The following is a 72,089-nucleotide window of genomic DNA, read 5'->3' on the forward strand; positions in this document are numbered from 1 at the left end:
TACTAGCTTCACTAGCATTCTGCCTTTCACCCTCCCCCACAAAACAACATAGGGTGGTGGGTTTTTTCCCTGGAGGTATGAACTATGAACAATTTATTTAAAATTATAGTATTATCTGTACACAGGCCAAATTCTGTTCTTACTTATGCCAGCATAAATAAGATGATGTTTTTCCATATTGTTGATACTGGTGTAACTGAGACCACTACTTGACCCAAAGTTAACACAGAAAGTAACAATGTGACCCACTGAATTAGAAGCTATAATTATTACTTTTCTGCAATGGGTTTCTTTGATTTGTCACATAAAATGCAGTAACCTAGCACCTTGCACAATGGGGTCCAGATCCTCATTGGGAAACAACTTAATAATAATAAATAAATAACAAGTATGTATATGTTGATTGCCATGTACTTTTAGAGGAGAAAGAAAAATGCAGAGCTGTTATTTACCAGGCTGCACGTGGCAATAGACTGTATAGGTAAGGGATGCAAGGAGGGTATGGGTCACGATGCAAACTGCAGGCACGCACACAACTAAAATTAATTAATTTAAAGTTTTATTGGGGATAGTTACAAGGGGTAGGGGAGCAGCGTATGATTAGCTAATAGGGTTAATGGAACTTAAAACATACAATGGCTAAAGTATTTACTATTAAACAATATTTATAAACAAAGATGCAGTAAACAATATTTATAAACACGGATGCAGCATTTAGTAATAGCCAGTACTTACGAATACAAACCAACTCATAACGACCGGCAAACGTAGAAACTCTGCTTAAAACATGTGAGCTGAGAGAGGCTTCGAGGTGATCAGGCTCGGTTACGGGTGTGTACAAGGTACACAGGATTCGTTTTTCTTTCTCCTCTTCTGCCTGCACATGGCAGACCAGCCTAAAATACCCCCTATGACATCACAGAAGTGTCATAGGGGACGGGGCCAAAAAACTGTGTGTGTTCGTTTCTGATTGGTACAAGCAAAGTTTACACCAAGTAGGGGAGCAGGTGCCTGAAAGTCTGGCTTTGCCCCCAAAAGGTGAGGAAATGCATATAGTTCAGAATGCCTTTAACACTGATTGACAAAGGAAGAGGCCAGGGCAATACCGGTATGGGCAAGTCTTTAGGATGCAGACTGGAACTTATCTTAACAGTATAAATGAAGGGAATTTGTGACATCTAGGGTCCAGACACTCCAAGGGGAGAACAGAAGGTTCAAACCTCCCAAAATAAGCAATTATCCCAATTTATTGCATACTATGTTATTTGACTGCAAGAGTATATCAAAGCTTGTAATGCACAAATTTAATAGTCTTTAAGGGAGACATATACTGATTATTATGATGAAGATATATGTATGTATATGCAGAAAATTGTAATTGTGAAATGATGCTGAAGTCCCACTACTATTACAACAGGGCAGCAGTGAAACAATAAGGCAGGAAAGGGACTACCTCTCCAATCAGAGGAGACCAGCTTCAAGCACCTAACCATTGTCCGGCCCAGGGGAAAAAATGAGGAACCATCAAAGCAAATGGGAACACCTTGAAACTGAAAAGAAAAGCTCTAGTCTTCAGAAACTGAGAAAGAAGGGAGTTTTCCCCACTTTGAATATCAACGGAGACTGAAGAAAAAATGCAAATCATTTTAAAATGGAAGGATCTTAAACTGAAGGCCATCCAGATCTTGGGGGACAGAGATGGAAGGCTGTCTGTGAACCCTGGATCCCTCCTATAGCCAAGGAGTATACCTGGTGAACTGTTTTAAGGCAATAGGTAACTCTTATTAGAAACAGGATTTTATGTACTATGAAAGTGTAAAGCCTGAAGATGTGTTTTTATCTTTATTTTCTGTATAACAGTGTGTTTGTAGTCCCTTACTGTTACATCTTTGAATCTCTGGTTTTTCTATTACATAAACTTTTTGTTTATTTTTACTCCAAGCAGGTCACTGCTGTGCAAACTGCGTGGAGTGTGTATGCTAAAGTGAGCTGGGGAGGAAGGGGGGCTGGTTTCATGCCTTTGAAGGTGACAAACCAGAGGGGGATGATCCAAGTGTCTGGTAATTAAGAGCCCAGGGAGGATGTATTTAGGGAGATCTGGGACAGGGAGTGCTGTTGGTATCACTCTGTCAAGAGTAACAAGGCTGGCGAAAGCTAGGATGAGACCTTATGCTTATAGGCTAAGTACTGGTGTTACGGAAGAGAACCATAGCTTCACAGCCAAAGGCCCCCATAGTTACAGGGTAGGTGGAGACAGAACCCCTTACTGGTCTGGGTGAACTGCAGAATGCCCCAGCATTTCAGTTGTTAGTAATCAAACTTTCTGCTGCTGCGGCCCTGTGCTTTGGCTTATGCCAGCAGGGCTGAATTCAGCCCAGCATTATGATGTTTATTTAGGTCACATACAGGGGCACAATAGCCATTCTTTATTTCACAATCAGTGGTATATGTGTAAGCCCCCCTGCGGCTGAGGACACCTGAGAGAGCTCATTATTGACACTTGTTGGGAAGAGGGAGAAGAGTATACCAGAGCTGCTTCAGTTCTCCAGAAGGACAGGCTCTGTAGGGGAGGGAGCCCACCGTTGGTAAGTAAGGGGAAATGACTGAATGGGCCAGGCCCATTTCAGTTCTGTGACAGTCTGGGGGCATTTTGGTTAAAATACAGTGAAGTTTTCAGTTGGGAAGCAATAACATTCTGTTGTCCCTTTTGGAAAATGAAAGGACAGGGGATTTACACAAAGTGCACCTAAGGTGAGGGGTCTGCCAGACTGAGGCTTCAGGCAGGCTCATTTGGGTCAGGGCTAAGGGGAAGGGACTGCTACCTTCCATTAAGTGCCTCTCTAGCAGTAAGAACCCTGTTAAGGGACCCATATACTAGTGATTCCACTCCAGAAAGGACCTTCAAGGCAGCAGATGGCTTTGACATAGCAGTATGGAACTGAGGCTGCTTTGCAGTGGTGGACAAAGCAGAGCTGAAGTGGTTTGTGCTGAAGCAGTAGCGAGTAACTGCCTATTTGAAGGACTCCAGAGTGGGTTCCCCTACTCAGCAATCAAAGCTGAAATCCCTTCAGCTGGGTCAGGTGGTAGCACCAGGTGAGCAGCCCAGCCTACACTTTCCTTAGGGGCTGGAGACTCACCTGCCAGAATTCTTGGATTCCACCAACCCAGGCTGTCAAACTGTGAGTGGGGAAGCTGGGGAGAAAGGAAATGACTAGAATGCATTAACCGCTCACCACTACCAGAGGGGGACTGAGGCTGGGGCTATTGTTAAGACACTTGGGGGGATGGGAGGAGTTCTTTATAGATATTATTTTCTTAATTGCTGGCTTTCCAAAGTTTATTCTGTTGTATCCTCTTTTGTCCCACACTGCCATCAAGTTATCTTTGTTTTAAACCCCTGGATTCAGTGCTGGCAAGTGGGGAAGAATTGCCTATCAAGGATGTCTAGGTTGGTAGTTATTAATTTCCCAGTTTTCTGGGTGGGAGTTTAAGCTATTATTGTTTAGGTTTTCAGAAGGAATCTCTAGAAAATTGAACCTGGCCCTTTTAACTGGTGACAATACCTGGCATAAGGGTTATATATATGTCAAGCCGTGAAAACAAATTACTTTATGATGTATTTGCAAATGTTACAAGTTGCTCTAGCCATATTGGTGACATCATTATTTTCACTAGGACAAATCATGGTTTCTGGCACCAAGGCTAAATGAATAGGTTTTGGAGACGGACTCTGCTGGGGTCAAATGGGAGGATTTCTCCCTCATCTCTAAGCAGAGGAACAACAGTAGAGCTGCACTGGTAGCCACTATAGCTGTCCCAAAATTCTATTAACCTCTGCTATTGGTGTTGCTGCCTCCCACAGTTTGTTACTACAGATTCTGCCCTTGAGCTCCTCTGTGTACTGGGATATAAGGAGTCCCTGGAGAATATGGCACTGGTGCTGGAGGCTGGGCTTCTTTCCTTACCTATGCTGTTGAACCTCAACAGTCCAGCTGCTTTCAGGGAAACTGAGGCAGGTGGTAGGGGGAGAGTTGTCTCAATAGCACTTCAGATAGGAAATAGTGGCGAGAGACCAAAAATGGAACATAAAAAAGTGATGATAGAGGTGGTTGCTTTGCTGTTACTAAACTAATCACTGTAATGCCTTGCATCATTGTCATTTTGTCATCAAGACCGAATAAAATCTGTTATCTTTCTGACCTGTGCATACCTCCTTAAATGCTAAAACTCAGTGGTTTCATTGTTCTAATTTTCAATGCATTTAGGTATTGGATTCATACTTTAAAAGCTGCCGTGCGAGCCATCCATTTCAAAGGAATCCATGTTTTTTGGATATTGCAGCTGGTGCCATTAATTGAATTATTTAAATAGGCACCAGTGCAAGACAAATACAAAGTTTATTTTTATGGTCATGGCCCAGTGTGTATTTTTGATAGACCAGTGCTTTGATGGTGTGCTTCTAGTCTCACTTTCATGTAAACATAATTGGCCAAGTGATACATCTAAAATTTTCCTGGGACACATTCTGCTTGTAGCCTCCTAACCAGAATTGTTACTGATGTATAAAACAAAAAATATAGGGCCAGATTCAACCTGCTCCTTGCACATTTGTGTAGGTAGTGGGAGAGCAAAAGCATCCTTCCCATGCACACTTATACTGCCAAACAATGGGCAAGCAGAATTGTAGTCCCCCAAGAAGAGGGACAGCAGGAAACATTACCATGGTTCTACCCCACTTCCACAGTGGCCACCAGGGCCAGCCAGAAGTACAAGGGAAAGCAGCTTCACTCCCTGTGATGCAGCAGGTCCCCTTCTGTGTACCTGGGGTAACCATGCCTGTCCAGGATTCAGTGTCTCTACACCATCCCATCTAGGGCTGCTGCACAATCTAGTCCATAGATTTTCTTCTCATTCCACATACACAACTTCCATCACTATTAGAAACCAAGAGGGGGAACTGATCTCTTTAAACTGAGGGAGTGGAATGTTTCAAAGCATGGTTATTATTGATTGATTGATTGATTTTTTGGGTTACCTCAGTGTCTGGGAGTCCTAGTCATGGACAAGGACCACCTTGTGCATGGTGCTATACAAACAGAAAATAAAAAGATGGTCCCAGTCCCAATCTATAATCTCAAGTAGAAGACAAGAGAGAATGCAGACAGGGGAGTACCAGGAAACAGTAAGACTGTATTGGTCAGCACGGAAAACAGGGTTTTCAGCACACCAGCAACTTATTCATTGTCAAGTTTTTTTGTAGGCATCCCAGCAAAGGAGAGTTTTAAGGTTGGTTTTGAAGGAGGAGGTAAATTTTCAGAATTTTGTGGGGAGCTCCCCCCAAAAGCTCAGGGCAGCATAGGAGAAAGCATAAAGGTGCTTGTTTGAAAATGTAACAAATGTGTGATGGAGGCTGGCATCACTGACTGATTGGAGATGGCAGTTGACCTTTCAATAATGAATGAGAGACGATATGTAGAGTGTGGATAGACCATGAAATTGAACACCAGTAGCTTATGTTTGATGCGACAGAGAGGGGGAGCTGCTAAAGGGTTACAATAAGAGGGGTGACATGGCTAAAGCGATGGGCTAGGAAAATGATCTTTTCAACAGCTTTCTGAATGGATACAAGCAGGGCAAGACTGCATTTGTCATGGCCAGAGAGAAGGATATTGCAGTAATCAAGATGTGAGATGATGAGAGCCTGAATGAGAATTTTAGCTGTGTGGATGGATAGGAAAGGTCATATCTTAGAGATACTAGTAGACGGCAAAGCATAATACCATTGAGAAATATGTGGCATGTGTTATACTTTAATAGCACCGGATAACATCTAATTAAAGCACACATCTTTATGAATGAACTTGCCATGTTCTAGTCTCCTCATACCACCCTACAAATACCAATAGAAGGTAGGAATTTGAGCAGCTGCTAGTCTCCACCAGCAAAGCTGCTAACATCCAGCATTAAATCCTAGTCACTTTCTGGACCATTGTCATATGTCCAGAAAGACACCTTGACTAGCTATTTCCAGCTTGTCAGCCTCCTGTATTGTCCAGCCTTGTGTAACAAATACTGCTATATGAGGCAGGACATTGTAGTTAGAGCAGGTGTCTTAAGGTTCCTTCCTTCCTACACCCGGATGTGTATCAGCTGCAGACATTACATGAACTAAGCATTTTGTGCACCTGGAAATATTAAAACTTGAGCTTAATTTAAAAGATTAAAACAGAATCAGGGTTGTACATGTGTGTGGATATGCGCTAATGATACTAAAATCCCACAGCAAATAAAAATAACTTTTCAGATATTCTTATCTTGGCAGGCCTCAGACTCATTAGATTCTTTTGACATCATTCCTGTATTTATCCTGTTGTCCATCTTTTATTCATTGTCATTCATCTTGATTTTTTTTTTTTAAGACATTTCTGAGAACTGAGCTTCCATGCAACAGCTAGGTGCACTGGAGTGTGTTAAGGTTTCGGAATGTCTCTTTTTATGGGATTTCTTTGCTTTCATCAATGTATTCATATTCAATGACTCAAAAAATTGAATTTTCTTTTTCTTTAATAGTATTAAACCCCCCAAACCTATACAAAACAATGGACAGAATATCTTTGGGAATAGAACAGGGACCACAAAATATGGCACGTGAGACAAATGCAGCTTGAGGAGAAGTCCTAAAATGTAGCCCACAGATGCCCTCAACTTCAACATGAAGGCAGCAGCTTGTGGGAAGCATGGTTCCATGGAAACCAGTGGAGTTGTAGTCACTTCAAGGCTGAATTGGGCCCTGTGTGCCCCAACTCACGGTATGACATTGTGTCAGGGAGAAGACCAGCTGCTGGCCTGCCCCCTGACTAACTGCACTGCTAGGTAGCACCCATCTGCACTGCCTTAGAACTCTGAGTGGCCACAGCCCCTGACTGGCTGCTGGTTTAGCAGCCCTGCTTATAAGCCTGGCCCCCACAGCAGATTAAGGGCTGTTCAATGAGTCCTCATCTGCAGCTGTGCTTGCCCTTCCTCCTGTCATAACCTTAGTCCCAGATTTGGACCTTAGCGTCCAAAATATGGGGGTTAGCATGAAAACCTCCAAGCTTAGTTACCAGCTTGGACCTGGTACTTGCTGCCACCACCCAAAAAATTAGAGTGTTTTGGGGCACTCTGGTCCCTCTGAAAAACCTTCACTGGGGACCCCAAGACCCAAATCCCTTGAGTCTCACAACAAAGGGAAATAATCCTTTTTCCCTTCCCCCCTCCAGGTGCTCCTGGAGAGATACACAGACACAAGCTCTGTGAAACTACACAGAGTGACTCCCCCTCTCCGTTCCCAATCCTGGAAACCAAAAGCACTTTCCTATTCCCCCAGAGGGAATGCAAAATCAGGCTAGCAAATCCAACACACAGATCTCCCCTGATTTTTTCCTCCCACCAATTCCCTGGTGAGTACAGACTCAATTTCCCTGAAGTAAAGAAAAAAACTCCAACAGGTCTTAAAAGAAAGCTTTATATAAAAAGAAAGAAAAATACATACAAATGGGCTCTCTGTATTAAGATGATACAATACAGGGTCAATTGCTTAAAAGAATATTGAATAAACAGCCTTATTCAAAAAGAATACAAATCAAAGCACTCCAGCACTTATATTCATGCAAATACCAAAGAAAAGAAACCATATAACTTACTAGCTGATCTCTTTGTCCTTACACTTAGAAACAGAAGACTAGAAAGTAGAAACTACTTCTCCAAAGCTCAGAGAAAGCAGGCAGACAGACAAAAGACTCAGACACTAAATTCCCTCCACCCAAAGTTGAAAAAATCCGGTTTCCTGATTGGTCCTCTGGTCAGGTGCTTCAGGTGAAAGAGACATTAACCCTTAGCTATCTGTTTATGACAGCTCCAGTCCCTGCTTCCATTACTTGCTCCTGGTTGTTCCAGTCTGCTTCTTTTCCTTGCTCCCCTCTGGCTTTGGCTGTGACCCCTGGCTCTGCCTCTGGCTTACAGCTCTGGTTTACCAACAGCTGGCTCTGGGGTTTGGCTTCTACCCCTCTGTTACTGACTGTTGGTTCACTTCCTGAACACTCCCAAACCTGGACCCAGCTCTAACCGATAGGCTGAACTCTCATTGTCACCACTTGACCTGACTGCCTATGGCCCAGTCAGCAAAACATTGTGACCATCCCTCTTTATTTTTAGCAACATCATTCCTCTATGTCAAAATCCCACATTATACTGTAAGCAGTTAGTGGGGGAAGGCAGGCTCCTCTATCTGCCCACTCAAACTGCCCTATTCAAACAACCCAGCTCTGACTGATATGCCATTCATCCTGCTCTGTTTATTGTCCCTGAGACGTGGCAAGTTATCATTGTGGCTTTCAGCTGGGCAAAGTTTGATTACTAAATATACTGAGGGCCATAGTAATCCTTACAAATGCTGTCCTTTTCCTTATACCATCCACATCAGCTGTGCCATCCGACATCATTCTGCATAATACAAGGAAACTGCTACATTTTAGAGTTGGAGTCTGGGGCATTATTCTTGTTTTTTAGGGCTGGTTGAAAAAATGGGAATTTATTTTCCCCACAAACATTTCAAATGGAACGAAAACACTCTAATTACAAACATTCAAAATGAAAACTTGATTTTGATTCAAACAGAAATGAAAATTGTGTCATTTTGAGTTGACTCAATTAAAAAAGGAGAATTTTGAATAATTTTTTTAAAAAAATTCTAAAATCATTTTCTGTTTAAAAATAAAACTCTGACAAAAGTTGTTGACCAGTTACTGTTTGTTTTTTCTGTGTCTACAAACCATGTTACTCCACAATGTACAGCTTTATCCAGGTTTTGTATATATTCCATAGAAGTTATGGTGTATAATGCCAAACAAATTAGAAATTATTACATAATAGGTTAACAAAGAATACTGTATGCTCTTAGAATGGTTGGTAATACATGAGCTAATGCAGTCTATTGAATTGAATGAGACTTTACATATTAACATAATGGATGTTTCTTCTGTAAAATCTCTATGAAAAGTCATTTACATATATCAAAGCTACTTTGCTAAAATGAATAATTAAATCATCTGTGTTCATTTTTTGTTTTACATACTAGAAACCCTTGGTCCAACCCTTGTGAGTTCTCTCTCAAGATTTCATTTAAAACACAGAACAGAAAGCTAAACTCTGCCTTCATTGATGCCCATGCAACCCCACTGGAGACAATGGTATCATATGGTTGTACAAAAGAGTAGGAACGGATACTGGTTTGTTACTGGGGTTGTGGTGGTGGTGGTGGGCAGTTGGAAGACCTGAAAAACAAGCCAGGAAAAGGCCAACATGCTATCTTTGTTTTTCCTTCTGTTGTTAAAAAAACAAAACAAAACAAAAAAACACACCAACCCAGCTAATCTGATTTAAATTAAATTTTAAAAAAACATATGCTCCAGGGCAGAAATCTTGTAAATCTAATTTCAGCCTAAAGCACATTTTTATGGCTGCAATATAATAAACCGCTCTGAACAAGGATTCCACTGACATCACCTTACTTAGCGTAGTAGCACGAAAGACATTGCTGCTATAAAGCTGCAGCGTATTGTTTGAATTCAGCTTCCAGAACCAGTGGGGCCCATTTTCATTTTGTTTGACTTCTCATCACAGGAGGCCTGAATTACAAGGAGTGAAATAGAGCAAAGAAATCATAAGATAAAAATTATTCAAATGGTATGATAGTAAAAGTCCCCAAGCTAAAATACAGTTATGATGTGAACTCTGCTATATTGAATGTTTGTGCAGGGGCCAGGCGGGGAGGGGGTGAAAGAATCAAAATAGCCAAGGTGATGTAGGATGCACAGGACTTTATTAAAGGCTCAGTTTAGCAGATGTCTGCTAGCTTACAGAGAAACCCACTTTGCAAAATAGGACAATCTGTTTAGTGGTTACACAACGTAAATGTTACATGAAAATGCAGAAATGTTCAAGGGAGAACAATAGCCAGAAACAAGGGAAAAAACCGGAGCAGAGGCTGGGCATTTTCTAATGGTTATGCAAAGTGCACATTAAAGGACTAACCATTGGTACTCAAGACTGAAGTGAAATGATTACATAAATGTTTGCTCATACAAATGCTTCTGTGTCCTTTGTAGTTTGCCAGGTTATCAGATGTCCTAATTCCTGCTTGCATCAAATCCAAGGAGTAATTTACATTTCACGTAATAGAAATATGCTGTTCACTGACATTGCAAGCTCTTTGTTCTGCCTACCTAGCAAAGGTATCCCTGATAGGATTTGGGGGTGGGGCAGGGGAAGCTGTAGCCCTGCAGTGATGTTCAAGCAATAAAGTAATAGCCTATGTTTTCTAGTCCCAAAATTAGAAGTGGGGCATCTGGCACAGCTTGAAGTATCAACAGCAGCAGCTTGAACATAAAAGCCTCATTGCTGCATTGGAAGTGTGGCAAATCTCTGTTTTGGCCTCATCACAACACCATAGTCAGGATGAATCATCCTTGCTGCATCCAAAAGGAGTGGGGCTTCGTTTGAGCTTTGCTGCATGCCTACTGAAAATGAAAGCAAGGTGTTACTGTGATACTTTCTTGGGGCTCCCAGAATGGTACACCGCTGTTACCCCTCAGCCTCAGCAAGAGAGAGCTTTGTTGGAACTTAGACTGTGTCTCAGCCCAATGTCACACCCAAAGTTGTGATCTCTTATGATTTTAACATGAGTCTCATGATAATTATTGGTTTCTTTAAAGCCAAGTGGATGGGTGATGATTTCAGCCATCATTCTTAAAGAAAAAATAAGTTTCTAGCCCACAGGGCTGTGGAGAAAGCTTCAAAATGTGACCCCAGTGCACTCTAAAGGCTCAAAAAGCAGAAGGCAAATAAAAAGAACACCAAATATATATATTTTGAATAATCTCATGATTTTAAAGCCAATCTCATGATTTTTGGTGGGGCTTACTCATGATTTTTAAACATTTGGGATTGGCAATATTATATAATACCATTGTGTCCGACACACCAGGAAGCTCCTTGAGACTCTGGGTATGGCTACACTTGAAATTTCAAAGCGCTTCCACGGCAGCATTGCGAAGTGTGAGTATGGTCGGAGCACCAGCGCTGGGAGAGAGCTCTCCCAGCGCTGCGGCACTGATTACACTGAGGCTTTACAGCGCTGTATCTTGCAGCGCTCAGGTGGGTGTTCTTTCACACCCCTGAGCGCGAAAGTTGCAGAGCTGTAAAGTGCCAGTGTAGGCAAGGCCTCAGTTTGTCTTCACTTTGCTTTGCAGGTAGCATTCAATGAATCCCTAGAAGAGCATTCCTCTGCAGTATCTGGCATGCTCACAGAAATTTCCAAGTCTGCTGTCTCCAAAGAGATAGAATACACACCAGCCCGCTGGCTCAGCTGAGCATGCACACCTTCCTTTAGTATAACAGCACTGGGATGGATTTATAATAAAACAAATTTATTAATAAAGAACAAAGATTTAAGTGATACTAAGCAGAGAGAAAAGAAACTAAAAATGGTTACAAATAAGACAAAACAAAACAAATTTTCTATCATCTAAAATGTAACAGATTTCAGTGCCAGTCTCAGGCAATTTCTCACCTACCATCAGCTCTCAGCATCCTCAACCTACATGGTTGGGGGTCCACCTGTCACAGATGCCAAGAGCGCTGGCCCCTTATGTCTCTTAAGAGATGGATGTCAAAATGGCTTTTTGCTTCTCTTTATATTTTCAAAAATTCATTGTTTTGTCCTCAGAGAAAGAATCACACCCTGGGGTTCAGACTCTAGTCATGCTGTTTGTTTTTCAGCAAGCTGCGGTCTTCTTTGTGCTGATTTGATCGCTCTGTTTGCCTTAGATGCAAATGTACATTCATTGTCTTTTACTTGTAATCAAGCCATGTTATTTCCTCGTTTGCTTGTTAGCTTGATCATTCTGTTTGCCACATTGGCAAATGTATTAACTATTGCCTCTGGCTTACAGAGCTTGACCCCTAAAGACTAGCCACTATATGTTCCTTTATACAGGACAAACCTGTTTATCAGCTCTACTTGGACTGCTTCGTCTAAACATTTTTGTAATGTATTTCCAGAAGAACTATATAACTCTTTACCTGCTAACTGTACTTACATCACACACAAATTTTAATGACCCAAATGTCGCAAGTTTTCATATGATACCTTACTTTTAGAGTACAATAATATTGTATACAATCAGTTGATTCAATTGCTCATTCTTTGTGGTTCAGACTTCTGATCTACTCCTGGGGTGTCTGAACCCTGATTGTCATAGTTACTGAGTAAGGAAGGTTCAAACCAGTAAAACATCAAGGCACTTGGTGGATAGATAGTTAAAAACAGACACCTTGTAATAAGCCCATTCTTCTTTAACTGGTAGAACTGTATACTTAAAGGGTCCAGGATAAGCAGTGCTCTACTCAAGTCAACCTTGTAAAATGCTACTCACCTACTCGAGTGAGTGAGTGAGTGTTTTTTCATGGGCAAGAAAACCATTGCTACAATTTGTATGATAATTTCTATAATGTGGATGAATAGAGGTTATGGTTGGACTTTTAAATGTTTGTGATGATTTACACAGCTAGCTTATGCAACTCCATTGTACTTTAAAGGAAGAGGAAGTGAGACTAAAGACACATCTACGCTACAGAGCCTTATACGGTATAGTTATGCTGGCAGAGCCCATAGGGTCTGTCTGGAATGAGCCTTCCAGCTCAGGACCGCAGATTTGTGCCATCTGGGCTTGCACTAGCATGCTGAAAATAGCTGTGTAGACATTACTTTGACATTGTGGCTTGGGCTTTCAAGCCTGGGGTTGGACCTGAGAGCCCAAGCTCCAGCCTGTTCTGTAATGTCTACACCAGCGATTCTCAAACTAGTGCAGCCGCTTGTTTAGGGAAAGCCCCTGGTGGGTCAGGCAGGTTTGTTTACCTGCTGCATCCGCAGGTTCGTTCTATCGCGGCTCCCACTGGTCCAGGCCAATGGGGGCTGCAGGAAGTGGCGTGGGCTGAGGGATGTGCTGGTCACCCTTCCTGCAGCCCCCATTGGCCTGGAGTGGTGAACTGTGGCCAGTGGGAGCCGCGATCAGCTAAACCAGGAGACTTGGCTGGTAAACAAAATGGCCCAGCCCACTAGGGGATTTCCCTGAACAAGTGGCTGCCCTAGTTTGGGAACCACTGGTCTACACAACTATCTTTAGCTTGAGCCCCACTAGCATGAGTCTATAGAACTGGGCTGGGAAACTCAGTCCCAGATGCAGTGTAGACATACCCCTTGTGTAGACAGAGTATAAGCCAGCAGAAGGAGTTCTTCTTCAGCCAGAGTAGCTGTATCATATCCACAAATAACTTTAGCTACACTGACTGAAACATTCTTCTGTCGGCTAATTGTGTCTCCACTGGATGGGTCTTTACGGCCATAACTATGCTGACTTGAGGGATGATTTTTTTTCTGACACTTCTAGTGGACATAGCTATGAGAGCCAAACTTTGTACTGTAGACCTGGCCTAAGCAGTTAGGGCATAAGACAGGGGTCAAAAGAGGCAATCTCTTCTACTAGATATATCCTTTGCTAGCTTACCCCCTTAAAATGGCATCTTTTGTCTCAGTTAAGCAGAACTCAGCTCAATGACATTAAACACCTCTGGTTTTGAATGATAAGAGTTAAATTTTCCAGAAGTCACTCTTGTTCCCTTTTCCCTTAACATTTTGCAAGAAAGACAATAGCTGTGCAGTGCCCTTTATCCAGAACCAACGTAGATTACAAGATCAGTATATTCCCAAGCAATAGAGCCAACTGACTAACATGTTACAGGGAGTGTGGTCAAGCATGTAGGTGTTTGTAGTAGCCTCTTTGTAAACAGTTTCTGTCATTTCAGATGGCTAAGAAGTACAATTGATGATGAGAAGATCAAAGTTAAGTAACATAAGAGAAGTGGAAAGACTCTGAGCACAGATCTTCTATAGGTACCTATATGGTTCCAGTTCTGTTAGGGAAGATAGATTTATTAGTGCCCACTGGATGAAATCCAAATAGTTCACTAGTGGAAAAGCTAGTCTGTTCTGTTTTCCTGATTAATGATCCAGAAAAAAATGCTTGTATGATGGGAACTTTAACAATTGTTGGGTGACTATTTAAAATTGACTCCAATCGGTAAAATTTCTCTGGTCCTCAACATTAGTTCTGATGGCTCCTCTGAGAATTTCTGGTATTGAGAGTAGTGACAAGCAATAAATAAAGAGTTCAGCTTGCTACAGTTTCATTCAAGCAACTCTGCCTCTTCCACTTTGTCTGGCTCTCCAGAATTTAACCTTCAATATGCAATTGTTCCACCTAGGATAGAAAGAGAAATTGAGATATTTTTATAGAAGAGTATATTATTTTTACTAATTTACTTGAAATTGCATTGGACTTTTCCTGAAGATGATATGTCCAGTGATAAGTAAAACTCAATACATGCAGAGTTTGGGTTGAGTTCATACAAGCACCCAAAAGTTTGTAATCTATGCACAGCTCCCGAAGGTGTAAAATTAGGCTGCAAATCACGACAAGAAGCTGTCTCATGTCCTTTCTGATTCTTCTTATTTCTGGTCAGTCTGGAAATACTATGTTAACTGTCATTCTCATAGTATTTAGGCTATAATGGATGAAAATGAAAAAGAAATTGAACATTTTGAACTCTATACAAGGTTCTTTTTATTTTATTTTCAACATATTTCTTTATTAAAATTTCTATAAGATAATTCAGCTTCATAGCTCCTTCAAGTATCTACTAAGCAAATCAGTAAGCATTTCACAGCAGTGTCCGAAGCCTTTATTTTGCAAAAGTTTGCACTTTGCATAGCAGTGAGTACAAAGTGTTTGAGGTTAAGCATTTATACATGAAAGATTAAGCATTGGGCATAAATCCTCCATGATGACTAGGAATTATTTCAAGCCTTCTCTTTTACTGTCTAAATCATAAGCTAAAAAGAGGACAGAGTGTAGATGGAGACTGTATCTCTGAGGAGGCTTAAGTGAGCAGGAAAATGAGGCGTTTAGCTACATGCTCCCTTCTTTGGCTTTACTTCTCCAAGTACGCAGAGTAGTGGCCATGCTCATTAAGGAACTGATCCAAAGTCTACTGAAGTTGGTGGAAAGACTCCCATTGGTTGGGTTTTGTGGATTTTGGAATAGTCTCTCCTCCAGGATTGGGTACCCCTGCTTTCCCTGTCTTGCTCAGCACTTTTTAGCTTGTGTTTTAAGGGTACCACTCAGCACCCTCACTGTGGAGAACCAATCCCAACCTGTTAATGTCTGAAAGCATCCAAAGTTCCTTCTGTGATATTGGAAAAATCCTTCAGTTGAAATTATTGATTCATAAAGCTTGCTATGCTTTAAAGAAGCCTTCAAATAATCTCCTGTTATGCTAAAAAGCACAAACCCAGACAGTGACTTTTTGAAAAATGTTCACTTAAAAGACCTTTACTTCCACTACAAAGTGCTAAAATGTGCGTATAGGTATTTTTGTAACATAATGGGAACTTATAAGCATGTTCTAGTGCTTTAGTAGGATGTAAGACTTTTTGACAGCATGTCATTTGGAAAGGGACTGTTGCCCCCTTACTAACAATCAGTGGGGGGTGTTTTGGTTGGCTAGCTCCTAGCACTAAAAGATTGGGGAGAGGCCAATGCTCCAGGTCAGCCTGATTGACAGAGTGGGCAGGCTAATCAGGGAGTCAGGATGCCAAGAGGGGGTCCCGTTCTCCCTGTGAGCTGGAATTGCCTTGGTCAGACAGAGTGGGGCTGAGCTAAGGGGAAAGCAGGCGCCCAAGCTAAGCTGGGGAGCAGAGTTATGTCAGATCCAGAGGGGTTAGAGAAGCAGCTCAGGAAGTGGGTCAGAGTTGGGAACAGAATCACAGAAGCAGCCCAGGGAGAGAGCAGATCCTGTGCTGCGAACAGAGCTGCAGCCACAAAGCAAGGTGTGGTGAGCAACTGGGGCCAGCCAAGGGCGGGCCTTGGGCAAAGGGCCAAGTGCAGAAAGATACCCCCAGCCAAGGGTCCTTGCAGGCCAGACTGGGAGGGGAATCTTAACCTGACAGGGGGCTGATACTGGGAAGAAGGTTCCCACCACCCAAAGCCTGGAGGTGTGTGGCCACCACCATTGCAAGTGTCCAACTCGCACCATCCCTGCAGCACTGCCAGGGCCTGAGAAGGGGATCTGGGCCTACAAGGAACAGAGTATGAAGTACCCTGATGTCCACAAACACTGTTTTTAATGTTCCCTGCCACAGAGCAGGGTGATGTGTTTTCCTTTAACCTTTCCCATTTTTCCGTTTTTTTTTTAAATTAATTGTTAATTAGACAACTTGGATTAGCTTTGAATTATGTGAAATGATCAGTGGGTCAGGGAGGTGCCCAGTGCACAGAGAGCACCTCGGAGTGGGGACACCCTAGCCCCTGTCCTAGGTGACCACAGCAGGTTTGGGGGTTGAGCCCCCCAGAAATCCTGGGCCCAGCCTTGCTGGGGTTACAAGGACTCTGCCAGACAGGAGTGGAAGGAGAGTCCTCAAGGGCAGGGAGGCCTTTTGGTAAAGGAAGTGGGAGCAAGGACACAGATCCTCTCGCTGGCACTTCACTGGGGTAGTGCAGAAGCCAGGAAAGTTCCCCACAATAGTGGGACCATTCCCTTGCTTACACATTGTTTGCTGGCTTCTTACAGCCACATAGAGTTTAAAGAATTCACAGAGTTCCTGAAGTTTGGTGGGCTGCAGAAGCAGGGGGAAGAGGGGAGGGAATTCCCAATTTTAAAAAAACTTTTTTTTTCAAAATTTGAATCTAGAAAAATTTCAAACAACTTTATACATGGTCTAACAAATTTGTTAATTTGTCTAAGTTGTCTAACAAATTTTTATTTTTTCCATTAAAAATAATAATTTATTAATTCAAACATTTTCAAGCAGCTATATTATGAAAATGGCTAAAGAGCTGGTACTCAGATCACAATCTGGATCTATTATATTCATACAGGGTTTGTGGTCTGGATGTAAGTCTGAATCAGGGCCACAATTCAGGTTCAATGGCACTGAAAACACACAAAGCTGCTCTTGTGAGATTTCAGTGCCAAATGACATCTTATATTTTGAATAGCAAAACTGTTGACAGATCATCTCTTTCATGGGATTTCTATCATCTTGGGTGAGAATTTGGAAAGTAATCCCTTCTACTTCTGGAACTGGAAAGCAATCCCTTCTACTTCTGGATTTGACACAGCATTTGAGTCTGAATTTCCTCCCCAGAAATTAAAAGAGCTTGAGATGCCAGGTTTTAGCTTTGCACAGAGTATTTGATAGTTTTATATTCTGCAAGTTATTTTGTCAGTATCAATTGTATAGTTACTCTGAAATATCACGCTGTGGTAGGTGTATCACAATTTGAGATTCAGTATACAGATACATTTGAAATGTTCTTGCTTATTTCTGTTACTTTCATTTGTAATATAAATGTGATTTAATTAAATGGACTAAGACTACTTTCAGTGGAAACAATTTTCCAGTGTAATTGGATAGACTTTGATTATTTAAAAAAAAATCTACATTTTTACAGTTTTTGACATATGGAATTTTTCCATGGAACTCTTGCTGTCTTAGCTGACACATGCTCAGAAAGGTTTGGTTTGAGTTTTGAGCAAAGATTCAAGTTAATTTTAATTTTATCCTGACAGGTTCACTTGCACCCAGTTCTCTCATGTTTTGATTTAAATTTATAAACTGTGCTCCATTGTTCCACCTGATCATCCCTTGGTCCATGTATTCCAGGCCTGAGAGCTCGACACTGGTGAATGAACACCTTGAGAGTTCCAGCATACTACCAGTTATCCGATAGGATAGGCTCATTTGGGAAAATCAGCATCAGTTAAACAATAGAGATAATCCACATTGTCAGTTGTGATTTAAGGTATCTATTACCTCTTCTCCCAGAATGCAAAGCTCCCACAAATAACAATAATTGTAGTTACACACACACACAGTTATGCCCAAAGACGCACACATTTAGAGAAGAAATGATCTCTCCTTAACATTTATTTAGGGTCTGATCCTGTTCCCAGGGTGACGCATTGGCAAAACTACCATTAATTTCCATGTTGCAGGATCAACTCTTTGGTGGACCAATGTCTGGTTCATTTTCAGCAGCAGCTGGCCAGATATTGGTTAAGAGGCATGGTTTGTAGTGGACAGACAGGTATCATACCTAATTTGATCACAAGGGTACAACAGAGGATCTATATTGGCCAAACTACTGAGTTTACTTTATTTTCTCACCAATGACAGAATGACAAATAGTATGCCTCGTTATATGTAACTTGCATCTTCAATGTTCAATAGAACTGGGAGAAATTTTTCAGCCAATTTTTTTTGACAAATATGTAGAATCAGGTACATTAAAACGTCTCACAAATTTGTGCTGAATTCACCAAATTGTGTTGATTTTAATAAAAAATGAAAATATATCTTTGAGAAAAGCAAACATTTCATTTTGACATTTTTAAAACAAATTTGTTTGAATTTTTCAAAATTTACTTCAATTTTATTTTTAAAAAATGTTTTAAAAACTTTAATTTTTTTCTTCAGAGTACAGACTGTGTATTCACACCACTTTAGTCCTCAACTGGATATATTATCACCTTCCTCACTCCACTCGCTACTCATCTGCATCCTAATGAGATATGGATGCCTAGCCAGTGCTAATCCTTAAATCTCTGTTATTTAGTAACTAGTTTTATGTCACAGGAATCTAATGTCTTTAAGATATCTCAAGCAAAGGGTAAATGAAGTTTTGTATCCCATATACTTTGAGCCTCTTTGCTGTACGTCACACACCATTGTGCACTATTGGACATTTGACTACCTGGAACAAAAGGTCAGGTCTTGTGACTTGTAAAAAATAATGGAAAATTACAAATGTGCTCTCACAAAAATGTTTTCCAATCATAAAAAAGTGTGCAAGTATTGAAAAGGGGAAAGAGATTATAGGGAAAGGCTGAAGGAATTAGTTGTAGATCATTTCACTGTACATTCACAGCAAATTGTTCCTTAAGGTGTCTGACTTGGGGCCTAATTCTGTGCTCTGATATTTGTAGTTGGCTCACAGTGATTTCCACAGGAGTCTCGTGTATCAAAGGGTGTAACTTTGGCCTTGGAGATGAAGTGATTATTATTGCAGTTTCCTAGTACTGACTGCTACCGTTATGGTTCTGTTAAGACTTTAATTACTATTGTTTTCACATGCACGTAACTTTATGAATAATTCTCTAGACCTGAAGTTAATTTTATTTGAAAGTCTGAGGAAAATCTCTTCAGCTGTTACTGCATTATTGGAAAATGAAAGAAAAATAATTTTTTTTTAGTGTTTTAAATTTTTTTTTCTCACCACTAACTCAAAAATAACTTGACACTAAACTCCTGCAAGTTGTATGTTAGTAGACCATATTGAGAAACAAGCTCTTTGCTAAAGAGTTGTATACATTATTGAAACAAAACAAAACCATTTCTGGGCATGCACAGTTGGCATCTGCTAAGATTTTTAAAAGTTTAATGAAGCATACCTACATTTTTAATATCACAATGCAAAATTTTCTTTCCTATCATCATATTCCTAATGGCTGCCTGGAAATTATACACAACAAACTATATTAAAATAATAATATACACACAAGGGGGCTGAATTAAGGTTGCACAGGAAACCTTAATTCTGACACTTCCTAATTTTTGAGTGCCTGACTTTGTAATCTTAAGTGTTCTTTCAATATAGTTTTGTGTGTGTGTAAAATATAATATAAAGGGAGTTGAGATTTGTAGTGGAAACTGTTTCCCGAAAGATTAAATTTCTCTAGCTGAGTCCAGAAGGGGAAAGAGGGAGAAAAGTAGGCTAGGATACAGTTTGCCACGTTGGAATTTAGCCTGGGTGCCCAGAATGTGGTATATAGTACTTCCCAGTAGTACACACGAGCTCATGTGTACAATACTACATATGAGCTTGTTATGCTGGATATTTGGAATCCTGAATAAGTTTCGTGTTGCTAACTTTTACACATAAAATGATAATTTAAAAAACCTACCCTGAAAAAACAACCAAAATTCCAAGGAAAAGTGATCTTTTCTGGGGCTACAAAATGTCCAAGATAGCAACATGGAAGAATCTATGATCACTGGAATATCAAAAAAAGGCTGAGAGGGATAGATCACAATGCCAGAGGATGGAGCAGAACAGACTATTTCACTGCTTTATCAAAAACATTCATATACAGGGCAAATTGTTTTTCACTCAATAGTGAGATAAGCATCCTTATTCTGAAAAGAGAGCTAAATATATGATAAAAGCAGCAAAGAATCCTGTGGCACCTTGTAGACTAACTGACGTTTTGGAGCATGAGCTTTCGTGGGTGAATACCCACTTCTTCAGGCGGCTTGCCTGTGGGAGGTCCGCTGGTCCCGCGGCTTGGGTGGACCTCCCACAGGCGTGCCTGCGGAGGGTCCACTGGTCCCGTGGCTTCTGGTCCTCCTGCAGGCATGGCTGCGGGAGGTCTGGACCTCCCGCAGGCCAGCCGCCGAATGCAGCCTGCCTGCTGTGCTTGGGGCAGCGAAATGCCTAGAGCCACCCCTGCTCAGATAGACACTACTGTGTCACTACTATTCTCACAGGTAGCGCCCTGGGCATGCATAGTCTACTTGTGATAGCAGCAGAACATTCCTCTGTCGTCATAGTATGTGGGATAATAAAGGTAGCCATATTTTTGATGGTACAAGCTGTAAATGATTTTATTTAATTAGAAAAATATATTTTATTGCACTCTGAAAAAGTTTCCCCAGGGGAATAGAACCACAGTATTTTCTAAATGTGTTTTAAACAGTCAGAACACAAGTCAAATCATGTTTAAAAATGATTATACGGGTCTCATTGGTTTCTCTTATGCTTGTCTGTCCCTGTATCATTGACAGGGGGCTACCACATGCAAAGAATGGTTCACAGTTGCCTAGTGCCCTTGCTCAACACTGAAGAGGCCCTAAAAAGAAGAAGAGTTCCTTCTGGCTATGTATACACTACTGCTTTACATTGGTATAAGTTATGTCAGTCTGATGTGAATAAGCCACCCCCAGGAGCGACGTAAGTCACACCGACGTAAGCACTGGTGTGGACAGTGCTATGTCAGTGGGAGAACTTACCCTGGTGACATAGCTACCGCTGCTCGCGGGGACTGGTGAGTTCTCTCCTGTTGGCTTAGTGTGTCTGCACTAGCAGCACTAGGAAGGTGCAGCTGCCTCTGTGCAGCTGTGCCACTGTAAGCTCTGTAGTGTAGCCATAGCTTTAGGGATCAGATCTGAAATGTCAACGTCTGTTTGCATGTCAGTGGAATGATGGTGGCTGTTCAGTTAAAATTTGAAGCCCTAAAGGGACGGGGGGATGGTGACCAAAAATATCATTTTTTAGATTAGAAGAAGGGGTTTCTTATAGAGTGCAAAATCCAGAGGCACTTTGAGATGAGCATTAGTAGGATGCTTTGGTGTCTATATTTGAGAAAAAAAAAAGCTCAACACCACCAAGTGTGTCTGTGAGTCCAGCTCAGCTAAATGTAAGATGAGAAGGAGCTGTCTTGGTTGCTTATATAGTCCATGTTGTTGCACTTGCGTATTGTAAAAAGGACTCCTGGGTTTGAGACTTCTTGTGCATATTTAAAAAATTTTTGTTTCTTTCAGAACATGATGTATGGTATGTAACATAACATTATCTCTTGCAATGTGATGTAACATTGCATAAAGCTATTACGTTTGCCCCTGAGCACCAGGGAGCATAAACATTGGTTTTAAAGAGCTCTCTTCACACTCAGAATATTCCCAAGTACTTTCCAAACCAAAGTGCTGGGTTGGATGGAGGCAGTCACAGTGGTCACTACACACTCAGCAATAGTTTATGCACAGCCATGGACATCAAAACTTGTGCTTTCTTTGATATAGGGGGAGTCTGTTTGCCTGATCGGTGGCACTGTAATGTTAGTCCTCTGTGAATATTTGCTCTTATGGAAACGCCAATATCTTTGATGTTTTCTTGTTTAGGGGATTTATAAATAAATAGAGACGTTATATTTGATAAGTGCGAGCCAATAATAGTATGTCATAACAATAGGAATTAAAACACTGGTGTTTCATATAGTCATAGTTAATGTTCTACAGATGAAATCTTTACCCCTCATTGAAACTGATATATCTGAAAGGGTTAGGAATCTATATTGGAACCATCTTATCTCTTCCCTTCCTCATTTTATAGCACATTTAGTCATAAGCAACCTTAATCTTCAATTTCTTTTGAAATATGATACAGGTGACGACAACGCTATGTGTGCAGTTCAAGGGCCATATTCTTCCCTTAGCAACTATTACATGGAGCTCTGTCAGGGCAGACTCTAGCCCAGTCTTCATTTGCTGCGGGAAGCAGAAAGCTACATTTAAGACTGCATGCATACCGAAAATTTTGCCTGAGTATATACTGGCTAACATGAGAAACAACACTGAGTAAAACCATTGCACACAATTCAGGTACCAGTACATTCAGATTTCTTGCATGAAGAATCACAAGGCTGGGCTGATATAATACAGTAAAGGACAACTATGATTTACGGGCGTGCACCACACCTAGTTTTGTACCTATTAGGAATAAGCCATGATTCCCGGCCAGGTTTTTGGCTTAAGTATTATACTTGGGAACAATAAGGCATTAACATTTCTGACAATATGTTGCTCTGCTGTTTGTATGTTTCAGGGACCTCAGAGAAACAAAGACAGGATCCCTGCCCTGAAGCGTTTATAATCTCTATTCAACCATGATACAACAAACAAGTCATAAACAAGAGTGGTAGAAGAGGAAAGGGAGAACAAGGGTTATAATAAGATCACCCAGTTATCAGTCTGGCATTGAGATGGGGTGTACAGAACCCTCACTGGGCAACGGGGGGTTAGGAAGCAGCTCTTGTCGCAGGAGGCTCCACCCACCCATGCCTGAAGAGCTTTCTCTTGATGATGATGGAGCTTAAAAGGGTGCAACAGGGGGCAGACCTGCATTGATAGCTCCTGCCAGAATACAGTAGGAGCCCTATACTGCCCTGAACTGGACCTCAGCTCAGAGCTGTAAGCCACCACATATGGGACAGTAGAGCATCTGCTTGTGAGTGGAGGAGGGAACCTCCTGACCCTTTTCTGGTAGGATGTATGGTGGGCCAATAGCCAGGTCTTTGCCATACCCCTGGAGAGGCAAGCACACCGTATGAAGTAACCCAGAGAGTAGGCTAGTTGGTATCCTTGCCCAGATTGCACACCTCAACTGCCCACCCCAGGGCCCTGGGCTGGAACCCAGTGGAATGGGTGGGGCTGGGTTCCCCTGCCGCTAATACCTGAGCTTGAGCTACTTGATTCTATTGGCTAGGTCTAAGAATGCATCTCTCCATCACAGGCATACATGTGTACTGTGTGCCTTGCCTCTTTCAGGATGCAGGAATGGATCCTGAACTGCTGACCAGTATGCTACTTGCTCTGCCAACACACCATGAGTGGTAGTGGAGCTATCCCTTAAACTACAAAGTCAAAAGGCGTACAACGTTGATCTTGCTATGCATAGTAGCTACAACATGAGATTGCTTGTGGCATTCACAGAGGTGCTGACCACAGTGGAACACCACTTTTGGGCTTGGGAAACAAGCGCTAAGTGATGGGATCACATCATGATTCACATCTAGGATGACAAGCAGTGGCTGCAGAACTTTCGCATGAGGAAAGCCACATTCATGGGACTATGTGATGAGCTTGCCCCTGTGGCACAAGGACACTAGAATGAGAGCTGCCCTGTCATTGGAGAAGCACGAGTTGATTGAACTGTGGAAGCTGGCTACTCCAGACTGCAAACGATCAATCACTAACTAGTTTGGAGTGGGAAAGTCGACCATTGGACTCGTGTTGATGGAAATGTGCAGGGCCGTTAATCGCATCCTGCTCTGAAAGACCATGACTCTGGGCAATGTGTGTGACATTGTGGGTGGCTTTGCAGAAATGGGCTTCCCTAACTGCGGAGGGGCGATCAATGGCATGCACATTCCAATTCTGGCACCAGATCACCTAGCCACCTAATACATTAATCGCAAGGGGTATTCCTCAATGGTTCTCCAGGTGCTTGTGGAGCACTGTGGACATTTCATGGACATTAACACAGGCTGATCTGGAAAGGTGCATGATGCACACATCTTTCAGAACACTGGCCTATGCAAGAAGCTGCAAGCCGGGACTTTCTTCCCGGACCAGAAGATCACTGTAGGGGAAGTTGAAATGCCCATTGTGATCCTAGGAGACCCCGCCTATTCTTTAATGCCATGGCTTATGAAGCCATACATAGGACAACTTGACAGCAGCAAGGAGCCATTCAACAACAGGCTGAACAAGTGCAGAATGACTGTTGACTGTGCATTTGGCCATTTAAAAGACTGCTGGCAATGCCTTTTATGGGAAGATGGATATGGCTGATGACAATATTCCTATACTTATAGCCGCATGCTGTACGCTCCATAATATTTGTGAAGGGAGGGGTGAAACCTTTACTCAGGGCTGGACCCCAGAGGCTCAGCGTCTGGAGGCTGACTTTGAACAGCCAGAGACCAGGGCTATTAGAGGGGCACTGCACAGGGCCATAAGGATCAGGGATGCCTTGAGGCAGCAATTTGAGGCTGAAAGTCACTAATATTTGTTGCTATGCTTGGGATTGCAGTGCTTGTAATGCTAGGAGGTGATTAGTGCACATGATGCAAGAAGGGGCCTTAACATAATTGTATGTTGCTTTGCAGTGTTCTTTTTGCTTTCACTTAATAGAATAAAGATTGCTTTCAAACAAACACAATTCTTTTATTAAAAGACAACAACTGGAAGAGAGTGTCAAATGACAAAAATACATTGGAGGGGGGGGGGAGGAAGGTCCAAGGAGGAGGGGTCCCAGGAAAACTACAGATTTGTGTATGTCCAGGGATCATACCCAACCTTCTCCTTTGGAGTACGATGCAGTAGGTGCTGTATTTCAGCAGGGCCAAATTGCAAAGGGATGGGTATTGAGTGCAGTGGGTAGTGGGAGTCCACGCTGCTGGACTGTGAGGAGGGAGGAGTGGAATGCTGCCAGTGGAGAATGGAGCCAGGAGATTGATAACAGTGTGTTGGTGGTTTGTATGTGGGGGGGGGGGGGGGCGGGGCATGGGAAAGGGTTTTGTGACAGCAGTTGAAGGGGAGGGCTGGCACGGAGCTGCTTGGTTTGAAGAGCTAGTATCGCCTGGAGCACGTACACTTGGCGCTCCGTAACGTTTAAGAGCCGTTCCATAGCTTTTTTCTGGTGTGCCACGATCGCCTTTCGGTCCCTCCTCTTGCTGTCCTGCCACTCCTTCAATTCGTGCTTCTCAGCGGCGGAGTGCATGATAACCTCACGGAGAAAGTCCTCCTTAGTTCTTCTTGGCCGCTTTCTAATTCTGCACAGCCGTTCTGCCGCTGATAAGGGATGCTGGCCTCCCAAAGTCATCTCTGTGAAGTTTAAATGCAACATTTTATGAAAGCAGTATTGTTTGCAACACAGACAACACTGATTCAGTGCTTTAAAGAGAGCCAGTACTGACACAACTGTCACTAACTGGCTGACCCCAGGCAAGCACACACGAGCCACAAGACCCCCAAAATGGTGAGCAGCCGCAGGGGCAAGGGAAATCACTTTTCCTGGACCCTGCTGTACACTGGGCAGGTGGATCTTGGGGAGAGCCAGCACTGTAGGGGGGGCTTGATAATCATTCCTGTCCCCATACTTTCCACAGGATGTGATCATTATGGAAGATATCTCGCTGCTGAGGGTGAGCCTGGATTCAAGGGAGGGTCTCCTCCAAGACTGCAGCTTCCACCCTGGCCCCTATGCGGCTCGCCTGTGTGCAGCAATGGTGGTGGTGTTCTCCCTTTCCCCCTCCCAGTGACGGTACAGTGGCGCAGGAAAGTTACTGTTAATAGGGCAAGAAACAAAGCAGATCTGCTGATGAACCTGCGGCAGTGGATTGCCCAGTATCTCCATAAGAGTTTCCAGGAGATCTTTGAGGGAGATTCCCATGAAGTGAGGGAATCTATCAACAGCCTGTTCCATGGCTCATAATAGGCATGCAGTGGGAGACAAGCCTGATTTTCTGCAACCCTCCTGCCCCTAACAACTCGCTTCAGGACTTCCCCAAATCAGATCCGCTTACCAGGGGCCTCCTCTCCTGTTCACACTTTGCCGACTGCTGTGACTGGCTAGGCTCCTCCGGGGTAGAAAAGAGCTCCTGACTGCATGCATCTCTGGTCTCCAAGCCATCCTCTGCCTCTGGGTCCCCCTCCTCCTCTTTGTCCAAGATTTCCTCCTCCTGGCTCCGTCCACTCTCGACTGGTATGTGAGCCACGACGTATCCACAGGGGCCTTCGCAGTGGAGGTGGGGTCTCTGCCAAGTATCATGTCAACTCTTTGTAGAACCAGCAGCTTTTGGGCACAGCATTGGAGTGGTGGTTTGCCTCCAGCACCTTGTGATAGGCGCTCTGCAGCTCCTTCACTTTGACACTACACAGCAATGTGTCCCTGTCATGGCCCCTTTCTGTCATGCATCGTGAAATCTGTCTATAGGTATCATAATTTCTACAGCTGGAGCCCAGCTGGGACTGCACAGCTTCCTCTCCCCAAATGCCAATGAGGTCCAGCAGCTCGGCATTGCTCCAAGCGGGGGATCGCCTGGTGCGTGGAGCAGGCATGGCCACCTGGAAACATGTGCTGAGATCACTGCATGCATCACCAAGCAAACAGGAAAGGGACTTTCAAATTTGCAAAGGAATGTACGGGGTGGGGATGACGGTTGGCCACCTGAGGGCAGGGCAGTAGAGTTCAAACCGATGACCAGGGAGGTGAGAAGAGGCATTGTGGGACACCTCCTCGAGGCCAATCACAACACTATAATCGCCACGGTGTCTACACTGGCACCGCAGCGCTGTAGCCCTAGCGCAGAAAGCTCTACGCCTCTCGTCGGGGTGGTTTTTTAGAGCGTTACAGTGGCTTGGCAGTGTGTACACCTTGGGAATTACAGTGCAGAAAGCTGCTTTATTCCTCAGAAACTTGCCAGTGTAGATGGGGCCTCAGTTGTGAAAGAGCCTCCAGGTCTTCTCACTTCAGAGGAGAAAGCTGGATTTTGATGCACCACAGGGAAAAAGGTGAGTTCCATGAGAGCAAGGAAAAGTTTTGACTTGTTTCATGCAGGTAGTTTTATAAGTGACAATGTACCATACAAATCTGCCCTTGGTACAAATTCCAGCAAAGAAAGCTTCCATCAGTTAGGATCTCAGCTCCTGAGGAGGTAAATAAATAAGCCTATAGTTAAACATTTGTAAACTAAATTTGCAAATAAAACCCATCTTTTATTTTAAACCATGTGGCCAATTTCTAGACTGGTGTCCTACAGTCTGTGCAAAGTGGGGTGTGCCAAGACAATGTTAATATCCCATTTGGTACAGAGACAATTAAGGAAGCAATCAGGTATTTCTCAGAAACTCCCTGGAAAGCATGAAAGGGAAAACAGCAGTGTCCAGTCACCACCTTGCCTTAATCCTGATCTAGACCTGATGAAATCTGCATCTGATTCTGTATGGTATTCCTAATTTTGTAACAACATTATTAACAAATCGGGCTGGCTGACATTTGTAAAATGGTTTTAACTCTGCATGTGTTCCATTATTGCGTGTGTCACAACTTTTTGCACACCTCCCTGCTAAGATTTTTTGAAAAGGATCCAGTTGATTACTACTGAACTAGAGTGGGCTTCTACCATCATGATCAGTGTTACTGCAAAGGGATTTATAATGACAGCTATTCTCTTAATGTGCTATCGGCTTCATCTTGTATTCCCAAGAAATGCGTTTCCCGGCATCGGTAGATTTTAAATTAATTTATACATGGAAAGCGCGTTTTTTTCCCTAAGTTAATTCCTGTCATGCAGACAGCAATCTTCTAATATGAAACACTGATAAGAATATCAGTCAGGAATGTATTTGATGTCTGGTTTCCACTACAGCAAAAACATTGAAAAGGCAATGAAAGGGATATGTATAATTAAACACTATGTACATATTGCAAAGCAGAAAATGATGTAACCCATATAATACGTGCTGTAAAACACAGAAAGCAGAAATATTATAAACAAACACATACCCACTATGATGAGTGCTGTCATATCCACAATAGTGAAGGCTGAATTCTGACTTCCACTGTAATCCCCCTTTTTCAGCGACTTCTTTTTGGCAAACAAATTCCTGTAACATAGAAAGTTCTCTTGCTTGGCTCAGCCAGGAGAGGAAATTTTTTAGAATGTTTGAGCAAAATTAACCCCGGTTTCCTGGTCAGATAATGTCCAGTTATGCATAGGTGCAGAGACCGACTATATTTATCTCTTCAAAATTCCTGCTGTGATATCAGTTTCATATAGTATTCTTCACTACCTGTCTGTGAATCAGCTGCTCTGGTTTACCTTAAGGCAGCTAGATTTCAGAGATGGGAAATGTGACCTTTATACATCCCTTATTAAGAAGGGTCTACTGAGCTAGTATATTTTGACTGGACCATTACTATAAAAATGAGAGAAAGGGAAGATCTGTCAGGTCCCATCTGCTCCATCCTTTCCATGTGCTTGTTCTCTACAAACAATAAAGTATGTGTGTATGCATGTAAAACATTCAAACACCTCTCCTTTCCCCCAGGAAAAAGCATCAGTAAGGCAAACTGGTTAACACATAGGCCACGTCCAGACTAGGAATTAAAATCGATTTTAGATACGCAACTTCAGCTACGAGAATAACGTAGCTGAAGTCGAATTTCTAAAATCGAGGTACTCACCAGTCTGGACGGCGCGGCATCGATGTCCGCGGCTCTCCGCGTCGATTCCGGAACTCCGTTCGGATTGATGGAGTTCCGGAATCGATGTAAGCGCGCTCGGGGATCGATACACCGCGTCCAGACTAGACGCGATATATCGATCCCCGAGCAATCGATTTTAACCCGCCGATGCCGCGGGTTAGTCTGGACGAGGGCATAGTTGATTTACAGGTAGTTTCCCTGCTGGAGATTGCTAGAGCTGAACCTGCTTGCTACAAGAAGTGAAGACTAGCAAACCTCTACTCAGTGCTATTATAGGCTGCTGCCTCACTAAAAAGACAGAGGATTCCTATCTGATTTTAATGCAATGTGCTATGGGCAGCAGTCTATGAATCAGTGTTATGAAGAGATCATGACGTATATTAATTACCCTCCCTGAATCCTGGCTTTACAGGAGTGAGTCATATGATAATGTAATTTCATAACTATTACGTCAGAAGTTTCTTAATGTGTGGCCTTATAGCTTTCACTATTTTATCCGTTCACATGGGTGATTGGAGAAGATGATTCATAGTCACAAACAAACTCACATTATTAACTAGTAATAATTATTGTGATTTATATGGTGCCATAGGCATGCATGATAAGGGCACTGCACCTAGAGGCTTGGCAATTGGCTGCATACAGATTTCACAGTCAATAAAAATATCATGAATTCACTGTGGGCGGGACTAGTGATGTGACATGCAAGTACGAAGGCTCTTGGAAGCATTTTATTTATCCATTTGTCAATGATTCCAGATCATACATTGCTCCATTGCACCCTGGAGATCAGTCAGTGGACAGGCTGGGGTCAGGGGCACTTTGGAGGATGAGTAAGTGGGTCAGAGACTGTGGCTCTATTCACTTTCCTAAGCATCTCTATCTGCATTTGAAAGGAAGAGCAGGTAATTGCTGCAGTGCCTCAGGCCATAAGCCAGGGCAGAGCCATGAGAGAGTTGCAGAGCCTGTTTAGAAGTGCATGCCTTTTATGTGGATGGTCCTGTGTCCCTGAGATCTGTGCCACAGGCTCACTGTGCCACTTTTGACAAGTTGTTTAATCTCTATGCCTCTCTTACCTCATCTGTCACAAAGTCTGCACAGCTGTGTCAATTGCTTTGAGATCTACAGATGAAAAATGTTATCTAAGTTCTAAGTGTCATTGTTTCTATTATCTAGGTCTTATGTGCTCCTCATCGTCAGAGTTTCTGAGCACATCACAATCACTAAAGGATTTTATCCTCCCAGTGCTTCTGCAAGCAAAGGAAGTAGTCTTAACATAATCTCCATTTTGAAGATGGGAAATGGAGGCACAGGATAGGTTAAATGATTTGCTCAAAGTGAGAGAGCTGTCTGACTAGTGAACGGACTTCATATCTCCTGAGTCCCAGCCCAGTGCCTTAACCACAAGACCATCCTCACTCCTGTACTCCAAGTATGCCCATGGACTGTACTCAGCTCCATTATAATGTACATCTTTCGTTCTTTCATCCTATTTAGTGAGCATCTGGACTTTGGATAGACAGCTTCTGCGGGACGATTAGTGGTGGAAGGTAGCTGAAAGAAGTGTGTTTTGAGGAAGGATTTGAAAGATGAGTGAGTCAATAGATAAGACTGTGGGGAAGTTGTGCACCACAATTTTGTTTTGGAAACCACAACTTTTAACACACACCTAAAGCTTTTTATTGTTGCTGCATATTTGCACGGCATTGTGACCCGAGGTGACAGCTAGCAATGCCACTCAAACAGATTTGGCCTGGCCACCCTGCTGAATTTGAGTGAGTGGTGATGCGACCTGGCCCCACACCAAAACTGGGGCCTCGATCTCTGAACCAAAAAATCATGACTTTCATACAGCCTTATCAACGGGTGCATTGGAGGAGGGAAGCTGCTTCATTTATAGGAAGAAAATCTTGCCAGGCTGTGTCAACTTTCTCTTTTTAGAGGTTAGCAAGATCTAGAGCTCAGAACAAGGGGGGAGAGGGGTTGAGTTAAGAATATAAAGTGTGTCTATATAGGAAAAAATATAATATATTTCAAACTCTCTCTCTCTCTCTCTCTAATTACCAGTATTTATGAAACACCTGTTACCATGATACCTATGTGCTGTATAGGGTCATAGAAACCAATGGGATCTAGCTGGAAAGAGCCTTCAGTTGTCCACCCTACTTTTTGGTTTTACTGTGGGCTTCTCCCTTTAATGTGCTGCCAGCTTTTCTTCTGCTCTGGTTCTTTCAGGAATGGTTTGATGAAGAGGTAAGTCCTGGGTTAAGAGTATTTACTATATTAGTATTTGCAGTATAATACCTATTACAATTAGAATTGTTCTCACTGCATGCTGTTTGGGGCATCATGCTATGCATATACATTTCTATATTTTTCTTGCCACTACATGCATATTACTCCCTAGAATGCTAATGGAAATTAGACACCAGTTCTGAGATGAAAGTAAAATATAACCAACCCTAATTAATGTAAGTTCTACTCACATCTGGCTGATTTAGAAAGAAATTGCTATGCTGTGAAAGTGGTTGTTTTTGGTTTTTTTCATGTATTTCTTTCAGGTGGCAGGGAGAACCAGGACAGCCTGGGAGGAACAAGAAAGCCCAGAAAGTAAAGGCTGTGAGGTGTACAGTAAAGCCCAGAAGGTGGTGGTCATAAGCTGGCCTAGTCCTCAGGGACAACACAGGACAGTCATAGTTCATGCATTAATAGTAGGGAAACACTCTCAAGCTGGTTTGCCTGCTGATCTGGAAAATTATAGTTCATGTCACAGCAGACTTCACTGGTTGCTGCCCATAACCGTCCCCCTCACAGACCCCTAAATCCTGTCTCTGTGTTATGTTATATGTGGTATTTTTACAATCTAGCCATTTAAAAAAGAGCTACATGGGTGGTTACATTTGAGGTATCTGAGTAAGCTACCTTATTGCTAAGTTACTTGCCCTAGTTAGGGGCATTTTTGTGTGGCATAAGCCACGAGCAGAGTGCTTTTATTCAATAGCATAAAGGCTGAGTGTGCGCCTTGGTGAGCTTGGCACTTTGATGTGCAAAGTCTGGGGAGGGGAATGACTGTATCCAATATTTCCTTTTGAATAGTGTCATTGTTAAATGAACAGTACATGAACACAATGCACATGTACCTTTTGCTATACCAAACATGGAACTCTAACTTCTCAATGCAGGAAACATGACATATTTGGAAAGGAGGCATGCACAATTAGCAAAAGCTAATGTAGCAGAAAACTAGGCATGATGTGAAAATAATATATCAGACAACAATTTCTGTGGCTTTTTTTTTATGCTCTTCTGTAGAACCAGTCCTGGGGTTATGAAATGAAGAGTGCCCACATCTTGAATATTGCGCACACATCTGATCATTCCACCTAAATATATATATATATATATATTGGAATTGGAAAAGGTTCAGAAAAGGGCAACAAAAATGATTAGGGATATAGAACAGCTTCCTTATGAGGAGAGATTAAAAAGACTAGGACTTCTCAGCTTCAGAAAGAGACAACTGAGGGGGGATATGATAGAAGTCTATAAAATCATGACTGGTTTGAAGAAAGTAAATAAGAAGTATTATTCTCTTTCTCATAACACAAGAACTAGGGGCCACTAAATGAAATTAATCAACACCAGGTTTAAAACAAACAAAAGGAAGTATTTTTTCACACAACACACAGACAACCTGTGGAACTCCTTGTCAGAAGATGTTATGAAGACCAAGGCTATAACTAGGTTCAAAAAAGAACTAGGGGGTTGATCCTTCCTTGAGCAGGGGATTGGACTAGATGACCTCCTGAGGTTTCTTCCAACTCTAATCTTCTATGATAGATAAATTCATGGAGGAGAGATCCATCAATGGCTATTAGCCAGGATGGGCAGGGATTGTGTCCCTAGCCTCTGTTCACCAGAAGCTGGGAATGGGCAACACTGGATGGATCACTTGATGATTACCTGTTCTGTTCATTCCCTCTGAAGCACCTTGCACTGGTCACTGTTAGAGGACAGGAAACTGAGCTAGAAGGACCTTTGGTCTGACCCAGAGTGGCCATTCTTATTTTCTTGTGTTTTGAACAAGGTTTCCCTTACCTTTGGGACCCCAAAATGCTAGGGCTAGGTGCAGCAACATTAATAACGTCTTCTTATTTTAAACAGGAAAAAGATGGAAGTACTGAGAGCAGTGTGGGAAGTGCAGGTGGGGGAGGGCATCTTAAGAAACGGGTGCATCATCCATACCAGACAACTGTTGTGTTACCCCTAAAACTCAGTTACACTGGCACTGATCTTCTGTATGCTTCAGAAGCAAAGGAAACGAAAGTGTTCAAGTTAAAACAGAGAGTAAGTTTGATCCCAAATATGGTAAACATCATGCCTGCAAACTGAAGCCTGAAGGTGACCTCTACTTATTTGAGGATGGATGAGCTTATTTCAAAATGCTCAGTCTGACCCAAAAGGTGAGCACTTGGGTTCTCCTTTATTAAATTATTGTCTAACATTTATATTACAGTGGTGCCAAGACATTGCAGTCAGATTTGGCATCCCATCATGCTAGGTACTGTACAAATATATAAATAGGTCTTCTGATTTTCAGTTTTATCTGATAAACACTAATAAACCATCTCCAATTTAAAAAAAAAGGGGAGAAGGAGAAAGAAATTGGTGTTTATATAATAAACATCAGAAATGGTTACTTGTATCTAAGGGCTTGTCTTTGTGGAGCAGAATGCAGACCACGGGGGTGTGATGATTTGGAAAGTGCACTAACATGTTCCACCTTAACTGGTCCATGTAGACCTTGCTGGTGTGCACCAAAATGTCCCTAGTGTGCTTTAATGTAGTGCTATTTGAAACAATACTATGCTAAAGCACACTAGGGAACACTACAAAAAGATTCTTTGTATACACTGTACACATTCTAGTCTGACCTCCTGTATAGCACAGGCTATGGGGGAGCTAGGCAGAAGATGAAGGTCGAGAGGGTGGCTGAATTGGGGTTGTGTGGGAGCTGGAGGGAAGTGCATTTCCGAATTGAGAAAGGGACCTTATTCTTGTCCCCGGGCCGTACTTTCAGGTAGTTCCAGAGAGATAAAGAGAGACAGTTTTAGTGATGTTTCTAGAAAAGCAGTGCAGACCCAGAGCGGTTGGATAAGCTTCAGATGAGCATCCAACCTGATAGCTGTGTATGTGAACCAAACTGAACCCAACCTCTGAAATGCTTCAGTTTCTGCTGCATTTGAGGGGATCAAACAGTCTGGAATGTTAGCAAATCCATAACAGCCCCCCCTGGATATCACACTGGACTCTGATCTGACTTTGAGGCTTCAGATTCCCATGATTCCCTTTCACATGTTGTAGGCCACATCCAGGAGCCCTTATGTAGTTCTTATTTCAGCAGAACACTAACATTTAGACATCTTCAGAATCTAGCAAACTACTCTGTCCTCTTTGCAGCTATTTGACAGTGTCACTTCCTCAAAGCCCTGAATGTCCCCTCTTCTTCTGCCCATCCCATTCGTTGCACATGCATCGCCCAGGCACAAGTTATATAATGTTTTTAAATGCTTTTGGTTTCCCTAATAAACCACATTTGGCACTGAAGTTGTTCACTGGATTATTATATAACAGGGCTGGGCCTCGGATGTGCACAGACAATGAAGGTACTGTTTTATGAGGACTTGAAGTACTAATTTTGCAGAAAGTTCGCCTTGTCTCATGACTGCTCTCAAAGCAGCCAGGCGGACAAAAGAAAAGAAACTCTACAAAACAATGAGGATTACATCAGTATAAAGATCAAACATCCAAAGAGAACGCTGCAATATAAAATTGTGACTCATTTCAGTAAAATCCAAAATACCTGGGTTCACTCACTGAGCCAGTATGCTGTACAATTATATAAGGTGCAGGGACTGGTAGGCAGGCCTTTGTCAATTCCTCCTGCCCAGCTGTGGATTCTTTGCTTGATGATAATTAGTTAACCTCATCCAGGCAGGCTCAGGGGTCAGAATTTTTTTTATGGAGCAGATGTTAATAGTTTATCTGATGAATTTAGCTCCCTGCCCACTTTTCAGATTAGCTAGGGACAGACTGCAGGTTGGATTTGAAGTCAGTAGAGTTATTCTGATACTAAAAAGATGTGAAAGCAGAACTGGGCCCTTTCATTTTTACACCTGACTCTGAATTGTTTTTCAGTGAGCAGTTGTGACCAGTTTCAATCAAATTCAGAGATGGTTCACTTTGTCTCTTCAATATTCATCATTGCTTAATAACAATGTGTGATTGGTCACCTCAGTCACGTAGGATTTTTTTTTTTCAGCTCACTCACAGTGAACACCTATGTGAACAGAAATTCATTCATGCAAATGAGCTGCAGCCTCATTTTCACTTAAGACCATATCCAAGATCTGAACACAAAGCCCCAGAGATGAAAAGAGAGCTCGTTGAACTGAAAGGAAACTAGAGTAAACAGCAGACTCATACAAAAGGGGACTTCATGCTAAAGGCAAGTTATACATTTAAGGGCTAAATGCACACCCTCAGCATAGGCATTTGGAAAAGTGGACACTCACTTTTGCCTGTGTATGCCGGAAACTTTTATCCTTAAAGTGAGGTTGTGGTGAGAAAAGTGACTTTGTAAAAATTATACCTTCTTATGCAGCAGCTCTGCTTTCTTAGTACCCTGAGATGAATCTACATCCTCTAGTGATGCAAATAAGTTTTGTATTACTTTTAATAACAGTTAGAACATCAATGAGAATGTGAGCTGGAATCTATTCCTTTCTGGCTCATGATTCATCAACAGAATGATTAACAAAGTTCCAGCTGCAGGACCAAATTTGCCCTCAGCCTCACCTCCGCAACTGCTATCACTGAAGATAGCTGAGGGCATAATATGAGGACAACAGGTTGCCTATAGAAGGTGACCAAGAGTGGGATTTTGCCCTTCAAGATTCAGTATTGGTGGTGATGCATGAGCCTAAGTTTCCCTTTCAGGCCTCAGGTTGATGTTGCAGGACTGGCAGTGAGAAAAACCACCATTGTACCTGCAAAGTGAGAAGTCTGATCTGGGAACCACTGACAGGCAATAAACATGAAATGCCACAATGCCAATCTGAGAGCTGCTTTTCAGAACAGTACCACACTGTTAGGTCTTGTAGTGCCAAAATCTGACTAACCACAAAGATGTGTCCTGCTGTTTCTTGTCTTGTTGTATAAGAATGCTGTGCTCATATCAGTGCAGAGTGGTCAATACACTGAACAGATGGTTTTCAGTGAGATACAAACATTGAGATTTGACTCTATATATGCACCAAGACTGCCATTGAATTCAATGGGCTTTGGATCAGGACCTACAAGGTATGCCAAGAATAGACTGATTTCACCCAGCAGTCTTTCAACAACTAATCCAGACGGGTATATGAAGCAGGCAGTTTAATTGCTTTTACTTGTGTTACAACAAAAGAGGTTATTTAACAATTTCAAATCCTGCTTTTGAGCCAGACTAGCAAGCAGTTAATTATGAGAGTTATTGCTCATGACATTTCAAAATAATTTAAAAAAATCAAATTCCAGAGGTGACTAATCCCAAAATCCATGGACTGAATGGACTATCTCAGGGGTAAAAGTAAATCATGGGCGATTATCTCCTTCATGTGAGAGGCAAGTTCTAACAGTTACCAAACAAATCCCTCTGACTCACTGGGGTTGCTTGTATTACTTCTGATCCTCCTAGCAAGGAAAAGGCTGGGTGGTGGAGTAGCTACAAGTTTATTTTTCTACGGAATATGAGTGTGTCAGTACTCAGCAAAGTGGCTGCCATGACCTGTACCTACAGTACCCCGAATGGGAAACATAACTTATAACACAGAGAATGGCAAGTGCTTGACAATGTGGTATGCTGCTGGAATATTTTTTCTCAGTTTTACAGTTTATTTTTGTTTTTTAATTCTCAAGAAAGGTATTGGCTGGACAACCCTGGAAGCAGGTCCTTCCCTTATCTTAGGGATGACAAATATTTGCTCCTTACTTGACTCTTATATGTACGCCTGCCATTAGCAGTTATTTGTACCCCAGCACATATTAAAATGGACATTGAATATTTGTAGCTAGTACCACATGTCTGCTCCATTTATGCCAGACTCTGGGGCTTCTTTGGTATTTATAGCCCAGTATGTAAGGCTTTTCTGAACCTCCATTTCCAAAAGTGTGGTGTACCGTGTGGTTGCCTCAGGGTTTGAATGCAGCTGCAGTGGGATCCAGTACAGGGGTTATTGTATCCCATCTCCTCTGCTCCCAATCCTGGTGCAGAAGACCCCTCCACCATTACTCACTTCCATTGGCCTTCCCAGCTCCAGAATGATCCTTGTTCCTTTTCACTGCTAGATCTCTCCCTTCTGACCCCACCCCTTCAATGCATCCCTCTTGTCCCTTCTCATTGTTGGCTCCCCATTTCACTCTATTCCAGATCCAGATCTCCCTCCTGTTCCCTCTTTCTGGTGGCTCCTACCCACCGAGCTTCCATCTGAGGTTTCAGAACTTCCATCCCACCTGGTTCCCTTTCTGGAATGGCAATTAGTGTGTATTGCAATGGTAGTTTTATAACATGAATGCTTTTTTAGTAGGGATTGGACAGTGTCCAGCTTTAATTTCATATAGGCCATGGAACAACCACTGATGATAACTCTATGTCACTACTAAAGTGATATGAAATATTTTGGCCAAAAGGTTTTTCAGAGAAATAAACAGATTTGATGACACCTAAACCTGTCATGAATTTGTGTCAGTTCTGTTGAATTATTCATGTAAAAAAAAAAAAAGCCCCTAAACTCTAAAAACTTTTGGACATTTTCAACATGAAATGTCTTGATTTTTCAATTTAAAATAATTTTTTATTGTGAAATTTCCTTCAATTTTATTTCCTCCCCCCTGGATATGCTCAAAATAGGACAAAATATTTTGTTTAACCACAGATGAATTACTTCTAACTTTTTGATTTGCCAAATTTTTATTTTTTTTTAAATTTGTTTTCTGGTCAACCTGAAATGTTTTTTTAATTTTCTTTTTGAATGACCAGTGAACTGAAAAGTCAGTTATTCGCACAGCTCTAGTTGCTACCATATTTGAATCAGTGACCTAGAGATTAATGGTTCTGTATTCCATTACCATTTCCTTGAGCCACTGAGCCTTCCTGATTGGGTGATCTAACTGTGTATGGGTGTGCTGTACAAATACCAGAATGCTGCTTAATAGCTTCAAGAAAGTCATGTCTAAATGTTTTATCTAGAAGTATTTAATTTTTCCTAGAGAACTGGGTTAATTTCCCTCAAAGGGACATATTGCTACACATTTATCTACTTGAGAAAAGTTGGGAGAAACGTCTTCCACCTGAATGTTGTTCATACTATTATGCACTTGTCCGTGTTATGGTTCTTTCCTGGTCTAATTTAATTCTGTCAGTGTTCTCATGGTGTCATCAGTTTACTGCTGGCTGTCAGGTGATAAATTGTTCCTTTTGTTGAATACACTGCTAATTCATGAAAAGTAATTGTTAAGTAGCATGTCAAAGCGTGCCTAATATTAGAGCTACATGGGCCTGTCTGAGGTACTCTGCTTATAACATTTACTGCAAATACAGCTGTCTTGGCACCATCCTGATTCTATTGTGGACAACTGTGTATAGTAAAAGTCATTCTCCCTGAGATAGTATGAACTAGGAAGATTTAAAGAACAGAAACTGGTGTAAGGCTACTGACTTCATTAGAGTTACACCAGAGATGAATTTGTCCCAAATACTTAACACCTTGGCACTAACCAAGAGATTCTAACACACCGTATGTAACCAGAAATAACATTCTGACTTGCCATAAAGTTTGTCTCAGGCTTATTTAGCAGACAGCTCTTCTCCTGTGTATGTGAGAATTATTACTGAATGTTTTACTTTGTCTAATGAATCCCACATAGCTGCATGGGCGTTAGCTACACATCATTTGTCTGAGGGAGTTCTCAATACCTTATGAGCTATTGAATTGCATTAATAGTAAATAAAGTTTCCATAGACTGTCCCTAGGAAGAAACATGTTTTTCTTGCCAATTGCGTGTTAGGGGTTGGAACGTTCGGGAAGAGGGGCAAGTGCTTTTTCAGGTCCTGTCCCTATTTCCCCTCCAGTAGCAATCCTTGGCTAGAATCCTGAACCACTGTGGCTTATCAGTTTATTCTGACTGCACTGTGATTTCCAGTTGCTATCTCTTCTGGCACAGGCTACATTTTAAAAAAAATGCATTTGAATGGCTTGTCAGCTACCCAAGAATTTAGATACATCCAGTCAAATCAGCAGCTGTGCTTCTGAAATTCCATATACATCCTACTATCCCACTGATTCCAATGGACTAGTATAATTACAAGGAGTAATTGGATAGCATTCAGAATGACAGGAAGAATGGTTTGGTGGTTAGGATGCTTGTCTGCACTTGGGAGACCTAGATTTAATTCCCTGATTCAAGCAAAGACTTCCTTGATGCCGGGAGGGATAGCTTAGTGGCTTGAGCATTGGCCTGCTAAACCCAGGGTTGTGAGTTCAATCCTTGAGGGGGCCACTTAGGGATCTGGGGCAAAAATCTGTCTGGGGATTGGTCCTGCTTTGAGCAGGGGCTTGGACTAGATGACCTCCTGAGTTCCCTTCCAATCCTGATAGTCTATGATTTTGTGATCTTGGGAAGTCACTTAGGATATGTCTACACTTGGAGCTGGCAGTGTGATTCCTAGCTTGAGGAAACATGCTTGCACTAGCTGTCATTAAGCTAGCATGCTAGAAACAGAAGTGTAGCTACGGTAGCATGGGCTAGCTGCCCACATGTGTACCTGTGGGATCCAAATGGGTTAGTGCTCAGGGCAGCTAGTCCCTCCTGCTACCATGGCTACAATACTGTTTTTAGCAAGCTTGTGCAAGTATGTCTCCTTGGAGCTGCAGTCTGCAGCTCAAGTACAGACATACCCGTAGTCTTTCTGTGACATCCTTAAAATGGGGATAACAGCATTTCCTTACCTTACAAGGCTAAATATGTGAAGAGATTGTGAGCTGCTTGGATACTGGGGCAATATTAGTACTTCAAAACAGATAGAATGGGAAGATTTTGGGCTGAATGTCAGGACGGTAGATTCCTCAGGACATTGGTCTTAAGGAAAAGAAAAAGCATTTTACAAATCAAAACCCTGACCTTTCTAGACTCAGTCACATGGGGAGAGGGGAGAGGGGATTTGGGAGCGGGGGAGGAGCAAGTACTGAAACAGGGAAGCAATGTGAAGGATTCCTGCTGATGTTGGGCAAACTAGCTCAGAGGATAGTTTGAGGAGAACCTGTTTCGTAGTGCTCCTTTAACAGTAGATTCTGTCAGGCCCCAGCATGGGAAATTGGGTGGGGAAGCATTCTTTCCATCTGCATTTACCTTGCACATAGACGGGCCATTCATCTGATTCAAAGCCTAGCCATCCTGTTTTTCTATGGTTTGTCCCTGTCTGGTACTGATATAAAACTAGACGTGGTTTTGTCTGGTCTCATCATGAGTGCATGGAGGATGCCATTTAGCTGAGCACACTACTCTGGCTCCACCGGCATGACCTCGCTTGCACTGTATGTGCGAGGTGATGCTGGCGGGGGCTGTGTGGTGCGCTCTGCAAAAGGACGTGCTTTATGTGGCATGACCTTGCATGCACCATGTGTGTTAGGACATGCTGGTGGGGGCAGCCCCATGCCGTTCTGGAAGTCTTGAATACTGGGGATGTGTCAGTGGCCACTTGACTCTCACAAGGATCGACTCCATAGCAATCTGTCCCTCATAGTATCCCTGAAAGTGCAAGGCATTATAGTCCTGCTGCATCTGTATCGTGAAGTATGCCTCTGTACCATGTATTATAAAGGTGCACTGAAGGAAGCAGGCTGCACCAACCAAAGGGTTGGCACAAAGTGCATATTCCCTCTGCATTATGGGGGGAATGAAGAAGCAATGGGGTAATGTGGTTCCACACAGTTCAGAACACACATTTCTGCCTATTTGGTGTGATCTGACCTGAAGCAGGATGGGCTCTACCCCAGTATTTTCTGATGATGACAGTGTGGCCAAAAAATGCCCAGTAATTCTGAGTAGCTCCATTTTGGAGTTGGGGCTAACTTTGACACCTAGAGTCTGATGCTCCTGTACAATATAATGCAGGATTTTATCAGGGTCTTTAAATGCACCCACTATATTTAGAAGTGCTATTAGACATTTAATTATATGGCAAATACACAAGGTGGATTAAATAGATGACCACAACACTTCCATCTAAACCATATTCTTCTGTTGTTTCTGTGTTAACTGTTTGGGGCACAGTAGTCAATTTTCTTTGAAGTTCCTTCTCACAGAGCATGCCAGTGCCCCTTTACAATTGCTGGTCTAACATGTGCCACACTGGCATGCGAAAATATTTTTAAAATTTGTAGCCATAAGCCGATTTGATTTTTCTAAATCACCATTGTTTTGACCAAATGTTTTAGTCCAAATCTCCCAAATAAAGGTCAACTGTTTTCCTCAGCCAATTTTATTATATAAAATTTACAGTTTGAAAATCTGAGACACTTGCAACAATCCACATTCACTCAGAAGCACACTCTTTGTAGCTGTTAACCTTCAAGGCCTGAAATCTGTGTGTTAGCAGCTACTGATAATTGATCACTGTCCTAATTTCTAGCCAATAATGTTGTGTTTAGCATGTGTTACATCAATACTCTGTCATGTTCAGCCAACAAATATTTACCAAACTGGTGAGAAATACTGTGGGTATGGAAATATTATTTTGCTGTTGTGCAAAGCCTTGGCTAGAATGACTGACATGAAAAGAAAGGAAAAACCGAACAAACAGGGTCAGGTGAAGTACACATTGTATTCCTGACCACAGAGCACCTTGAATTAGTATAATAAGGCTTAGTATGAAAGACCAAAAACTAATAGCTTTTCTCAATTCATCTATCCTGGCTGGATTTCTGCATGACTGTAGTGCTGATTACACACACCGTTCTGTAGTGTCTTTTAACATTAAGCGTTGGGGTTTGTGTAAACACTGGACTGGATTCCTCAGAGCTGTCTCTAATTCAAAGTCTCGGTCAGGAGTATGGGAAGAGATCTTGATGATGATATATAAGTCAGCTCTTTCAGAGACTCACCTCAATGTGACCCTTTGACATGGGTCTTGTTTATAGTCAAATTCCTATTAACCTTCATTCAACCTAAAAGCCCTAGGTTGTCACAGATTGATGAGGTGTACTGAAATCTCTGCTTTCCACATTCTCTGTCCCTTTAGGAATTCACAGGTGCAATGCTCTGGGACGTCAAAAGAAGATTTGCAAAGTCAAGTGTTTGGGAGTTAAATTATGTAATCAGCCAGGATATTTTCAGTGCATCAATCTTATCTTAGTTAGATGTATACAGTATAATCATGTGTGACGAATTAGGTAGAGGATGTGCATGCTAATTCAGGGCTCAGTCTGTAATTTAAACTTTATGATCTTTTAGTGAGGGTTTCCAAACCCATGCTTTTGTTTAAAAGGAACACTCTGTGTTAGTGGGTAGAACACCAAACTAGGAACTGGAATGTCTGGTTTCTATTCCTGACTCTTCCACTGACTGCTTGTGTGACCTTAGGAATCTCTTAATAGCTTTGTGCCTCAGTTTCCCCCATCTCTCAATAGACAACACTATGCTCACCCATCTTTGTAAAGAGCTTTGAAATCTACAAAGAAAAAGTGTTGTGTAAGTGCTGCATATTTGTTATGATTATGAAGTTGATTTAAAAATGGACTTGAGTTTCTCCAAGGTTTGAGGTTGTTGAGATCCAGTGTATTTATTTGATCCATTATAGGGTAGCCATAAAATTCATATTTGGATCCTGACTCAGAGGTCCAGAAGTTTTGATGGTGTTCATATCTGGAGGTTTGATTCAGGCCCCAACCCTTAATTAATAAATAAATCCTGAATGACATTAGGTCTTCAGTTTCGCACAAGAACCAAAGCATGGTAGGACAAGACACGTGGGTAGTTTTAGTTACAGTATTTTCATTTAGTAATATATAGCCTTATACATTTTCAGATCTCAAAGCACTTTACAAAGTAGGTCAGTGTCATCATCCCCATTTTACAAAAGGAGAAAGCAAGGCACCAGGAGGGAAGTGACTTGGCCAAGTTCACCCAGTAGGTTAAGGGGGAGGGGGGAAAAAAAGCTAGGATTTGAACCTCGGGCTTCTGAGTTTTAGTCCCATGTGCAGTCCACTAGGCTATGCTGACTCCCCAGAATGATCTGCTTTCCTTTAACAGTGAGTCATTGGACCAAATTCTACCTTAACTTGCATCCCAGGCTGCATTCATGGAAGGTAGGTTAGGGTAGAATTTAGCTTTTAGTTCATTAAGTTACCTGCTTCCAATAAGACAATAGAAAACACCTTTAACACTAATTAACAGCATAAATCAGGAATAACTCCACTGAAGTCAATAGAGTTACACAATGTTGTAAAACCAGTGAAAATTGGATACAATCAAGCCCTTTGGCTCCAATAGAGCTGCAGAAACTCAAACACTTCATTCTTTTTAAAAAGCTATCTGGTTCAACAGCACTTGGGTTTATCCACTTGATTTCACCAATCCTTCTGTCAACTTACATGCTCTCCTTCTTTCAATTCCAGCTCACATCTCCTCACAACCCCCACTTCTGCATCTGGTTCCAAAAGACACTCAGGAAAGACCTGCCAGTTATTGCAATTGTGGACTAAGTGGCTGTACCCTTTCCATAGTCATAGCAACGTATGCTACATATTCTTTGTGTATATCCCCTCTTATCCCACAGGACAAGAGTCCAGTGCGTATTGTGCTGACTTTAGTCATTGTTGTGAGAGTTGGCATGAAAAAGGCAAGTATTAGCTTCTTAGTATTTTGTGCAACAGAGCCACATTTCTCATCTTAAAGAATTTACCTACTAGACTTAAAGGCTCATCAGACTGAACAAAAAATGCCTTTGTAATCTCAGGGAAAAATCATATGCTCGTAATTCTCTGTTGTTGTCACAAGCAATTTAGGCTTTCGGTTATTTCATTTTTACTAGTTTTTTGTCTGTGAGAGTTGAGACAAATGCTTCATTCCTGAGAGTGTTTATTGCAACAGTAAAGGCCACTCACAACACAAGGAATTTCCCAGCTCTTCTAACACCTACAAAGATATACCCAGAATTGTTCTCCAATGCATATGCCTCAAATATTTGGCAAATATTTCCTAGATCTTCTGCTGTTAGCAATATGCTTACCAATTCTGGGACCTCAAGCTTTCACTTTAAGTGGCCATTTTCCCTTTGTCTGATGGTTTCCACTGCAACCCAACTCCTTGTATCAGTACCAAGCCACTTACGTGTGCTATCTCAGTTGAACCTGCAATGGAGCTTCATATCTCACAGTGCTCTTGATCTTGCAAGACTGGGACATTGAGCACATCGCTGAATAGCAGACAGGCAATGTTATTGGTCTGGGGCTCAGTACAAACTTCAACATCCAAGGAAGGCAGGGGGGTTGTCGCTGGTTACAGACAACAGGAGCAGATATTGCTGGATGTACATGAGAGAAGTGAGGAAAAGATTGCTGTCAGATATGGCAAGGATTATAGTCTGGAAAACTGGCATAGCTGCCTCACGGGATTAGGAATCACTGCTCTAGGTACAAAGTGTAATTAGGCATGTAATTTATATATCTTAGTTAGCAATGGGAACAGACAAGATCATTGAGTGTATCTTGGAGCAGGATAGTTGCCCTCTAGAATATCTTGTAGCTATTAAAATTTTTATTAAAGCTAATGTTAAAAATAATTATATCTTACACAGGTTAAGAAAAGTGTCTGTCTGTACTTGCTTTTTGTGAAAAGGCCAAGGAGAAGGGGTTTCCATTAATGAATTCCTATGGTGACCCTTGGATCCAGAACCATATTTCTTCAGTTGCCTCAGAATTACATTCTGTGCCCACAGTTGTACTTAATGGAAGAATGAAAACCAGGATTGAACTCACAACCCTAGGTTTAAGCAGGCAAATGCTCAAACCACTGAGCTATCCCTCCCCTCTGAGTTGGTTTTCTCTACTGATTGATTTAACATCAAAAAGAAAAATGTACTGGGGTAAACACGAAGCACATTTTTAATTATACTAAAATGGAATTGCCTCAATCAGTTCTAGCACAAGGATGCTATAGAGCCTCTAACTCATAACTACATGGTTATTTTCAGTAATTCTACAGTATGAAAATCTCTGCATTCTGATTTGTTACTGCTTTAGAACTCACAATCTGGCTATAATAAACATGGGCATTTGAATTTTTTCTTTCATTTAGCTGTTTGGTTTGAATCCAACTATATCTCATAAATATTCAGTCATTTGATATACCAGTATAACAATTCTGAAATAAATGTATCCTGGGCTAATGAGTAGCCTAAACTACAATTATACATTAATTGATAAACAGGAAACACTATCAAGATGTCATCCATAAAGATCTTTTGATGTTTAAACAGCATTAAAAGAGGAAAGGAACGGACTTCCAGTGTCCTACTTTAGGCATCAAACTCTTGGTCACCATAAGTAGCAGTTTCAAATTCCAGTGTTAAATAAACTTTATTTTCAAATGCATTTCAAAGTAAATTCCTGGTGTAACGTTTTTCTCACTATATGAACTTTCAAATTTATTGGGTATGAACAAAGTTATAATTTGCAAAGATGGCGTCTTTTAAATGCTTTGTTGTGAGTGGTTAGCTTATAAAGATTAAGGGAGGACTATAAGTCTCAAGTCTTCTTTTATTTTTAAGACATTGTAAATAATAATGATTAAACTCTCTTTTTAACTGCTTTCAATTAGTGCAGGAGAACATGGGGGTTGCAACACAGACTCAGACCAACGGTCCATCTATCTTTGACAATATTCAGTACCAAATGGGAGAGTACAAGAAACTCCACTTATGGAATATTCTAACGGCATTTTGGGCTGTATAAGTAGGAACATTGCCAGCAGATCGAGGGATGTGATCATTCTCCTCTATTCGACATTGGTGAGGCCTCATCTGGAGTACTGTGTCCAGTTTTGGGCCCCACTCTACAAGAAGGATGTGGAAAAATTGGAAAGAGTCTAGCGGAGGGCAACAAAAATGATTAGGGGGCTGGAGCACAAGACTTATGAGGAGAGGCTGAGGGAACTGGGATTGTTTAGTCTGCAGAAGAGAAGAATGAGAGGGGATTTGATAGTTGCTTTCAACTACCTGAAAGGGGGTTCCAAAGAGGATGGATCTAGACTGTTGTCAGTGGTACCAGATGACAGAACAAGGAGTAATGGTTTCAAGTTGCAGTGAGGGAGGTTTAGGTTGGATATTAGGAAAAACTTTTTCACTAGGAGGGTGGTGAAGCATTGGAATGGGTTACCTAGGGAGGTGGTGGAATCTCCTTCCTTAGGGGTTTTTAAGGTCAGGCTTGACAAAGCCCTGGCTGGGATGATTTAGTTGGGAATTGGTCCTGCTTTTGAGCAGGGGGTTGGACTAGATGACCTCCTGAGATCCGTTCCAAACCTATTATTCTATATATTCTATGACTATTCAATGAGGAAATTTCTTCTTCACCCTGTCAGCTAGTGGTTGGTTTATGTTCTGAAGAATTTATTTTTAAATCTAATGCAATGTAACAGTGGATGGTGTTATCCAGACAAAGGTATTAAGCCTGTCAACACTATTTAGAAGTGTCGTCGTCGTCATCATCATCACTATTTTATTGAAATAGAGGCATAGGGAAGTTAAGCAACTTGTCCTGTATTGTACAACCAGAGTGTGCCAGAGTTTGAGATAGCACCACCATCTTCTGCTTCTTATTCTGTGCCATGAACTGGGATACGAGTGGCCAGTCCTAGTAGTTGGAGCCAGAGCTGGAGCCAGGGGTCAAAGCTGAAGTCAGGGTACGTCTACACTATGGGATTATTCTGATTTTACATAAACCGGTTTTATAAAACAGATTGTATAAAGTCGAGTGCACGCGGCCACACTAAGCACATTAATTCGACAGTGTGCGTCCATCGTCCAAGGCTAGAGCCGATTTCCGGAGAGTTGCACTGTGGGTAGCTATCCCATAGTTCCCACAGTCTCCCCTGCCCCTTAGAATTCTGGGTTGAGAACCCAGTGGCTGATGGGGCAAAAATCATTGTCGCGGGTGGTTCTGGGTAAATGTTATCAGTCATTCCTTCCTCCAGGAAAGCAACAGCAGACAATCATTTCGCGCCCTTTTTCCCTGGATTGCCCTGGCAGACGCCATAGCACGGCAACCATGGAGCCCGTTCAGCATTTTTTTTTTTACAGTCACCGTAAGTGTACTGGATGCCACGGACAGAGGCGATACTCCAGTGCTACACAGCAGCATTCATTTGCTTTTGCATGATAGCAGAGATGGCTATCAGTCATTCTGTTCCGTCTGCTGCTGGTGTAAATTGGCAATGAGATGATGGTTATCTGTCCTTCTGTGCTGTCTGCTGCTATCATGGGTGCCCCTGGCTGAGATTGGCCAGGGACCCAAAGGCAAAACTGGGAATGACTCCCCAAGTCAATCCCTACTTTATGGCTTCTAAAAATAGAGTCAGTCCTGCCTAGAATATGGGGCAAGTGTGCTAGAGAACCAGTGTATCAGAGAGCACAGCTGCTCTGTGTCAGATCCCACAGAAATGATGAGCTACATGCCATTCACGGAGGGTGCCTCTGCAACAACCCCACCTGTCACTTCCCTCCTCCCCCAACCTTCCTGGGCTACTGTGGCAGTGTTCCCCCCATTTGTGTCATGAAGTTATAAAGAATGCAGGAATAAGAAACAATGACTTGTTAGTGAGATAAAATGAGGGGGAGGCAGCCTCCTGGTGCTATGATAGTCCAGGCAGGACTTTAAGCAGTGTGGGGGAGAGGAACCCAGCATCCCGCTGCTATGATAGTCCAGGCAGGACAGAATCTTTTCTTTACACAGGAAAGGGAGGGGGCTGATGGAGCTCAGCCCCCAGTTGCTATGATGAGGACGGTTACCAGCTGTTCTGTACCATCTACTGGGAATGACCGAGAATCATTCCTATTTTCACCCAGGCACCCCCGGCCAGCCTCACCTGAAGCCAGCCAGGAGCACTCACGGGTTGATAATAAGGACGGTTACCAGTCCTACTGCACCGTCTGCCACCGGGGAGGGGAGAAGAGTGGATACTGCTCTTCACTGCTGCAGCATCGCATCTACCAGCAGCATTCAGTAGACATAGGGCGACATTGAAAGAAGTCAAGAAACGATTTTTCCCTTTTCTTTCACGTGGTGGGGGGGGGAGTAAATTGACGAGCTATTCCCTGAACCACGCCAGACAATGTGTTTGAACTTACAGGCATTGGGAGCTCAGCCAAGAATGCAAGTACTTTTCAGAGACTGCTTGGCACTGTGGGATAGCTGGAGTCCTCAGTACCCCCTCCCTCCCTCCCTCCATGAGCTTCCATTTGAGTCTCTGGCTTCCCGTTAAGCTTGTCACGCAGCACTGTGTAGCCTGTAGATTTTTTTTTCAAACACTTTGGCATTTCGTCTTCTGTAACGGAGCTCTGATAGAACAGATTTGTCTCCCCATACAGTGATCAGATTCAGTATCTCCCGTATGGTCCATGCTGGAGCTCTTTTTGGATTTGGGACTGCATTGCCACCCGTGCAGATCAGAGCTCCACGCTGGGCAAACAGGAAATGAAAATCAAAATTTCACGGGGCTTTTCCTGTTTACCTGGCCACTCCATCCAAGTTCAGATTGCACCACTGTGACCGCTCTGGACAGCAATGTGGGATACCGCCCAGAGGCCAATACCGTCGATTTGAGGCCACACTAACCCTAATCCGATATGGTAATACTGATTTTAGCTCTACTCCTCTTGTTGGGGAGGAGTACAGAAACCTATTTAAAGACCCCTTTATATCGATATAAAGGGCCTCGTAGTGTGGACGAGTACAGCGTTAAATCAGTTTAACGCTGCTAAAATCGGTTTAAATGCTTAGTGTAGACCAGGCCTCAGAATCAAGAAGCCAGTACCCAGAGCCAAGTCAGAAAACCAGTGCTGGAACGGACTGGGCAGGACAGGAGCAAAGCTGGGAACAATGCAGGATCAGGGCTGGAGCAAGGTTCAGAGCAGTTGTGGGTATGTGCATAGAGCAGCCAGAGATCATTTGTTGCTCTTGGGCTTAAGAGCAAGTTTGCTGACTTTTGTGGTTGCTCAACTGTGCTCATAGGCTACTGGGGATGAGGCAGATGCAACTTCAAGTCCTCATACCTGACAACCTGGTTCTATAGCCACAAGATCACAACTCCCCCTTTTCTTTAGGCACAGAGCAAACAAAAATCTTATTCCTATCTTTAAGAAAAATTTTTTGTTTCCCTTCCAGAGGTTTGAAGTCATTTCCACCTTTCTCTGCTAAGTGTGTGTGTGTGTGTGTGTGTGTGTGTGCGCGTGTGAGTGAAAGAGATAGAGTGAGAGAAAAACACTCATGCTTTTGATACTCCAGTGACAAAAATTCAGAATTCTTGTCCCAGTAACAGCAGAAATAAGAGATGGGCAAACATTCTTCTCCCCAATCCATGCTGGAGATTTCCTATGCGATAATTGTGCTCCATTATATGTAATAGAATGCAATGATGGCATCCAAATACTAGGTGCCAGGAGGCATTCTCGGGTGGTTGCCCTGAAGCATGTATGAAGCAGCAGAAACAGCATCATTACACTAATTCCAAAGCGTTCGGCTAGGAGCTGCATGTCTTAAGTATATAACAATGAAAAGTGAGAATCATTGTCTGAGGTCATTGTGGTTTCAATATGAGCTCTACATTAAAAAGCAATCCAAGATAAGACACTGAGAGATGATTTAGTACAGTATGGTGGCCTTGGACAAAGCCAGGAGGTGTTATTAATGCCTCCCTCTGAGACTGTGGCATTGATGTGACCTTTGGGAAAGCAAAGTATCAGAATAAATACAGCAAGGTTAGACTGTTTTTTCTGTGCAAACATATATGTTTTCCCATCTGATGTTTCATGGTCCTGCTTACCACACTTCTCCTCTCCTGTCTTATTACCCTATTTAATGGAGTTTGATCACGATGGCACTTTTAGCTCCAGAATTTTTAAAGTATTATGAAAAATCAGCTGATCTCGGGAGATGCCATTTTGTGCTGAAATCTAGCATGAATGACCCATGAAATTTTGATGCTCTCAAGTCTACTCTGTCTCTGGTTTGGCCTCACACCCAAAATCTGAAATGTAGCCCCAACATAATCCACCCCCAAACACCAGCTGGCTGAGATGGGGTTGGGGTTCAGAGGTTGATTTTAAACACAATTATGCTTTCACAATCCTGGGGCTGTCCTAGTGCACAAATCAGAGCAGCATTGATACTGATCTAATTTACATAGGATGCTACTAGCCCAAAGGAGGCTATTACAGCAGCAAGCGTATAGGGGTACAAAGGTCGTGCTCTCTGTACCCTCGCCATGCCTCCTGTGCTGTGCCAGCTAGGGAAACTTCCCTGACCAGCTGTACCAGTTTTAGGGCATCTTTGCATCATGGAAGTGGAGCAAAGCTGCCCCATTGCAGTGAAGGATTGGGGTTGCTCATTCGATGTGTGTAGCCTCTTCCTGATTTACCTTCTCAGTCTCGTTTGGAGGTGGGCAAGCCTGGACTTTATCACGCTGTCACATTTGCAGTACTCGTAAACTATTCAGGATTTAGCCAGTCAGCAGGCCATGCTGGCAGGAGCACTCTGAGAGGATGGTTGTATCGCTATCATTCTACTTTCAAATTGTCACACTGGCAATTTAGATTTTGTAATAGATAAGTCAGATATTGGTAGGCACAGTAGAAACCAATAGCTGGCTGGAGATCGCATGTAAACATCATTGTTCATTTATTTAATGATGATGACCATTGTGCTTTTGTTTTCATTCTGTGCTGACATTAATCTCGAATGATATTGAAACAGTAATCTCTAGAAGCTTACTGTAGTATAACAGGACACCATCCATTTATGCACCTCAGCTCTCTCCTGCTGAGCATGCTGCATTGTTTCAGTTGAACTTCCCATATCTGTCCTCCTGAACAGCTTTCCCCTTGCTGATTTATTGACTTTGTAAATATTTTTCTTATTGCTTTATGGTCTGAAATGTAAGTCTTTGTGGTACCAGTGCCTGAGAGAGCAGAGGGAGGCGTTTGTTTCTTCCAGTCAACTCAACTGATCTGCAATCAATCTCCTGCTATAGTTGTACCTATGACCTGTAGCACTTGTACAGCAACAAGACCGGGACACCGCTGGAGTCAAATTAATATGTCATAAGCTGTTGATACAGAAAGTTTCTCAGGCTTTTCCAAAGAACTCCAGCCCCTGCCCTGGCACTTTTCCTTTAGGAAAGGGAGGAGGTTTTGGATAGCAGCCGGTGTCTCCAGTAAATCGGGGCTCAGTTTCTCACTGTACGTCTTGTATTAGTTCAATAAAAGCAATTGAACCCACAGCCACATATAAATAATTACCAGGTGTCAGGAAGCAGATGGTCCTGATACAAGCTGCATCTGGCTCTGCATTTGTTTATTTTGCATCTGACTTTGAACTTAGATTTTTAAAACCTTGGACTCAGAAACTTTGAACAGGTGTTCATCAAAAGGTCTCTTGCTTATATGCTTCCCTGGGACATTCTGTGTGGAATGAAGAGAGAGGGTCAGATGTACCCTTGCAGCTGAAGGAAGGTGCCATTTCCACCCCCTGAACTTGATAGGCAGCTCATCAAGGCAATTGTACCAATTCCACCCTCTTCTAAAGGGATCAGCTTCAAATTTCAACCGCAGGTCCGTAGGAGCTCCACTGGTGAAGGCTGCCTGGGTAAGGCACTGAATCGGAGTCAAATCCCAGTCAGTATATGTCCCCATATTCTTCTGGGACATTCCTATGCACTTTCAGGGCCTCTCCAACTGACACCAAGTCCAGAAGTTGAGTGGAGGTTGTGTGTGGTTTGCAGCAGCATGGGGCTCCTGCTCCGGGTGGTCTTTCTGCTGTTGGGACCCTAGAGCTTCTTTTCAGCCAGCAATGGCCCAAGCAGTATCCAGTGCCATTCTCCAAAGGCAGTTCCAATTTCACATTACAGCTCCTGCCTTTTGTCTGTAGAGCATTACTAGCTCCAAAGAGAGTGAATTGAATAAGTCACCCACAGGGTAGCAGTGAAGCATCTCCTGATGCGGGTTAGTGGGCAGGCCAGAGGTTTAGCTGTAGTGCCTGCACTGAAGGATGAAAACTTCTTGAAACTTGTCTAGTTTTGTGGCCCCAGAATTGTCTCTGTCTAACAGCTAGGTAAACAACACTGATGCTTTTTAGCGTTGACCGAGAAGGAACATACAAAGATAATCGTGCTGCTGCTCTGTGACTTGGGGTAGATGCTACACAACATGGAAGGGAACTGTCTAGGGGCTGATGACTGCTGGAGCTTGTTGGCCCAGGGTTACTGTGGAGCTCTCCTTGCAAGCTGCAAAAACAATGAACAAGCCTATTACTGTTCTTATTGGAGTGGTTAACAAAATGGGACATATCCTTGAAAAGCATGAATGGTCTCTGTAATTTACCTTGCTGATCCTGCTGACCTGCCTAGTTTTCAGAGGAATCTGTATGATTACCAGATTTTTGAAAATATCATAAATTGTTTTCCAGAGAGTTTTCCTTCTCAAAATTAGTGGGTTAAAAGTTGTAGGAATTATATTCCTGTCAGTTTAGTAAACCATCTAGCTTGTGGTACCAAGTGACACTTTACATGAAGATTTCATTTATATTTATGCAGCGCTTTGCAGCATTGGTTCATAATGACCTGAAATTGTATATTAAACAGGCATATATATTGTTTTAATCGTCTCCGGGACATAGTTGGCTTTGTAACAACTTGTTATAGCTTCATCTGTTCAGAACCATGTACAATTCTCACTGTGCATAGGAAATTATTTAAATATACATCTGCATCGGTAGTAATCACTGCATACATTTTCTTAAAGTGAAATATAATGCTCATGAAAGGTGTCAGATTGTCAGCCCTGGAAAATGAAGACCTTTATTTACCTATAACACAGGTGCAGCACAGGCTGTAGCAGCGCAAACTATCCCCATATCTCTGTGTTCATGTACCTCAACCAGAGACGACCTCTGCTGGTGACGGGGTAAGTCAGTCTTCATGCCTAATGCAGTCACTGAACCCTCCATAGGGCAGTGATATTGTGATAGTGTTTATTGTACTTTGGATGTCTGCTCATAAAACACGGACTGAGACTCCCAGATTGCTATCAGGTGGTATAATGTCTTGTTCATTGCTGCCAAATCTGAGCATACTCATGCTGAGAATTACAAATATAATTCAGAGTGGTAGCCGTGTTATTCTGTATCAGCAAAAAGAACGAGGAGTACTTGTGGCACCACCTCATTCTTTTAAATATAATTCAGTTTTATACTAGATGGAAAGTGCTTCTAATGTTCTGCAAACCAAAATGTCAGTATAATACTTATTTTTGTTTGTTTGTTTTGTGTATCTCATAGTGACAGAGAAGAGCCACAAGAATGATTAAGGGATTGAAAAAGATACTTTATGTTGAGAGACTGAAGGGGATCAATATATTTATCTTAATAAAGAGAAGGTTAAAGGATGACTTGATCACAGTTTATAATGAGCTCTTCTATCTAGTAGAAAATCACTGGCAATTTTAAAATCAAGGCTGGATGTTTTTCTGAAAGATATACGGTAATCTAGTTCAACAGGAATTCATTCAGGGAAGTTCCATGGCCTGTGTTATGAAGGAGGTCAGATTAGACGATCATAATGGTTCCTCATGGCCTTGGAATTTTATGTATCTGTGAATACTGGGGACTAGTCCTTAAAGCTCATTTGTAACACATTTGCAAATGGAAGCAAAATTTAAAGTTTTGGTATTGATAATGCTACAGTTATGATTTTATATAAAAATAAATCAGACTAAACTGTACTGTATTACAACTAAGAAATTTCAACATGCACCTGAAAAACCAGGAATCACAAAACTCCAACTGCATATAATGAGTCTGCCATTCCCGTGACAGAGTCTGGTGATAATTTAAATCACAAGAGTAAAGCTCCAATCTCCAGAACTCTACAATAGAACTATAGCTTTAATGGATGTACTTTGGAATATTAATCAATATATCACTTGGTTATTGTTATATTTACCTCCCTGCTGCATGCCTCACATCAATTTCTCTTCTCTTTCTATCCACCTGTCCCATGGTTTTTGTCCTACCTTTATTAATTTTGCCTTACACTCCCATATTATGACAGTTCACAAAGGTACATCATAAACATTTTATTTTTTGCTTTTCTGACATAACTTTGTTATTATGCACCTTTTCCAATGAACTGTACATTTCAGCAATACAGAATGATCGAAATACCTGTGTATGTATGTGTAGATCTGGGTATGAGCAAGAGATAATATATAACTAGGTGAATGTTCTTCCAATACTTGCTAGTGCACTACACTATTTAAGTAATTATATCACCTTTTTTTAATTGCTCACTTGTTATATTTATTTTTAATTTTAAATACATAATTGTGAAAAATGCTGTAATATTGCTTCCTGGCTGCATTCCAATTTGTATGATTACATTCTATCTAAAATACCCCCTAAAGTTTCAATTGGCTGTAATAGTCTTTGTTCCTGACTTACACGGTTGGATAGTGTTGCTTTGTTCTATTTAATAACTAACACATTTTACTCTAAGCGTGACTGCGTTTCAGAGATGAATGAAAAGATACATGTGTATATTTATATATAAGATTAAGTCTATTTTAGGATCCTTCAGGATGAAAGGTATATAAGAAACTATATTATATTACAGATCTCTCATATAGGAACTCTTGTAAAGGAATAGACATTTTATTTTGCAACTGTATTTTATCTGGTACTGATGTTACATATAAATTCAAACACATTGATGTGCATTTAGTGCACATAAATATATGCATGAATATTTGTTTTACAGTTTTTAGATTAATCTATTTTTATTTTTAGCAAAAATACCAATTTGCATTACATTTAGACCTATTACTGTCCCCTGCACCATTTTAAAAAGAGGCGATTTTTTTTTTATAAAAGTGCCTAATTCACTGCTGCATTACTCCAGTATAATGCCAGGGTTGCTCATCTAATGTTTAACAGGTCTCAGCTTTCGCAGACCATAAGAACAAAAGAGCCATAGGTTAAAGTAAGCTATCTTCTAATTTAGTTAAACGATACACTTTAAATGGGATATTTACCTATCTTTAAAATGACTAGCATACAAGAAGTGCAACAGTGAATATTATTGCATAAGTTATTACCAAGGTCAGATCACAGTGTTCTCTAAAGTAATAAAAAAAATGCAGTTACCCAAATGCTATGACCCTATAAATCTATCTGCCACCAGCACAAAGTAATTAAAATTAAGTTTTATCTTCTCTGTTGGTTTTTTTTTTTTTTTTTTTTTTTTTTTTTCATTTTTCACATGTAAGGACCAGGCTCTCATCTCACGCTGGTATAAATCAGGAATAATTTCACTGAAGTCAATGGAGATACACAGTGTTGTAAGGGATCTTTTCCCTCGCATATGTTTTGCTGGGTGTTGCACTCTGCCCACTGGTCAGAGGGATGGCCCAGTTCAAAGGGTCCCAATCTAGAGTTCCAGGCAGGGTTTTGAGGAGGGAGAGGGATGGCTATTTTTAAGGAATCAGTGGGATGCAGAGGCTGTTTCTCTGGCAGGTCTGTTCACTTATGTGCATGAACCCTGGCACATTGTCAGGCAGTTATTTTGTGACTAACCCAGTTAGTTCATTGCCAACTCCAGAACCCCTATCTAGACCATATATCTTGGCTGGAGGATAGAAACTTAGACAATGTTTAACTGAAGGTACAAGAAGGCAAAAATACAAACTATTAAAGGCATTTTTTAATAACTATGGATTACCACAAATCTTTATTTTGGCATTAAACTAAGACAAATAAAAGCCATATGATTTCTGAGCCTGGACTTCTATTACAGTTAGCACATTTTCCAATGTAGAGGTAGGAAGGTTTACTAGTGAATAATAACTGGATCCCATGGGATTGAAATGTGCTGTTGCAATGATGTACAAGGCAAATGAAAAAGGAAACAGGACAATTGCCTACAGCTGCCATACTTCGGAGGGCACCTTTAGAGCAGTGATTACTTTTTTCTTTTAAGAAAATGAACTGACAGCAATTTTCTAAGCGCTCGTGATGCCGCGGAAAGAATCTGATAGAAACGCGTGTCAATCTAAAGCAGCGGTTCTTAACCTGGGGTGCACGCACCCCGTGGGGGTGCAAGATGCCCTTCCTGGGGGTGCGAAACATGCCAGATTTTTTTAGAAGGTAAATCATCAAAAACACAAATTAAGCACAGGCATGTAAGTACAACTACTTTGTTTCATCAAACCTATGTATTTATTAACATTATACGTTTTTTACTGATTACTGAAATATACAATTTTTTTCAAGTTTTTAAGCTAATTGTAGTGAAATTATCTCACTACAAAATACACATCAAAACAAAGGCCAGAAACCACCTAAATGCGAGTGATGACGTGTGGCTATTTCAAAAAAAGTTCCTCGTTTCTCGAACATCATTGAACAAAAGCAACAGCAGAAGAGTCACTGAGCTGGTAAACTTTTAAAAGTGTGTAATTTTTCATGTCTTCTTAATTCTGCTGCAAAATTAAAATAAATATATAATTCTATCACTTTCATTCTATAGTTATGATATATCTAGATTTAAAGAACTGACTTACTTCAACGATTTTTTATTAGGAGTGCGAGAACATATTTTGAGAACCAAAGGGGTGCAGGCTGCAGTAAAGGTTAAGAACCACTCGTCTAAAGCAATTATCTTATCCTCTCCTTAGGCATTGTGCCCTAAATTGGCCAGTTTACATCACATAACAAATTTAGAATGACCACATGCCTTAATCTATTACCAAGCCTATTAGGCAGCAGAGGAGAATCAAGTTATGGGGACAGTGTTTCCTTGGAGGAGGTCATTTCCTATCTGTGTCTCATTAGTTTGAGCTATTTATAATCACTTAATCAGTCAGGCACTAAAGAAGGTAAAGCCTTCTTGGAGCGATCTATTTTTGAGGGGGTTACCTCTGCAACAGACGGGCTTACGTAGCTTGGCAAACATCACATACAGCACCACAGAATCGCCTCGTGTGTGTGGTGATCCCTAAAGGAATGATGTAACAAACATGTCAAGCCGGGCCAGACCTGCCTCCACCAAAGTGGGCTGACAAAGCCAACTTTTGAGGGTTATCCCTGAGCACTGAAGCAGACTGGATAACTTCTCTAAACTGCTTCTGTGTCTCATTCTCTTTTGCTGGTGTCTGAGTGTAAGGATGTATGGTATTGGTCCCAGTGCCGATACTCAGTTTGTGCAGCTTTGAAACCTCTGAATGACCAAGGACCAGAGTGTCTTCTCTTTGCGATCAGTGTAAAAACTGAAATATCTCCACTGAATTCAAAGAGAGCAGTATACCCAAATACAGAGTGAGGTAAACTTCCACTGCAACAGACTGCACTGAAACAATTCAATTCCTGACTTAGAAAATGTTGGGTTGGTGGGTAGGATGACCAAATATGTCCTCGCTCTCAGCATCTGTTATTGTGGCAATTGACAAAAAAAGGGTGTGTATGAGGGCACGTGTGTAACTGTGATCCTCTTCATGTCAATCCAGGGTTTAGTACTGGAAAATGGTTTCCTCTTAGTCTTTCCCTGCTACTAGGCAGTTGTAACTTAAGAAAAGTTCATTCATGCCCTTGGCTGTCCCTTCTTCCAGTAAAGTAGGAGAGGCTGTTTGAGTCTTTGACATCATAAAATTGCCTGTTCCTCTGTTGACAGTCTGTTGGAGCTAAATGGAGAAGGTATTGGATATTATTGAGATTTGTTTCTAAGTATGGTATTTTCCCCCTTAGTTTCACTGGGCTGTTGTAACTCCTCTTGAAATAAAAACTGATGTGATGTCAGCAGGATAATGGGATTCAAGGACCCTCTCCGATTTCATAGGAAGAGGGAACCACAGCTAATATACAGATAGATATTCACAGTGATTTCGGCTGTGCGTAACTACTGACAAGGTTTTTACACATGCAGACACACACTCACACAAGGGAAGGGATGAGGAACTCACCTGCACTGGAATAGCATTCACTCTCAGCACACTAGTGACTACAGCATTGAAAATGAGCAGTGTTTCAGACTACACGTTGGATTGTGGCACTGTGCAGTTTGTTCTGTACCAGTACACGGTAGCTTTCATTTGCAACTGCAGGTTTTGTGAAGTGAAATTCACTGCACAAGAGACACTGTGTGGAATGGATGGATGGAAAATTGAGTTAATTTACAGTGCAGTGTTTCCTGCAGAAAGAATCTAGAGAACTTTTCCAGAATGAAAAGTATGAAGAGAGCTCATCAAAGGCTCAGTTCTTTAAATGTTAATAGTGGCGGTAAACATGATTCATCACACATATGTTGATGGGTGTGGTATAAATGCCTAACTAGACAAGCAGAGAGGAAAATGTTCCCTATGCCATCTTCCTTTACCTTTAAACTGTGGAAGTATTTAAAAATCTAACTCTTTACCTTAAAAAATAAATAATGCATCATTCTGGCGCTCTTTGGGATGACTGTGTTAGAGATACAAGATAATTCCAAATCACAACCATATGCAGCGCTAGTGCTACAAGAAGATAGAAAAAAATGACTATGGAGCTGGATACATCTGAATGCCTTGTCCCAGCATACAGATTTTCTGGATGATGGTGAGCCCTGTGATGTAAGCTTCCGGCCCTGAGTAGCTTAGCTAAAATAATCAAATACATTTTATTTCTAGCCTGATTAGATTAGGAATAGCTGTAGAGCTGAATGCTGATCAAGTCCGGTATGGTGTATAGTCATCCACTATGATACCAAATGATTGCAATGTGAGCCTTCAAATCCAGGCCCTGCTTTCCCAGTTGTACTTGATGAAAATTAATAGATGTTTAGTTGTATGGGTAGGGAGGATGAATTGTAATTACTTTCATCTTGCTGGAGAGCACAGACTAAATTATGTCTTTTCCCTACTCTGGAAAAGTGTGTCTCTGATTGCACTGATATAATTAACTCCTTAGGAGTAATGTTATCACACAGAAAGAACTCCTGGTAAATGTATAGGTCTAATAGCATCTTCATTTTGAGAGTTAATATTGGGACATGAGGAGCAGCATATTATGAAGATAGCATATGTGTTGGTTAAAGCAGGGGACTAAGAGTCTCCACTCCTGGGCCATTTTCCTGGCTTGGTTATGTCACCGTGTGCAAGTCACTTAAACTTTTCATGCCTCAGTTTCCCCACTTTAAAATGGAGCTAATAATCTTCTTTACCTCACAGGAGTGTTGTGAGGCTTAATTAATTAATGTTTGTAATGTTTTTCATGTCCTCACATGAAGCAATAGCTCTTTGAGGCAAACCCTGTGTGAGTCAGAGTTTGATTTGGATACAGTATGTTACTCCTTGCAACACTGATGGGAGCTAAAAGGAAGTGTGCATCAGTCTGGGTGAAAGGGAAATCTGACCTTTTTAATCTGATGGACAGTGGAGTGTCTAATGACAGTGCTTCCACATAGCTGATGAAACACTTGAATATCCTCATTTGGCAATATGTTTTTCTTTGAGTTAGAGGTACAAATGAGGCCTGAAGCTGGTAAATCTGGTGCCTATTTCAGACTGAAGAAACCTTGATCCAGTGAGAAATAAGAAGTTCAAGTTTATTTCTCAGACAAGCAGGAAGAAAGTGTGTCAGCATTTCTGACAGATGAAGCAAGAGGATCTGTAACTAACCCAGTAAGGGAGCTGTCTTGAGGATCACATATAAGGAGGATGGACTGTTCGACATTGCTGGAGCCTGAAATTCTTCATCAAAAGAGCTGAGATGAAACGCCATAGTAGAGTTCCATTTTTCAAGTCCTGCTTTTTAGATGGTCTTATTATTACCACATCTCTGCAAGATTTTGATCATCATTGCTTTGCACAGCTATTGTGAAACAATCACAACATTTACAGTTCTTTGGCATTTTCTCCCTGCTGTTGCCACTTAAATGGCCAAATACAGGAAAGACAACCGTGCATTCCCTGTCTGTGTTCACTTGTGTGAGAAAAACAACTCGTGGGCTCCTCACTAATTCAGACCACTCATACTGGAAGGAGAAGAGAGGGCACATTTTCAATAATTCTGTGAATCAGGATTAGGTAGGATAGGGATCCTGAGGCCATAAAAACATTTCACAGATCTCACCTTTTAGTCTCCATTCTGAAATGTAACAGTTTTCTCTCACTTACACTGGGATAAATTCCGAGTAGCTTCATAGTGGTCAACAGGATCACTCTGTATTTGCTCCAGTGTTAATGAGAGTATAACACTGGGACTCTTTTTTCTAGTTTCCTCATTGGAGAGGTTGGAGACTAATAGGAAGCTGCCCTGGTCTAAATATAGACTAACCCTGCTGATTACTCTGCAGCTTCTCTGAATTTACCCCACAAAATTGAGTTCATTCTGAAGTAGGGAACTTGCTTAAAGAGTGGAGCTTTCAGTATGAAGTTAGGAGTTTGTTGCTGAAATATATACCTGCACAAAGTTTATAGAGCATGAGCTGAGATTTTCAAAATCCATTTGAAACAGACCAACAAAAAGCATTGGCTGGCCTGTTTGTTCATTCTGAAAAAAGGTGTTCCCTTGTAACTTCCCAGAGGGCATTGTTAATATCACATGATTTTAGCACTTTGATCTGGCAGTACAGGCCCTTGGAGCTGACAACAGCTGTCTCTAATCTTCGGTCAGTGCTCCTTCAGATTTGGTTGCTGAGAACTTCCTGTTTGAAGCTGAAAAGCAAAATAAAAGCAACTGCAAAAAAGTAACTAATGTAATGCAGCCTCCAAGTCATTGCTAGGCATTGGTGGTTTAATTCATTGGCAACCAAAGTTGGCACAAACATACTGGTTGCCTCACCTGTCCTTTTGGTTAATTTTGTTGTCTAAACTAGTGAGTTTGCTGTTTCCCCAGAGAGGAGAATGGATGGTCTTGGCACACAGACAGGTGACTAAGCCGTGATTCAGAGGATAGGACAATTTATCAGGAAGGTAATTATTTCCTTCTGAGGTTACAGAAGCGCTCTCTCTAGACTGTGGACTCAAACAGCTGCAGAAAACCAGCTCACATCTGAATGTGGAAGTCTTGCACATCTTGAAATAGTGGCCTCATTAAAAATAACAGAAGCCAAACAGATGGGGGAGGGGGGAGACCACAGGAGATTGACAGAATTTACCAGAAAACTGTACCATTCCTAGTTTCACTTCAGCTCTTTTGAATGGGTTATTATTGTGTTCTTACTCCTTTGGATTCCATTCCTTACCCCACTGCCTTCCCTGCAAGAGGCAATTAGGGGCTTGACTCTGATCTCACTAACTAACACCACTATACGTTATAGACTATACATTGGTTGTGGGAGATCAGAATCAGGCCCCAGCTTTGCAGGTCCAGCCTGTGGTGGTGTGGTGCAGCCATAATGATTCTCCAGAGATCAACTAGCAGCGGGTGTGCTGAAACACCTGTCCACTCCCTAGGCCATGTCCTTTTGTAAAAAACAGACACAGCACCATCTACCTCTTTTTAATCCTGACCTAATGAGCCAGAGCCTGTTCCCTCGGGGCTAGATTTGGATACCTTCACTCACTCAGAACCATTCACTCCTGCAGGTAGTGCCATTAATTACAGCTGTCCTCAGTGGAGATAAGTTATCCCTTTCTTTTAAGAGAGAAAGGTTTCTTTGCTCTCGTTTTTCTTCCTCCCATTGATTCTTTTCTACCCTTTTTGTTTCTGTCCCTATGTGGAGAATGTAAACTACCTATAGAAAATGCACCTGAGGATTTCAAGGCAAACGAATGAAATAAATGTTAGAGCACTTATATAAGACAGGGATTTATCAGTATCCCATAGGTCAGATGGAGGAACTGTGGCATTGGGAGATTAACTAACTTCCCTAAGGTCGCATGATGAGCTTGTGGAGTTGCTGGGAAAAGAACCCAGTGTTTCAACTCCCACTGTTCCCTGCCCTGACCTCTAGTTGGCTCTGGTTCTAAACAAGTCAGGATTTCCCACTCGCCTGTCAAGTTTTCCAGCTTGAGGTGTGATGCTCAGGGTTGGGTTCCAGGGATAGAAGGCTATAAGATATTCTTCCTGTTGTGTACCAGAGATGTCATCAGCCTGATCTGAGGCTACCATAGGTCAGTTTAGACAGCAATGTTGCATATGATCTTCTGTGTTACTGGGAGGGAGCACAAGTGCATTCCCATGGGCTGCTGTGAGTTATCACTTTTGCTTGTTATTTTTCCTTGTGTAAACATGGAATTCTGACTACACAGAGCTGCTGTGATACACGTAAATTACAGCACATGACATTGGCAGCAGTTGGGGTGGGGTGGGGTGAGGTTTTCCTAGTGCTGCTTTGTTATGTTACAGCTATCAAGGAATCATAGAAACAGATCCATTTTCATTTCATGTCCTGCACTCCCCTCCTCCTGTTTCCCCTATCCATTTTAGAAATGGACATGGCAACCAAGGAGAGGCAAATTTTAATTCCGGGTAAAGTATTGCAAAATATTCCTAATACCCAATTCATTCCTGGAGGAACTTCACTGACTCTAGTGGGATTCCACCTGGGATGAATGTGGCCTGTTATAATTGCAGAGAAAGGGACTTGCATTTGTGAAACCACGGATCTCTGCCAAACCAACTTGACTGGCTTTTTCAGCAACAGATGGGCAGATAAGAGAAATGCAGTGGACACAGTTTATCTGGATTTTAGCAAGGCCTTTTGACACAGCAACACACAGGAAGCTTATAGAGAGTTTGGATGAATAATGCCTTGATAACAATACAAAAAACGGTGGATAAAACTTGTTGGAAACAAGATGTGATTACCAGTGGTGTTACATCAGAATAGAAGTGGGGTTCCACAGAGATCAGTGTTCATTACTGGGATCAGCATTATTCTGCATAGTCCATTAACAAGCTAAGAGAATATAATTTGACTATGATAAATTTGAAGTTGCTGTGAAGCAGAAAGAAACACACACAGGCTAAGCGACTTGCCTGTGGTCACACAGAAAGTTTGAAGCAGAGCAGGGAATTGAATCCAGGTCTCCTGAATTCCAGAACAACACCGCTGGAACATCTTTTCTCTTCCTCCTACCTCTTTATCATTTATTTATCTATTTGTTTATTTATTTATTTTATTTATTATCTAGATGAAGTCAATGGACAGTTTTAAAAGTTGAGTAAAAGTTTTTAGGGAGAGAATAAAAGTACTTTATGGGGCAGATTTTTCGAGTACAGGTGAAGATTTGCATGCAAACAGGCACGAGCAATTAGCTCTTATATTTGGACACACAATTACTGCATACCAAGGCTTCTTTCTGGCAAACTGTTGCATGTAAGCAGACCACTACACCTTGCATGAAGCCCCATTGAGCAGGACTCCATGCAGGTTCAGGGATTCTCCTGAATGGAATTAGTTGTGGGGTTGAGAACTAATTAAATTGCACATACAAATACAGAAGTTATTTAGGTTCCAAACTAGCTTGTTGTATGTTCAGTCATACAAGATTTCCAAACTGTTACTTGACTGTGCCTAAAGTTCTGCACCCCATACCTCAGCCTTCTCTTATAAAAATATGGCACTGTAATTCCAGAAAGAGACAGGCCAAGGGAGTCCTTGGAAATGTATAATTAGTTTTGAAATTCATAAGAATGGCATTAAATTTATACATATGAACAGGTAAGAAGCAAAACATGCATGTAGACATAGCTGGGGATAGAGAACAATATTGGCCTTGCAGCCAAAGCTGTAATGGAATGTCTCAACTTGTTTGTTCCCCCTAGTGTCTCCTATTAGTGCCCTTTCTTTTGCTGCCACAGAACTGGCACACAGAAGGCATTTTGTGCCCTTTCCCTATTTTCCCCTCCACTAACTGCCTTGGATATTTTGTAAGGGTTTGCCTTCCTTGTGGAAGGATGTTGAAGATAGTTGTAGATGTTTAAGAGTATTTGTTTAACAGCCACTGACTTTGGCTGATAGTCTTTGCAGTAATTGCAGTATGAAGTTTCTGTAATATGGAGTTGGGTGGGGGAGGGGGGGAGTGCATGCAGATTTTCAAGTTCGATTCTTATTCAGGCAGTTAACTGAAGGGCGGGGTGAAACCCAGGCCCAAGTGAAGTCAACAGCAAAACTCCCTTTGACTTAAATGGGTTAGACCACATTTTCAAAAGTGCTCAACAACTAATGGCTATCATGAAATGCTCATGGCTTGGTTTTCCAACGATATCCACTCCCAGTGTGAGCTAAGACGTGCTCTAAAAACTCTTTTGAAAACCTGTTCCTCATTGCCTTGGCAACAAAGAAATACTTACATGGTTGGTGCATCCCTTTTTGAGATGCATTTCCTTGCTTTATAATAAGGAACAATCTGCCACTGCATTCTGATTGGCTGAGAGTTTCCACATCTATAATGAATTATCAAACATAATTACAATCTGATTCTTTTCATGGTATTATAATATATGAAGATTATTGTTATATATATATATATATATATATATATGTATATATAGTGACATAAATGCCTGGAACTTTACAGACATAGTTCTGGCCCAGAGGTGATTACAATCTGGACTAGAGAAGACAGGATATCTGAGGAGTTAAGTTAAAAGTCTGTAACCTTAACCACCTGGAATAGTGTTGAAGATTTCATCATCTTGATTTTTATCAGTTCATATTAAGCCAATTGGATAGATAAAAAGCGGCTAATAATATGTTCTAGTAATATAACTGCTACTATCCAAAAAGAAAGGAAACCAATGAAACAAACAAACAAAACTCCCCAAACCTGCTGATTATCCTGGCATAAAAGTCACATCATTCACAGGCTTGCTGTGTATGCAATGGATGGAAAGGAATGGCCTTTCAATAATAAGATTGTGTGAAACTGTTCAATGACAACATTCATAATGCAGTAGCTAGGAATGAACAAACAAGTCTAGACAAGTACAAACTTCCACTGAACTCCCACAATCCTCTCTCCCACACTATACTTGAGCAAGCCTTTTTTTCTTATTTATCAATAGATGTATACACTGGGTCAGATCCTCAGCTGGTGTAAAGTATCAGTTTATTTGACAAGTACCTTTTTTCTGAAACATTTAACTGTCTTTTAAAATTCTTTTTCATTGTGCTTGTTTCTTTTCTTCCCTCTTCAGCTTTTGGGTTGGGGTGAGCTGGAAGGAACAAGGATAGCACACTTGCTCAGCTATGGTGAAACTGTTTGATTGGGGCTTCTGCACAACTGGAAGAAGGACAGCCAGGAGACTGTTTGTTTGTATTTTTAGACTGTAGCTAACAAGACCTGCACATTTAACAGTCTGTTTATGGTCTGGCTATCTTTGTTTGTCTGTCTTGTCTGTAAACTCTTCAGGGTAGGGACCATCTTTTGTTGTGTATGCAGCACAATGAGGCCCCAGTCCTGATTCAGACTTCTAAGCACTACAGGAATAATAACAATAATGAATAATCATCTATAGACAGACTGCAAACATTCTAAATTTGAGATCTCAAACTTAGAATATTTGAAGTTTGTCCATAGATGATTGTTCATTATTATTGTTGTTATTAATGAGTCACATGATATTATTTTTTTTCCCTGGTTGGGTAAGCATGTAAACCCTTCTAGCACAAATACTGAAATTCATTTCCCGCAAAGTTTGTGCCGTGAACTGAAAGCAAACACAAAAGAAATGAACACAAAACAGGCACAAACGTGTCCAGAACAAATTAATTACAATTTAAATAATAATTGAGGACTACATTTTGTTTTATTGCCCACGCTCTGTTTAAAAGCTAGTTAAATTGAGTGAAGTGTTGGAGGAGGAAGAGCAGGTATGGGCAAGAAGTGAAGGGAAATCAAACAAAGACTCTCCTCTGGACAGAAAACTCCTTTCACCTAATGAATAGAAATGAAGAGCCTGATCCTCCATTATCTTGCACCCTGTGAATTCATTTACACTGGAGCAAAGTCAATGCAAAGAGAGGATAAAACCCCTCCATTCTCATCTGGTAGCATTTTACTCCCACTCTGCACTGGGGTAAGTGCAGATGCAAGGTGCAGAGCAATGGAGAATCAGTCCTGAAATGTTTTGACCACTTTCTGAAGAAGTGACACTGGGGACATTGGTATTGTGGTGTCCATGACGGGGCCCCTCTTAATTTCCTTTTAAGCTGCATGCACACTAAAAATCAGCATCAAAGAGTATTTGACCAATGAAAATAATCAAATCAGGATCATTTAGAACAGTGATCAACAACCTTTCAGAAGCGGTGTGCCGAGTCTTCATTTATTCACTCTAATTTAAGGTTTCGCATGCCAGTCATACATTTTAACATTTTGTAGAAGGTTTCCTTCTATAAGTCTATAATATATAACTAAATTGTTGTATGTAAAGTAAATAAGGTTTTTAAAATGTTTAAGAAGCTTCATTTAAAATTAAATTAAAATGCAGAGCCGCCAGGACTGGTGGCCAGGACTTGGGCAGTGTGAGTGCCACTGAAAATCAGCTCGAGTGCCGCCATAGGTTGCCTACCTCTGATTTAGAAATTACAATGCAGAAAAGCAAAAGGCTGCAAAGTATTTGGATTGAGGACCTTTGATATCCCCTGAGAATTACTAGGTTTCTCTATCGTGTTCAATAATAATCTGAGTATTTTTAATCTATGTTTAGGATCACCCTTCTTTCCCCATCCTCCCCCCGCCAATGTTTCAACCCATGACATTATGTTGGTACATAAAATGAACATTCTGTTCATGGTACGGTTGTATTCTTGCGTTAAAAAGATGTCATTGCAAATGCTTTAATAAAGTTTTTTTTTTTCTTCTGACAACAAACACTCCGTCTGCTTAACCTTCCTAGGGCCTGTGGGCAGCTGCATTTATAGGGCTGAAAATTATAGATAGTTTGAAGTATGAGCAATCAGCAGTTTCATAGTGTATTTTTCTCATGCAGCTGAAGAGGGCCTGGGAAAGCTATCCTGGGGTGAAATTACATATGTGTCACAGAAATTACAGAACACAAGAAATATTGCCTTGTAACTGTTTAACAGGGTCCCAGCTGACTTCAGTGACGTTCTCATCAATTGAAATGTGTACATCCAGAGGAATGTTCTCAAAGGCAGGACTGTTTTGCCCAGCAGCGTGTTTCTTTTCACCACACAGACGTTCTGTACAGAGATTAGTTACTCTGCAGAGGTGACTCAAACTTTTATATGCTATGGGAAAAAGCAATCATTTTTAAGTTTTACAGGGATTCCTTTACTGCTGGATTTCCATATCTTTGTACTGGGGGATTTGTCTAGACCAGTGGTTTCAACCTATTTACCATTGTGGGCCACATATGCAGCTCTCTATGTTATGTGGGCCGCATTCACACAACTTTTATATATACGAGCTTTATAGCCCTGTGGATGACACATGGGCTGCAACCATGTGCTGATTGGGCCGCAAGTGGCCTGTGGGCCGCTGGTTGAGAACTACCGGTCTATACAAGTGACTTTTCTTTTGTCTTTGTCATAGAAGAATGTTAATTAATTATGTCTTCTTCCATTTAAAAGATAATTAGGTAATTTTTATTGTATTCAGGTCAAAGTTACAAATGACTGGCTGAAAATGGTAACCTCAATAGCAGGAAGGAACCACATTAAGGTATAAATAGTAGTACAAAACCTAAAACAACAACAATAAATAATACATAATTATACTACCTGTGAGTTATGCTAGTGGTTATATTGCTTCTGAAGAAAACACTTAGTGGTAGGATGGGCAATACTTGATGCTTTAGGAGGCCACATTTAAAATACTACTTTTTCTTTTTGTAGATAAAGTTATTTTGATGGCTTTATCAGATCTAATAGTGGTGACAATGATGTCTCACTAGAACAGTGTATATTCTCTGACATCACAGATCCCAGAAGTCTCACAAGTTGGGGAAGAAATTTAATTTTAAAATAGTAAATGAAAACTGATTTCTGTGCTGCATTCTCCCATCACCTTTGCTAGTGGGGTCATCAGCTCAGAAATCAGGATCTTACACAATTTCCATAATAGCTTTGCAGTTCAACTAGAGAACAAAAAACACCTGAGAACATGTAGGTTACCCTAATAAAGCATGACTTTGATATTTTTATACTTGAATTAAATAAAATATAGCTCTATTTTTTATCCTTCTTTGCACCTTAAGAGATGAATCCAGGTTATTATTACATGATGTTACCTGTTCATTATTAATAGTATAGTAGAAGCCAATGCCCCTTTTCGTTAGCCACTGTATACGCACACAGGATGATACAGTCTTGGCCCTAGGGAGTTTACAGTCTGCATAGATAATATAAGGCAAATGACATAAACAAAACTAACAGATACGTTTTACGAGTTAATATTACTTTTTTTGTGAGAGTCTCAGAACATATGTACTTGTACAGCTAATAAACTGCCATATTGTCATATGAAATGGTTATGTGGGATGAAGATGGGCTGCCTGGTTCTCAATTTCCTGACTTCTGCAAGGTTTTCTGAGAATCATAACATTGCTTTGACCATTTTATGTGACAATATCCTCCTTATTCCAGTGTCTTTCAACGAAGGAGGGAGAATGAAAGGGAGCTTCCAGACCTCCATTATAGCGTTAAATGTAATCTTTGATTTCAATTGCTCTTTTCTGCGCAGATTAAGGTTATAACAAAACTTCACTTAACAGCTGCGTAAGTGTTTCTGAGAACAAACTACTCATTCTTGAGATCAGCCTACCATTGCTCAGAACTCCATTTCACATTCACTATATCTCCAAATACCTCATCTTACACATGGGAAAGATGACAGGAGGGCAGAATCGGCCCTGACAAGCTTCATGGTTGAAAGAATAGCAAAGTACTTAACAAGCCACTTTTTACATCCATGTGAAGCTATTTCAGGGGTGTATGTGGGTGGAAAGGAAAATGTGAGTGATATGATGGGAGACTGAGAGAACAGAGGACCCTCACTTCCTCAGATATATACACAGAAATTCTGCGTTTTCAAGAGCTACATAATTAGGGAGAACTTTTCTAACACAAAAAGAAACCCTTTAATTATATGTAGTGCTGGCAGCAGATGATGATGATAGGGATCAAGTTGAGAAGGGATTAAAGACATGGCACGTGAACATATATTTCACTCAGATACTGATGTTTTCTTTGCCAGCTCACTGGGACAACAAAAGGGAGAGAAACTGAACATTATTTCAGCATTTCACCCTTGATGTATATGATCTCGAAGACTGTGTCTACAGTAGCCTTGTCTTCTTAAAATTGCCCTCTGTTGCAATTTTGACTTCTGCACCTCTCGCCAGCTGGAACTTTTAGCTCCCCTTTACAGCTGAATTATTTAACTCTAAACATTTAATATGGCACTTGCTTGAGAGAAGGTCTGCGAAATAAAGTTTTATTGTTCTGAACTGGTTTGGCAAGGCCTGTTTTGAAAAACGTCATTGGGCAACTGATGAGCAAGACTTTGACTTATTGTGCCAAATTAATCTCTCACTGCATTCGTGCTTACACCAGAGATGTATTACGTATTTTGGCAGGAGATAAGTGAAAGATCCAGAGAAAAACCATAGCTACCTGAGAAATGACTGCAGAAAAAAGCATTCTGTTTAGACCATCTTAAATGACTTGAGACTCAAATGCTTTTATGAACATTTCTGGATACTTTACTGAAATTGGTCTCAATTTAGATATACAACCTATTCTCATTTGATGTAATTCCATTGACCTCCATAAAGCTACCATGCTTTAAACAAGCTGAAAAGCCCAGAAAGTTGTACTGTTTTAACTATGCTGGTGCAACACTCTGAGCCCTGGTTTACACGGGGGTGTGTGTGTATGTGAATCGATCTAAGTTACGCAATTTCAGCTGTGTGAATAACGAGCCTCTCACAGCACTGGAGTACAGGAGTCGACGGGGGAAGGCTCAGGGTCGATTTATTGTGTCTAGACTAGACACGATAAATTGATCCCTGCTGGATTGATTGCTGCCTGCTGATCCGGCAGGTAGTGTAGACATACCCTGAGTGTGAACGCAGTTATACTGGTACAAAGGTGCTTTATTGCAGCACAGCTATTCCAGCATGGGAAGGGCAATAAGCTACATTAGCAGAGTCCCATTTATGCTGATATAACTGCATCTACACTAGGGCTTTCACTAGTATAATTATTTTGGTTTATAAAAAAACCCCCAACAAATCCCTAAGCAAGAGCATTAGACTGGTAAAACTTTAAGTGTACACTGGGCCTTTGTAGGTGTAACTCTCACTGAAGTCAATGCTGGGGAAAAGGCAAAATAGGAAGTGTCTGTGGTATTTTAAACATTACTATCAGTTACTTTTCCTGCAACACTCCAGCCCCCTGCTACTTTATCTACACTGCCTCTGCAAGTGGTAGTTAGCAGGACTATAGATTTGTTTGTTTTCACATTTTTGAACACTCCATCTGATGAACTCAAAGCACTTTACAACAATGAAGAATTAACCTTCCCAATGCCCAGGTGGCATAGGTATTATTATTCCATTTTTAACATGGTGAAAGAGAAGGTATCTTCGCATATATGTTACACACATTCATCATATGTGCACTTACACCCCTTTTCTGGCCGATTTTCTTGGGACAAATAACATGTAACTTACTGCACCATCTGCATCTTTATTTTTATTATCCAGTTTTCTTGCTCTACCCTTGTGTCATTGACTTCATTCAAATTCCTGAGCAAATCCCAGGCCCTTGTCCCATGCTCTCTCAATGAATTTCTCCCACTTAGGTGCTCAATCATATACCAGACCTTCCCTTTTTCTAACTGATCTTCCCTCTCCCCTCTACCTTCCCAATTACTTTGTCCTCCCCCCTGCGTGTTTATTTTGGTAAAAAAGTCACTACTATGGGAGAGAAACTTTTAGATTTAGTTTGTTTTCTAGACAGTTCCATTAAATGAGAGGTTTGTGAAATCTTAGATTTCTCAGCATTCAGTTGACTTTAGTGCAGACATCTTGACCTCACTAATGAGAAGTTTATTACTACGTAGATTGTAAGCCCCTTGGGGCAGGGACCATCTTTTTGTTCTCTGTGTGTACAGCGTCTAGTTTAATGGTGTCCAGGTCCATGACTAAAGCTCCTAGGGTAATACAAATCATAAATAAGAATTTCCATCCAAGGATCTGCAAACACACTCCAATACATGTGAAACTGAAGCACAAAGAGGTTGTGACATTCCCAAGACTGTACAATTAGAGCCGGGCGAAAACTTTTGGATGACTCTTCTTTCACCACACAAAAAAATACAGGTTCACGTTGACCAAAACACTTTTTGAATTTGGGTTGAATTTGCTGAATTGTTGCCAAAAAAAGATTCTGAAAAAATTAAAGTGTTTGAAATTTTAAATTCAAAACAATTTTTAATTTCAAATTTTACTTCAAAACTCATTGAAAATGAAATAAAATATTTCATCTTGGATTGAACAAAATGTTTTGTTGGACCTGAAGCAAAAATCTGTTTCCGTTTTTTTGCTTTGGACAATGAACCAAAAAGTCAGCTCTACACACAGTGGATAAGTGCCAGAGTCTAAAATGTATGGCAGAGAATGGTCTTGTATTTAATACATGGACCTAGGAAATACGTTTTCTCTTCTTGGGTCTGACAATAACTTCCTGGCTGAACTTGGGCAGCATATAATTTCTCTGTGCCATCATGGCTCAGTCTAGGGTAGCTGATGTATATGCATAACTCGAGGGCAGACAAGAGGGGAACAAAGG

The sequence above is a fragment of the Gopherus flavomarginatus genome, chromosome 4 (genome assembly GCF_025201925.1).
Source record: "Gopherus flavomarginatus isolate rGopFla2 chromosome 4, rGopFla2.mat.asm, whole genome shotgun sequence".
Classification (NCBI taxonomy): Eukaryota; Metazoa; Chordata; order Testudines; family Testudinidae; genus Gopherus; species Gopherus flavomarginatus.